Source organism: Pagrus major, chromosome 6 (genome assembly GCF_040436345.1).
Source record: "Pagrus major chromosome 6, Pma_NU_1.0".
Lineage (NCBI taxonomy): Eukaryota > Metazoa > Chordata > Actinopteri > Spariformes > Sparidae > Pagrus > Pagrus major.
In genome coordinates this window covers 990,355-1,062,443 of record NC_133220.1, presented here as the reverse complement: position 1 = coordinate 1,062,443, position 72,089 = coordinate 990,355, and the positions used below count along the sequence as shown (strand labels likewise).

At 43.2% G+C, this 72,089-nt stretch overlaps 1 protein-coding gene across 2 annotated transcripts; it reads left to right on the top strand.

The window, feature by feature from the left end:
* Positions 1-34,231: 34,231 nt before the first annotated feature.
* On the top strand, positions 34,232-43,091 carry nicn1 (nicolin 1). Of its 2 annotated transcripts, none has more exons than XM_073468817.1 (7): positions 34,232-34,294; positions 37,251-37,400; positions 38,720-38,899; positions 40,403-40,516; positions 41,273-41,341; positions 41,681-41,785; positions 42,589-43,091. In XM_073468817.1, the coding sequence occupies exons 2-7, from the start codon at positions 37,254-37,256 to the stop codon at positions 42,628-42,630; spliced, it is 657 nt and encodes a 218-aa protein (XP_073324918.1). In that variant the 5' UTR covers positions 34,232-34,294; positions 37,251-37,253; the 3' UTR covers positions 42,631-43,091. The 2 variants fall into 2 exon arrangements, with proteins under 2 accessions (XP_073324918.1, XP_073324919.1); XM_073468818.1 differs by lacking the exon at positions 34,232-34,294 and adding an exon at positions 34,448-34,486.
* Positions 43,092-72,089: the final 28,998 nt, after the last annotated feature.

The following is a 72,089-nucleotide window of genomic DNA, read 5'->3' as shown; positions in this document are numbered from 1 at the left end:
TCTTGGAGAGATGTTAGCTGACAGGTTCTTGGATGAGTCTGTTCACTGTTTGTTCTGTTTGTTCCTCCAAACAAACGGACTCACAGCAGCGACGGACCGGCTGGCAGCGCTGCAGCGTCTTTATAAACTGTGTGCAACAAGTTGCAGTGAAATGAAAGTAAACGAGAAGAATGAAGACAGAAGAACTGGAGAACAATCTGCTCGTTGAATATAATAAACTCTGACATACAGTAAACTAACAAAATACAAATCTACCGGCTTCGTCCTCCGACTGAAGTTTTCTATCAGGTGAGGAAACACAGATGCACAAACTCCTCCTGGGACGGATCCTCACAGCAGATGCAATTCAAAAAGACATTCCTTTACGTGTTTTATGTCCCTCTGCTGTCCTCGGAGAGAAATTATTTTCCGCTGCACAGTATTACCTAAAGTGTAATAGCCTCGCTGATGAAGAGCGCTCTCAATGTACATACAATACAATTATAGTCCACACCTCGCTGCGATAATAGTGGATTGAAATTGACTTCTGTTGTAATCTATTCCTCTGCCTGTGTGATGCTCAGAGAGCAGCGTGAGGACGGGAGTGAGACGGAGCGTGTGTGTGTGTGTGTGTGTGCTGCAGCGTTACAGTGTGTGTGTGTGTGTGTGTGCTGCGTTACAGCGTGTGCGTGTGTGTGTGTGACTGCTCTGTGTGTGTGTCCTCGCATGGTGAGTGTACTCATCTAACAGATTGGTATTGCCTGCATCCTCTCCACCCTACTGTAATTTACCTGAACCGAATCAGACATCAGGTAGCGCCATCGCACTGAGACAGAAGTGTAATTGTCTTGTGTAATGAGCCCTGGCTCTCTGTGTCTGTGTTCAAAAGCAAAGCCCTAAAATTAGCTCTCCCTTTAGTGCTCTAACAGGAAGTAAAGTAACCCACCGAGGCCACTGAACCAAAAACACATGCACATGTTGAGTTATTGCCCCTGAACACACGCACGAACATATTAATATTCACAATAAATCCTTTACAGATCTACATTTTCTGTACTGAAATGTCTGTAGACATAAAAACACACGCTCGGCTGCTGCCCACATACTCAGTATCACTGACTGTGACAGCAGCTGTCAGTACGTTCTCTGCACAGCCTTTAGAACAAAAATACAAATAAGATATGCAAATAAAAATGTTGACTTTATGTGTGCAACAGACAGAAATGTGTCTTTGCTTGTGTGCAGAAAAAGGTGCATTAAAAACACAACGAATCAAATCCAACACGGTCACATGTGAAAGCATCTGTAAACCACACGTGTAACCAGCACAACATACACAAGTCTCAGCATGCTCGGGTCTTAATTTGACCAAAGTCAGAGGTATCTGGAAGTTATTCAGCAAATAAGGCTCCAATCGTTCACTCAGCTGGCTCCTTCACTAGTTTGGACTGAAATCTGAGCATTTTTATTTATTCATTTTCTGATTGCAAGAATCTATTATTCTGACTGAGAGAAACTGAGTACAAAAACTGAAAATCTGTGTAATTATAAGCAGGTTGTAATGGATGTTTGAACAATGAGATGAGTGGTGATCTTCACCTCGCGAGCAAAACCAACAAGAGAGGCACCTGTTTGTAACGGTGTAATCAGTATCAGTTATCACGGGTCAATTTCTCAACGGGCGCAGAGAGAAAGACGAGGAGGAGGAAAATAAAGGATAATGGTGGAGTATCAAAAGAAAGATGGATGGAGGAGAGAGCGGAGGCAGAGTCTGTTAGGATGTCTCAGCGTCTCAATGACGTTTAGGAGTGGAGAGAAAATGAAAGACAATGATAGAGGTTAAATGAGAGTAATACAAAATGAGACAGTGAGAAGTGTGTGTGTGTGTGTGTGTGTGTGTGTGTGTGTGTGTGTGTGCGTGTGTCTGAGGGGGGGATGCTGTCTTGGCGTGCAATTAATACCAATATCCCCGCTTCCGTCAGACCGTTAAGCGGATCAACCCACACAATTTAGCGCCGAGATGAGGCGAGGAGCGTTCATTTGTGTGAAATAAACGACCTGGCTGTGTGACCACAGCTGCCACGTTACTCATGTGTGAATGTACCACCAAAGAAGAGATTTCCTCTCGTAAAAAAAGCCTGGCCTCAAATAACAGTAATGACTTTTTCATTTGTTATTATCACTGCGATGCAGGGTGTAACATGACTGTAGGTCAGTGCTCTCATTATTGTTTATGACGCCGTCTCTTGACGAGGAGGCGATATTCGCACCAAATGCTGGGAAACAGCTCAAGCTTTTCCCGATAAGCACAACATTTGATTCATCCATTTCAATATGGCAGCAGCGCCTCGGAGCCGCGCTGTCATTATGTAATAAATGCAAATGAAAGCAATCAAAAGCTTATGAGCTTATATAAGGTTAGATTGAAACGGGCAGACACTAAGTGTGTCATTTTCCGCTGGTGAAAGTGTGTTTTTAAACGATTGTGGCGAAGCGTTTGTCAGATATATTCCCTTCATCACTTTAATTTTACATTTGCAGGATTTTAATGCTTCACTGGGGAAAATGTTTGACGTCTTATCTTCATGAATCTCAAAGTCGGGCTGAAATAAAAAATTCTCTCATTTTCTGTGATGCAGTTGCAACGTTATTTACCTAAATATATTCTGGAGTTAAAGACGGGTGTGTCGCCACCGCTGCCTTAACGAGGGAGGTACTACACATGCTGATGTTCTGATGATGCCAATTGTCCAATTTTGGTTCTCTCTGGTGTGAAACAAGGTTATCACAAACACCTGTGACCTCCGGCAGGTACCGGGCCGGTCCGCAGCCGAGTGTGAAGCGGCCGGGATGAGAGTCAGCACCTCCGAGTCCGAGTTCATGGTTCCCTGTTGGAAAACAGTGGATTGTCCTCTCTGGTTTGGGGGATGAGCTGCTGCCGAGCGAACGAGTCTTGTGTCTTCACATGTGATGATAAAATGGAGCGTGAGATGGAGAGCTGGAAGGCAAAGCTTTAGATTTACCAGCTGATCTACATTCCAACCCTCAGCTATGGTCTTGAGCTGTGGGTAGTGACCCAAACAATGAGATCGCGGATACAAGTGGACAAAACGCCTCCTTCCTTCCTCCAAAGAGCATCTGGGCTCGTCTTAGAGACAGTGTGAGGAGCTCAGAGTAGAGCCGCTGCTGCTTCAGGTCGAAGAGAAGCCGGCTGACGATCCTGAGCAACCTGAAGCTGATCATGAATGAGTTTATTTGTTGTACTGTGGAGTTCATTTAGCAACACACTTTTTCCCCCGGACCCAGACGCACTTTATTGCCAGTTATTTGGTTGTTTTGGTTCAGTTGTGAAAGAATCAAACGCAGAGCTGGAAGATGGCTGCTGCTGCTGCTGCTGCTGCTGCTGCTGCTGCTGGTGGGTGGCAGCGCCAGCTTCTGACCCCCCCCCTCAAGTCTTTGGTTGATGATTGCTGGGAGTCCAATTTTTCCTCAGCAGAGAGGACCATATGCTCCATCCTCGGGTTGCGGAGGAAGAAGTTAGCACTGTTGGCACCATTCAGAGAAGTTGTGTTTTCCCCACTAGCTGTTTTGCAGCCAGCTGGGTCAGTATTTATCGTTCAGGCTAGAGGTGCTGCTGGTTTAATTAGGTAGGCGCCGCTGCTGGTCCACCGCCAGCGTGAGTTTCATGACACTAACATCTACCTGCAGCTTCTCCATCTCTTCAGCATACTGTAGTCTAGATTTTATAAACAACGACTTGCTGTTTACTGATATTGATTTAATTCATTCAGAAGCCCTCCACCCAGCCAGGCACATACAGTTAAATAAATCCTGTTTGACAAAAGCTAAGCAGAGAAACAAACTTGTTCTTTATGGTTTGTGCCCTTGCATAACCAACACAACCTGTCACAGAAGCTTATTTCTTTTATATGTGCCTCCTGGAAATATTTTTACAACACTCTTGAAGTCATAAAGGGCCTTTGAAGCCCGCCCAGTCCCATAAAAGCTTAACATCTGGTATGGGAGAGTAACACGGAAGAAAGCAGCACAATGAAATGTTCGGTTTATAATGTCAGGTCTATATTTATAAAAGCACGCAGGGCAGCAGGAGCAGCGTTCACAGGTGGAGGTGCACACAGACCAACACAGGGTCTGTCAAGGCTCAATGACATGTTAGGTCACATACACAGAATGAAATCAAGAGTTTACTTGTTCCCAGTCTACAGATACAAACAGGGTTAACGCTGTAAATGTTCCCTGCATGTGTGCATGTGTCACAACATGAACTTTACATGCTCTCCAGTAAGCTGTTGAGGGGCTGAAACAGTAGACCAAAGGCTTTTATAAAAGCCAAAGTGCTGATACAGAACGCCTCTGGACAGTCTCTTCTCAAGAGAAATTCAAAACCTGCAGACTTGTTCACTTTGTTACCCAGACAGTCCCTGCATGAGGTGGGCATGCTTCAGAAATTGTCAGAAGGATCATTTATTTTTAAAATATAGCTGCCTTACCTGGAGTCACATGAGGGGATCAATATCTGATGAATTTATGAGCTTCTTGTACAGATAAAAGTCCCGGACATGTTGAGCCGTGTGCTTCTACTGCAAAAAAGTAAGAAACATAAAACCTGCTCAGTGAAAAGTGAATAAATCTCTCCTCCAGCTTTGATTATGTGTTTTTTCTGTTTGTAGGCAGCAAACATTTTATCAGCCATTACAAGCTTTTATAGCATCTTACTGATTCTTCCAAGTCAATCAGCGCCGTGAATCTGATGCCGACAGTGAAGCTGTTTTTGGAAACTCGTCTCTGTAACCTTTTCTGATGTCGTGCGACTGTCAGGTGTCGGCTTCACCAGATCATAAAACCTGTGCCAATTACTTAACTATCAAACAGGTCATGCCTTTCAGGTTATTTATGGTTTGGCCTCCTGTCAGCAAACTCAGCAATGCAATCCTGCAGACTCAGACTAACCTTGTAATAATCGGCACAGGGGTGGAGGGAGGTAGTGTGAATAATCTCCACCTGGTGTACGAGCTAACTTTAGTTTTCACCAGACAAAACCAACTCAGTGCTGCTATTGATGTGGTTTTTGGAAAACTTTATACAAAACTGAAATAAATAAACTTACAAACATGTCAAACCAACATAAAGACATTGAGCAGCCAACAAAAATAAAAGACCAAGACTACAGCAGCAGTGGACCCATTGGGAGATAAACAGGAGATAATGTCAGCAGTGGACGTTTCTGCTGACCACAGATACGTCCAAGGTTGATATTCGTAGCAAACGTGACATATCATGTTCACATTATGATTATAAACTGACTGCAACAGTTCGACAGGAAGTCAGACGATCTCCATCCATGATCATGGCGATCAAAACATGTATTTTAAGCCAAACCATGATGTTTTCTAATCCTAACCAAGTGGTTTTGTCCCTAAACCTAACCAAAGCATAAGTTCAGTTTTAATTTGCAGACACAGACTTAGCTCACATTTATTCTGGCAGTTTGTTTAGTGAATCCAGTGTGATTACTGATTGGTTTTTGGTAATAATGATTCAAAAAGCAACATTTGATGACAGTAACAGTTGTGGACATGTGTCCCTGTGATCAGGCTCCAGTGTGATAGTGAATCTGGCTAGTCACAAAATGTTGACATCACACAAAAATACATTTTCAGTGAAAATCTACTTCACTTGTTTCCCTATAATACGAACTCTTACAGAACGATATCTGATCGTATTAATAACAGCATCATCAGTCGTGATCACGGTTGATTTTTGGCACTTAGAAAAGGTTCGGGTTACATAAGGTGAAATTAAAGTAAGTAACTGGGTCATTGTTACAGCATACAAACTTTTACTCGTCTTGTGTTTTGGCTTCCTGCCGTCTGTTTTTTTCTCCCTGCGGTTGCAGAGATTATCTATAATCCAATCAAAGCTACAGAATGTATGCCTGCTCACCACTGACTGCTGTGAATGCGAACATGAACTGCAGGTGTATTTACAGACACAAACAGACATTTTGATGTTGGCTGCTCTTAAAGGCATCCAGCTTCATTTTATTTAAATCATGAAACAAACACACAGTCTGAAGTGTGAATTCAGCTTCATCAATCACTGCCTCTGTTGGGACATGTGAACGTGGTCAGTTGGGGAAATCTCTTTGTGTGTGTTGTTTTCACATAATTTATGCCAATTATGTATTTACCCTTGGGTCATGAATTACAGGGTATTTATCTTTCCTAATTTATGTTTTGGCTTCCTATTATCCTCGCTTCAGCCAAAAGGACTTGATTAAAAATTCATCCTGTTTTTATGTTGTCAGAAGTGACAGCAGCTCAGTAATGTGACGGGAAACAGACGGATTAAAGGCAGCGTGATGATGAGACGGTTGACAGTTTAAAGATCCCCATGTGTGTTAATACATTCAGAAAAATATCTACTGTGTGTCCAACAGGGTCCCTGCAGACAAACAAGTGTAATTACTATGAGCAAAATTTCCAGAATTTATGACTGTGTCACATTCACTGAACTGTTGGACACCAGACGTCTCCTTCATCACTGTAAAGCTTCAAGTTTCCACATCACACATGTGCACGCTGAATATCGGACCAGGATTGGCTTTTAAACCATTTGTGATGTCACAAATAATGCTCCTAGGCCCCGCCTCTGAAACCTTAGATTTCCAGTTGTGAGAACATCCTCCAGACTCGGACAGCATTCTACACCAACAAGAAGAAAACACAGTGTGTGGACTGTACAGGGACGTTATAGTCATGTTTTTGTTTTACTAGACACTCACAGATTTCAATACCCGGCTGCTTTCTGTGATTACGAGTCTTCTGTCATGCCAGCAGCTGCGAGGCTGTACCAAGAACTTCTTTCCCTAAACTAAGAAAAGACTCATTTATCTAAACTAACAAACAAAGCCACAAAAACAGGACGACCAGACGTCCATCCTCCAAAGAAAACAAAACACCAACTGAGGACAAATGACAAAACTGTAAGACGTCAGGAGTGCACGGGCTGTGGAAGAAAGCTCCTTCTCGTCCAGCCTCCCTTAAATATGAGGCAGATACTAACTGCCTGACCAGATGCACCTGAGAGAGGAGAGTCGAGGAGAGGCAGAGAGGAAACACAGGAGGAGGAGAGCCAAAGTCATTATGATTCATCTTCTGAGAAGCAGCGATATCTGAACCACATTCTGTACTAATTCATCCAGAAGATGTAGAAATGTGTCAGGAGGATGTGCTCGTGGTGATGAGCAGACTGGCACTAATCATGTTAACGTGCTTTCTTAAATGTTGTTTGGTTTTGCACCTCTGGGCCACCGTAGTCCTCACATAGAGCACAGGCAGAGTGTAGATGTGAGTTTTTTGACCGGCAGCATCATGGTGTTTCATTTAATGGGTCCAGCGTCCGTCCTTCAACCCGCAGTGGACACTGCTCTCATGCCATCACCTGAAACGCTCGAACGAACTCAATCTAGAAACTGAGAGACTTCTGTGGGAACTTTTGTCCTTTTATTTATTTTAGAGGCAGTGATGCATAGTTAATTTCAAAGTCGACAGCTGAAAGTCAGCCGTAAATGGTTTCACTCTTTAATCAGAGGGGCACCTCGTATACGACTCGATATTAGTTACAGTTTAAAACAAGCTGGGAAAAAGTCAGAGCATGTGCGGACATGTTGGGGAGGAGGTCACTGCAGTTACATCAAATGAGTCAACACTTAAAAGTGTTACTTTCAACTAAACCAAGTATTTCAGACTTCTGTCTGTGTCTATTGCTCACGATCATTTGACAGGATTAGAAGTAACTTAAACAGGGAAAAGGTTTTATTGGATTCAGGAAAGCAAATATATTCAAGAAAAGGACTTTAAAAGGGCTGTAAAGGTTGGTTTTGTAATTATTATTTTGTACATGTAAAGCAGTCAGGCCTGTGGGGCTGCTAACAAAAGACAAGGGATACAATTATACTATGTGCTCTGTAGTATGAACACACAAACAAATGTAATAAACTCAAGATGTAGTTATTTACACACACATATACACATATTGTACATAACTGCTGTTTCAGACACAGACAGAAGTACACAAGGTCTCTATCAGCTTCTCTTTTCATTTTTTCCACAAAAATTCACATGTGCAGCCCATCCTGCAGCCGCACACACACACACACACACACACACACACACACACACACACACACACACACACACACTGAACTGAAACAGGAAGCTTGTGCTTCCCCCTGCTGACCCTTTTGATGTAAAATCATTGAGAGAGGAACATGACAGGCATGTGTGAATGTATGGTGGTGTGTGTGTGTGTGTGTGTGTGTGTGTGTGTGTGTGTGGTCAGTTATAGATCAGTAACAGATCTATTAAGAAATTATGCAGAATCTCAGAAAACATCTTATTATTATTTTCTGAATTACAGCATCCGTGTGTGTGTGTGTGTGTGTGTGTGTGGGAGCCTTGACAGCTCCAGACGAGCTGCAGCAGCTGTAGTGTTACACACAAACACACACACAGGCAGCCTCTGCACACACACACACACACACACACACACGTCTATTTGCCAACAGGGCACTAAATGTCTCCGCTATCTAAGAGGGGACCTGTTTCTGGTCATTTTGAAAAAACAAAAATAGAACAGAAAAACTTCTTTTAAGGTATTTTAACATAATATTACTTCAAATGTGTTGCACACACACACACACACACACTCACACACACTCACACACACACACTCGTGCTTGCAGAGGAGGAGGTTCACTGTGTGATTGACAGCAGCAGGTTCGTAACACTCGACCACGTGTGATCAGAGAGTTTGTGTTCAACACTGAAGCTGCATCAAACAAAAGGAGCTAAATGTTTCATACAAAACACGACAAACATGATGAAAGTTATTTTATACACAAAACAGTCACACTTTCAGATTTCATCCTGCGTTTGTCAAACTGTTCAGTACATAACTTACAACCTCTAGATGCAACTTAAATGAGCGTCTTTCACGTGCTAGAGGCTGATATCAAATAATATCTTGTAATGTTGGTTTCAGTCTTTTGACAAAATCGAAGCTTTTCCTCTCAACATGGCAGCCAAAGGAAGTTTTGTGTCACGAGTTTACACTTTTTCTGTTTATAACTTTAAACATTTCTGCTGTCGTTTATTTATGTAGCTCAGTATCACATAACAAACTGTACATATTGTACGAACAATCAGGAAGACAACATTACAGCTAGACTATAAATAAACAGCATATGAAGGATACGATTTATTTATTTATTTAATGTTTATTTAACAGGGACGACACAGACAACATTGCCACAGAAAATGGGAAAATGTGACGCATATAAGACGTCTAACTTCAGCTAATTTGCAGTCTTTGTCCCTGGTCAGGCTTTAGAATAGAATAAAATATACTGAATACAATAAATGCAATGATACAAATACAGTGGATAATACAGTGAGCAGGTACCATGAATAAATAAACACAGCTGCAGTTATAAATTTCAGATTAAAACAAAAAAGTTAAATTTAGCATTAAACATTAGTAAAGTGCTGTATTGACAATGACTTGAGAGAAGTTAATGTTCACATTTCTGCTGCTGCTTAAGCCAAAGTTTAACTTTCACACTAAACCTCTTTAGTTCTGTTTGGGATTTAATTTCTGATAGTGCAAGGTACACACTTCTTTACCGAGAGAGATGATTGGCCAAATGTTGTCCTGCATCTTCGAATTTTACAGTTTTGGATACAGTTGAGGATCATGAAGATGTTGAGCAACTTCAGTTGTTGCCAAAACCAGACCTGAGTCACATGACCTCCTCTCCACCACACACACCTGGAAAGACGACAGACAACAAAAACACAGGTGGGAGAAATGAAACAAACACACACAGTGTAGAGAGGGAGGCGTGACGAGAGGCTGAATCTCCTGGACGACGAAGATCCACATCCAAACATCTGGAACGAGGCACCACCAGCCAGGAGAGAGACGGAGAGAGAGAGAGGCGGATTGTGGGACTAAAACAAACACTGCATGCAAAACCACTGGAGGTCTGACATGTAAAGATGCTTCATCATCAGCTCGGTCAGTGATCTTCAAACTATGAAACTCCAGCGTCCAACACAATCACTGGAATAAATGTTGGCAAAGTACGTTTCTGCAAAACCACAGATAAGTTGAGCTTTTGTTGCAACTTTGCGTTTCTTTAGGTTCAATTTTATAATGTTTGTGTTTATGCTCTAGATAGGATTAGGCACAAAAACCCTTTGGCTAGGGTCAGGAAAACACGATGGTCTGTAAATCCCGAGTTCTCCGTAGAATATCCAGTGGTTTCACGTTGAAACGCAGACTTGAACTGTTGTCATTGGCTTGGTTTGTCGCCTGCAACCTTGAGCCTCTGCTGATTCAACCTAATTAAACCTGGAACATGTCTGCACGCATCAATAACTTATTGTGTTTCCAACAGCAATGACTCACTGCATTCAATAGAGAGTTAAACTCAAAACCTTTGGATTTTTGTGGACTTTATTTTAATATCGTGATGTGAGGTGTTTTTCCACATTGACTTTGAAGGTTGATTAGAATCACAGAAGAGATGAATCCATAAAATCCAATCACAATCAGAAGGTAAAAAAATAATAATATAGAAGCGAGACGAGCCCGAAGAGAGGAGCATGCGGCAGCTTCAAAAAGAGCAGCGACTGCCCTATATCACTGCCAGTCAATATCAGCAATCACACTTCATTATGGACCCAGCAGGGTGCCGAGAACAGAGCAACAAGTGTTCTGCTCGTTTCTGTTCTCTGCTGTAGTTCACTGTTTTCTGCTTTGTCCTCAGTTTCTCTCACACTTTCTTTAGTATAGTTTCATGATCAGTGTTTTAATGTTATCTGTTTTGTTCTTAGTGCAACATGTACAGAATTCATCTCATTACATTTAATATGATATTAAGAGGCGTCAGATGTGGATTTATTTATGTGCAACCCTTTGATCCTTCAGCTTCATATTCCTCTGTCGTCATCGTTCACAGTTTCTCTGTAGGTACGTTCAGACTTTACATTATGTGTCTGCGGCTTCCTCTTTATCCGCCTCTATAATGTGGCTGAACAGGTGAGGACATGAATGTGTAATTACATAGTGTTTATTTTTATAGCAACAACAGAATTCAACCATTTCCGCATAAAGCAGCGTTCACAGGTTTATCCCATCGGCACACAGCAGAACCACAGTTTGATTTTCCACAAACATCCTTGAAGTCCTTCATGTTTCTCTTCCTGAATGCACTTTCCTCAGTGCTAAGCTAAGAAGTTAAGATGACAGAGTTGACTGTCTGAAAGCCATGCAGTATATTAAAACATGCACAAATATTTTAAACCTCACAATAAAAAGTTTGCTTTCTGTGTGAAAGTCCTCAGGAAAAAAACAACAGTTCAAAAAATTATTGACGTGTTAATCAGTCGCACAAAAGAAACGCCCCCAGTTTGTGAAGGACTTTAGGAGTTTGTGGTCATGTTATCTGTGACGTGACACAAACTCTGGTGTCCTGCAAGTCAGTCAAATGTGCTACTTGCCCATCAACCCCGTTATCTCAAACATGGAAGGGACGGTGGCGACCACGCTACGAGTCTAGATTTAATTTGTGTCATCAAGTGTGACAAGATATTTTTACTGAGACCTCTGGAACATTTCCAGCCGTGTTTTTTAAGCCAGTGTTGTGACAAGAGATAAATAGAAAATTGAACCCAAAGAAATGTAAAGTTGCAACATAGACGCCAAAGTTTCAACTTGTCTGTGGTTCATGTACTTTGTCAACATTTGTTCTGTCCATCGGGCTGCCAACACACTTACTTTGTGCCACATAAAGGACACGCTGCTTCCATGTTGGCAGTGAAAGTTGGCAGCGGAGGTGCAGAATCATCCAATCTGGCTATAACTCCCAGGGATAGTGAGATTGAGCCTGGCTCTGTCACCCAACCCCACAAATGCTCTCGTTGCTGATGGAGCAAATCCCCACAGGCAGAATCCAAAATCTGAAGCCTGAACAGACGAGTGGACGCTGTCACAGCAGCAGATTAAAGCTCATCTGACGTTATATGGCTGTAATCTTCAGGTGTCCACATACTTTTGTCACAGTATGATAATAAATGAATTAACATAAAGAAATAATAAGGATTGAAGTACAGATGTGTATTTGTTGATGTAACTTCCACTCAGGTGCTTCACCCTCCCCCCCCCTCACCTCACATCTAACTCCCAGCCTCCCCCCTCCCTCCCTCCCTCCCTCCTCTCTCGCTGGCACATCAATAGGAAATCGATGGCTGTCTGGGAGAGAAGGGGCGAGAGGTGGCAGCAGCAGAGCTATTGCTCCACCTGCTGAATGCAGCGTGCCTGGAATACAAAACTCTGGGTGAAGACAGAAAGAGAACGAGGGGGGGAGGAAAGATAAGAGTGGGAGAGTCTGGTGTGAGAGAGCGGGGGAGGGAGAGAAGGGAGAGAGAGCTTATTGACTGAGGAGGATATACTGTACAAGGAGGAGAGATTATCTCCCCCTCAGAAGACTTCACGTCTCCGTGTCTCTTTCTCACTGTTTGTCTTTCACCGCCGCTCGCTCGCCCCGGCTCCACAGCTGATGGGGGGTATCAGAATTGGATTGCAGTGATCCCGGCATGATACCATCTCTCTCCTCCTCTCTCACAAATAAAGAGTGATGCTGGAAGAGATGGAGGCTGGAAGTGAGGTGGTCGCTGGCAGAGAGGTGGAGACATGAGGAGATAAAGGGCAGTTAAAGAGAAGGCCTCGAGGGAACGAGAGGAGGAAGAAAGGGGAGGGAGGAAACGTGAGGGAGCAAATAGGATGCAAAGAGGTTGATGGTGATGGAGAAGAGGAGGGGAAGGTTGGAGAGTGAAGACAAAACAAGGAAGGAGATAAGGAAGAGGAGACAGATGGAAGGGGAGGAGATGAGGGTCGAGAGAGGATGAAGGTTAAGCAAGGACAAAGAGGAGCTGACCTCCAAGTTTCATGAGGAGGTCACCGGGGAACGACTGACATAGACAAAAACTTTTCGCGGCTGAACATGATGAACACGATGAACATGATGAACACGATGAACATGATGAACAGGAATCATCTTCGACAGCTCGAGTTGCTCACAAGAATCTGCTGCAGTCGTTGCTGCCAGCTGAGGCAATCTCCTGGACCGATTCTTAAACTTTTGGTAAATATGAACCATTTACACACCGATGTAAATATAGGACACAGGCTTAAAGTGACAGGGCTGGCTGGAAGTCACACCCATAATGCATGCAAGGCATCATGGGAGCTATTGGAATAAAGGTGGATAAGGGAAATAAAGTGAAGAGGTAGAAGAGGAAGGGAGCAAAGGAGCAATGGTTGGAGGAAGAAGTGGAAGGTAGGAAGGAAGTGGAGAGGGACTGACACCCAGCGGTGCGACACTTACAAAACATGAAACACTGAGGTCCTGTAGTTTAACACTTACAGCCTTCTGGCCTGTAACTCCACCACTGTCCCTCCTCTGGCGTTATAAGTCAGGTCATACGCATGTAATTTGAATGTGATATGACACGTTTGGCACAAATATCAATATCGTACAAATGTGAACAAATCTGTGGTTTCCAGAAGCGTTAACTGACACTTTTAATGAAGTGAAATGAGGAGGATGAGAGCTACAGGAGAGGAGGATTAACTGAGGCCAGAGGGTTTTAAAAGGAGAGGAGGAACATGAGCAGGCAGAAGTTGGACGGATGCAGGGAGACACGTGGGAGAGAGAAAGAGTGAAGCAGCATTCTGCAGCTTTATCACCCGATTTTCCACCCGCATGCAGTCAGACCTCAAGTCTTAATTTGTTTTCCTGCAGAATTCTCCAAAGAGACGACCAGAGTTTGGAGGATTACAACCAAGCAAGCATATCAATTGGCTTCCATGACGTTAATGACGAGGGAGAGAGAAAGTTTCGAGAGCTCTAATGTAGCGTCACTATTTTACAGTAACGAGCCCACTGGATGTAATGGAGTTTTTTTTTTGATGGGGACTAATGGAAACTTGCTAAAACATGAGGAAATGAGCACAGTGAATGTTATCTCCCCAAACATTTTTTTTTTTTTGCACATCACCAGATGTGATCTTGTTGATGTGCTCCACATCAGTCGACATCAAGGGGATAAAGTTTCACGGGAAACTTGAAAGCACATATCAAATTATGAGCCGCTGCTTTTGATCTGGTTTAGCGATGCACAGGATGAACTGCAGATATCCACGTGCGTTAAAATAAGGTGAGCGTCCGTGTAGAAACCTGAGGTGCAGAATGTAGAAAGGTGGTTCTGGCCCGCAGCGGGTTCTGTATGTCATCCATGTCTGTGTTTGACAACTAGATCTCTTCTATCAATAATGTAAGTGAACCAGTTCCACTCCTTCTTCACCCAATCAGCAGTGATCACAGGCTGCACCTGCAGTATGCTGACACTGCACTCACACTTTAGCCCGCAACATCTCACTCAATAATTTACAACTTCACCTCCAATCTTAACAAGACGAGGCCAAAGGGAAGCTTAACCCCGCCCGCTTCAAATGTCCCCGTCAGCAGTTCACATGTATTAACAATCAGAGGGAACGTCGCAGCTTCAGGGAATCCAAATCTCCACCGTCGTGTTTCCTGCAGGAACTATTTTTCTTCTTTTATTGTATGAACAGGATGTAACATCACTTGATCGTCGTTACTCGAAGCTTCAGGAGTGAACTGCAGAATCAGCAGCATCTGTCTCTCACCAGCAGCCCTGCTGAGAGCGTCTGCAGCACACACAGAAATACACCTGAAAGCTTCATTAAGCAGCATTTCTTCTATAAACCTTGATACAAATCTTTAACCTTTATTGTGAAAGGGTCGCTGATTCTCCATTTATCATCACACTCCTGTAACATTGTCGGACAGTTTAAAAATCAATGCAGAAATAGCAGAGAACATCTGAACATTAACAAACTCTGCTTTTCAAAAAGCGCCGGGACAAAACGAACTGGAGACGTGTCCACAGTCTCCCCTGTGTAAAGGACAGTAATGCTGATATGCAGTCACTCACTCATATTTCATGCACAACAGAAAGATCCCAAACCTTCGAATGAGTATGAACATGGCGTTGAATACAATCAGTTTAATATGAATAATGGCAGCTTCAATATTTAGTCAGACATCAATTAATTAGCTTTAACTTATCAAGGTCAGCTGTTAATTAAATCCAGGAAAATATATAAAACAAACAATCAGTTCCAGTAAGTGAAGACATATTGTACACATCTGCAGGATGTTTGCAGACAGTTTAGGATGGCGGACAGCTGAGGTTACACAGACACAGCCACCACGCAACACTTCCTGTGTAGCTCCCTGTTAGCTCAGTAAAAATGTCTGTCGTTAAGCAGCAAACTACACCAGTGAGAATCTTTCTCACTCGATGGAGCTCAAACCGCCATCATTTGACTCTGGATGTGACACCGACACATCCAGAGCAGATACATTTTTGTCTCCGCTGGGAGTGTGTGTGTGTGTGTGTGTGTGTGTGTGTGTGTGTGTGTGTGTGTGTGTGTGTGTCTGAGGGGGATACGAGACACTCACACCATCTCATTAGCTGTCTAATTATTGTGAAGATGTGTGACAGAGGGAACCACAGAGATAAACAGAGCCTTCAGTGCCTTTTACAACATGCTCCTCCACTGTGGAAATAATCAGCATCCACAGACTTCTGTGATAAACTGTTGTACTCGTGTGTCAATTATACTGTCATGCAGTATTTCTTAATAAATACATGCTTATTATTTAAAACAAATAGTCCTCCCTTATCCTTTTTAGGATGTTTTTATTGTCAACTTTAACTTAAAAAGGTCAGTAACAGTGGAGTCTGTCCATCCTCCTGCCTGTGACCCAGAAATCGATCTCACAGTGTCACACTGAAGGATGTCTCAATTCCTAAAATGCCCCTTGAGGAGAAACGAGTGAAGAGAGTGAAGAGAGGAGAGGATGTACCTGAGACATGACAGAGGCGACACACAGCTGGAATATACAAACCACAGTGGGAGCAGGACGCTTTATGAATGTCTTGCTGTATTAGTTATCAAACTTTCTGCTGCGTGAGGCTCTGTTCTGGCCTCACTCACCTTGATATTGTTTAACTCATACCACTAATTCCATGTTGTGAACGAGGGCTGCACAGTTGGTCACAGTATGGCTCAGTCATATCCAAATCCCAACTATTTTTTGATAAAAAGGTAAAATATGAGACAAACAGCATTATAATGTTGCACTGAATCGCTCCGGGCGACAAATGTTGTCCTGTTTGTTTGGTCCAGAACACAACTGACGTCACATGATCAGATTAAATGTTTTTTTGGTGATCATATCACAATATCCATCAAGATAAATCGCAGTATGCTTTTTGACCGGATCACGCAGCCCTATTGTGAACTAAAGGTGTCGTGTTATATCGGTATCAACGATAATTTTGATATTTAAAAAATGAAATATTGATATTGTTTAATATTACATCACCTCTTAAATCATTTTAGTTTCTTTCTTTTCTTGCTTCATCATAGCAGGTGAAAGTTATGCACCTTAACGCTGCTCGCCTCCATAAAACTGAAAAATAAAAGCATAATTGTTCTTTTTTGTACATATTTGTGGGGAACAGGCTCTCTGCACACCTTCACCTGCCTGAGTGTCATTCATTATCCAAACAAAGATGAATTTCATTGAGCCTTGAGAAATTTTGAATCGATCACAATAATGTCATCATGCTGAGTTCTTTCCCAACACCTTTGGCGCGATAATCATCCGGTGAAAGTCTGACATGGTGACAGTCCGACTGTCAACTGAATTAAAAGTTAATATATAAGTTGTCATGAACACTGAGCTGCTCATCTGACAGATCATAAAACACAGCAGTGGACTTGGACAGATGCTGCAGCTGTGACACGCGTCGTATTTACTTCACATCGCTTTAAGAAGAGGCTCACTCCTCGTCCTCGCCTCCTCCACTCACATCTCATGTGTTCGAGGGTCTAAGACGTGAGGCGAGGACGGAGGTGAGGATGTTCAAAAATGAGAAGAGGCGTTTAACAGGCACACTACTTCCTGCACTTGCACTGGAGGTATGGGAGCGCCATATAACCCAATATGGGTGTAATTCAAAGGACTCCTGGGTGTTTGTCCACAGTTTACTGGGCCGATCAGAGCTGAGCCGGTCCGTGCTGAGTCCTCCTAACCCCCAGCAGCTTCTCCCTCCAGGTCTCACCGCAGTGAGAAAGTTTACATCGCCTCATTTTAAAGAGGTTAAAAAAAGTTAATAACACCAAATGTTCCATCACCACGGCAGCAAAATCAGTTTATATGCTGCAGTGAAAATGAGGACAGTAATCGGCAGCTTCCGATGCAGCGACCTTTAGCAGCCTGCGAGACTTTATCGAGGAAAACCGGCCTGAAAATATGTGTTAGAGAGAGAGGAGGCGACATGTGTGCTGTGCAGGGGGAAAAATCCAAACAGACAGCCCGACTGAATTGCTTCCCTGGACTACAGTGTATGCAGTCTAAGAGCAAACACACACACACACACACACACACATACACACACACACACACATACACACACACACACACACACACACACACACACACAGGTGACTTTCAGAAGGTGAGTCGTGAGGAGTTTCTTGTTTCTGCAGCGTTTCTGTGACGATTCGCCCAAACGAGTCATTTAGTGTATAAAATCACTTCCTGGTGTTATTTATACATCAATACTGCTTATTTATACATTTTTATACATATTTTATATATATATACATTTTTATATTACATTTTATATTGCTATGTTAATATGTCTAGGTTGTTCTTTTCATTTTATTGTGTTGTCATTGTCTCTGTGTGTAATGCTGCTGCTACACTTTAATTTCCCAGCTTGGGATCAATAAAGTGTATCTATCTATCTATCTACATTCAAAGTGATTGTTTTCAGTTCAGTGTGACAACATTGAGATGAAACGTTGATTTAAACGTGACTTGGTGAGACACTTTAATGTATATTGTCACATAACCTGAACAGTGAAGTCGGCTGAATCAGCAGGTTCAGTATTATCTGTAGAAAATACAGACGGGTGACGGATTAAAGATGAAGTCTGACATACAGCGGAGTGTGAGTAACCAGCAGAACAGCTGAGGAACAGACTCTGTACGTCTGTTGACTGTGCTGAACCAACCAACATCATTATTTCCAGGCTGCTCTGCGAAGACAGAGAGCTGAAACTACAAAATGATGATGTTTTTCTGATGAGGACGAGCGGCCCTCATCAGAAAATCATCATATAGGTCGACTGAAAGCAGCTTATTAACACCTGTGTTCACAGTTCTCATGAGGTGGAGACCTTTAGTGGCTGTAGTAATTATCATGGCAGCAAAGGAGGAAGTCAGGTGAAGTATAGAGACTGACAAAGATCACACAGTAAGAAGGTTGAAGAGGATTGGTCGGGTCAAACAAGGACAGGACTTTCACCCAGGAGACGGCTGTGTGTGTCCGGTGTGAGACTGAACGTTAACAGCGAGTTACATTAACTTAGAAACGCACTGAAGTGACGTCACATACATGATGTAGCTGTTGATCTGGTGACTGGCACTCGACCTGTTCAGATGTTTGAATGAGATTGTGTTGACAAAAGCAGGCACACTGCAATACAAGTGCTAGCTGTGTGTGCGTGGTGTCAGAGTTATCTCTTCTGACTGCGAAAATTCACATGAACGCTCCTCAAGTCAGATCAACAACGACTCAGAAAGTGGGAGACATTCAGGTGCACCAAGTTACTGAGCTGACGTAACATGACGGAAACATGGCTGACGAAGGTTAACACTGATGGAAAGAAACTCGTACTGGAGTCAGGTATTGTTTCCTTTGTTCTTCGTTGTCACATTATATTGGAAACAGCTCTCAACACGTTGTTTAAACGCTCTGAGTGATACAATGAAAAACATCTTCTCTCTGACGTCCATGTTGCTCCAATGCTCCGACACCACAAACTGGATGAAATTGACATGAAAGCTGCAATAACGTGTTTCAGAGGAGGAGAAGAAGAAGCATCGTGGGTCGTGTGTCGGCTCAATGACTTATTGGGTGATAAAATCAGCTTTAAGAAGCATAAAAATATATAGTTTCTATGTTTCTGCTCCACAGCTTCTCGTTCAGCCTGAAAACTTTAACGCAGCATTACGTTGCTCCTCTGATGGACCCATTTCATGAATGTGGGAGTCGTTCTTGCTGCTTTCTTGTCAGTTTCAACCAGTTTGTAAATAAAATGTAATTGTGTTGGTAATCAAATATTTAAGACCTGAAGACTCTGTGTTGTTCACCACTGTCCACCAGCTATCTAATCATGTTTCGACATAATGGGCAGCAGTTACACCATCAGCCATCGTCTGCACTCATTATCTATATTACGATCAGACTGCCGTCCACCACATGCAACATTATGCACTAAAAGCTTGTGTGTGTGTCCAAACACACTCGCTGACACCACTGCAGAGAGGGCGTTGACTTTTATGGACTCCAGGATGTGTTTACCGCTGCGTTATACAGTTTTATTGATCCAGTATAAAGTTAAATTACTTACAACATGCCAAGTAAAAGCAGGACGGTAAAAGGTCCAGAAAGAAGCGTCCTGTTTATTGACTGTAACCGCTGCAGTCATAGCGAGTAAAGACTGGATGTGATCTCATCTTTCGGTTTATCTTTCTGACGTTCATACTTTCTTTTCCTTCACTTTTCTCCCCCGTCTCTCTCTCAGTAGATGACAGTCACACTGTCTGCAGGAAACATCTCCTCACACCAATATGTCACTCAAGAAGAAACACAGAGAGGCACCGGTGAGGAGGACAGACAGTGTGTAAAGAGACACTGAACAAAAACAGAAAGAATGAGAGGGAGGAGGACATGGAGAGAGACAAGACAGTGACGTCTGTGGGAGAAATATGAGTGAAGGACTGGAGGTGAACGAAGACCCAGAGGACTGAAACAGAGCGAGCAGGACAGAAGACTGAAGATGGAAAAGGCAGTTTCACAGACAGACGGACGGACGGACGTCACATGACAGCAGCACGGGGACAGACGAGCTCGTCTGAAGGCTGTCGCTTCAAAATGATGATCTTCCCCTCAAACGTCCTGATTTTCTTTTCTTTTTCTAAATTTCCAGATCTTCCAGAACTTTTCTTTGTGGTTTTTCTCAAGTTGAATGAAATTATTCGGAATAAAATGAGTTAAATAAATCAATTGTATAAAAGGTGTTGGGAACCTGTACACACAGCATTTTGCCAACTTCGTCAAAAAGATTGTGAATATTGTGATTTGGGATTAAAACCAAATTGAACCTTTTCAAGCTGTGAACCTTCAAAGGTACCAGCAGATTCACCCACATCCAGGACTTCAGCACCACCTTCTGCTTTACTGTTGGAAACTACAGATTTCTTTAATGTGATTTTCCATATGAAACCTAGAAAACAGTGCTCAGATATGTTTAAATATCAGGAAAAAACAGCACTTGTGAGTTTAGATTGTTCTCTCATTCATAGAAAATTGATGATATTAAAAGAAAATCTAAATTTCTCGAGGCCCTGTTTTAGTTTCAAGGTGACGAAACCAGCACAAAGTGGACCCTGATGTCGTGGTTCACACATGTGCAGCAGGGTTGTGGAAGATTAACTGGCGATCCATTTCTATGAAAAACTAAATGATCGTCTGAGGAAAACGATCCAGTTGTCTTTGCAACAGCGACGCCAGCAACAAAACCACCTGGAAACACCAGGGAGGGAAAGAGTTCCCGTTTCCACTTGAACTGTGTCAGTGATTAAAATACATCACTGTCGACACGCACGGACGTCGTTAGTGGACTTGGTTGTTCTTTAAGCTGCTTCACCTGATTTCCTCGTTTGCTGGCGTGACAATTACTGCAGCCACTAGAGGTCGCCCCCTAACGAGAAACATAAATATTGGCCATAATAAGCTGCTTTCACATAAGCCCGCTCAGCCAATAACATCACTTGGTCTTATTGCTCTGAAACAGCTGAGCCAATCACAGTGAAGCATGAAAAATGTTGTCGTCTGGACGTTACAGAGCGGCTCCACGATGCTGCAGCGTGTCGGTGAAGCTGTTATTGATCACTTTAGTCTTGATTCTGCTGTCTGACATCATAAATGCTTCTCGCAGGAAGCTGCAGATTTACTAACGTGTGTCCGGCTGCCTTCAGACGTCTGCAGAGATGTAATGAACTAAAAGAGGCTTTCATGCAGTGCAGAGAAGCTGTGAACGACAGACAGATTCATTTGTAAATTCATTGTGTCTTATTTGTGTTTATAGTCGAGGTTTACTTATGTTGAAGGCCTGATTTTATACGTGGAATGAGAAAAGAGAAACTCTCCACCACTCAGGAGTTTTATACAGCCGGCTTCATCTTCTGCAGTCGTATTTACTAAGGTTTTGTTTTGTTTTTCGAAGTTTCTGACCTCGACTCGCGGTTCAGATTTGTGAATCAGGATGACGGTGGGGTTAAGATTCATTGTGCAGAAGATTAGGAAAGGTCAGAAAATATAGTTCTGTAATGGGCTGAGGTACAAAAGGAGAGTACGAAGAGCACGAAGGGTCAGTGTCATCCCGACAACCAGAGGCTGCTGGAGCGTATTAACAATTGAACAGCCGAGTCGTCCTCGGGATCACTGAGACTTTCTGACAGCTCGAATCTCAAAGTTTTTTTGACTGTGCAGTTAGATTTGCGCCTGAGGGCTTCAGAGAGACGGATGAACCAAACTGAGTCCTCTGGAATTAATTTGAATTTTACCAGGCAGTCAAACATTAATGCACGTCCCTTATAAGACTTGATAAGTCTGTTCCTGTGTGTGTGGCTCGCTCTCTCTCTCTCGCTCTCTCTCTCTCTCTCTCTCTTGATAGCCTGTTGAGGGCAGATAATTAAAAACACATTCAAATGAGCCAAAGATGGAAATTTAGCATCACACTGAACAAATCTACACACACACACACACACACACACACAGGACGGACAGGGGCCCAGATCCCTGCAGACACTGATGTAATCAGTGACCTTTGGATGTGTCCACATTTACATTCACACACAAGGTAGAGCTGCATTCATTTGCCGTTTTAGACAAGAGGGAAACTGTGGAGGAAGGAAGGGAAGAGGCAGAACAACAGAGGTGATGGAGAGAGACACGAGGGAGGAAACAAAAAAACTGACATGAGAACGGTACATTATATACATTATGTTATGTTATGATATGTTACCTGACGATCACAGTTTTCGGTCTCAGTATGTTTGAAAGAATTTGACTTTAATGAATGTCAGACGGGTGAAGTGACAGTGAGGTTACAGAGCGTCAGGTCTACATACGTGAGCTGTAAGCTGGCTAGAAACCGACTGCGTGCCTCTGTTCGTTGGTTCAGCTCAGCCTCTGACTGAACTCAGACATCAGCTGAAACTGCATTTCTTCTGTTAGTCTCTCCCAGTCCGTCTCCTTCATCCTCCCGTCTCTGCTTATTGAAGAAGTAGATTCATGAAGCTCCAGGCGAAGCACTTGTCTCATTCTTAACTTGCTGTATTTGTTGGTGTATTAGCGTCTATTTTCGCCCACTCGTTCCTTTCAATAAAGTTTAAATGCAGTTGTATTTTGTCGTCACTGTGATAATTCACTTTACAACACATTCAGTCTGAATCTAGTTTATAGAATCTCATCTTGTTCTGATTTGTAGTCGGCGTAATCGAATTGTTGTCTCGTTCTGTTTTATCAGTTAACTGCACCAGTTAAAACCTCAACAGCCTGCTGCTGTTTCAGCCTTTATTAAAGTGTGTTTATCACGCTGCATGTGGACCTCGCTGCACCAACCCTCATCCTGGTACAGGTGGAAAAATGCTCCGGCTTGTTTGCATTTATTTAAACCAAACATGATTGTTTTGAGCGGTGTTAAACCCACGATGCAGTGACGCCGCGTCTGCCTGCAAAACAGAGTCGGGGGGAACTTGTGTTGCAGATGTGGAGACGAGCGCTGGCTTTAAATGGACACATCCCTGCACGAGGAAAGGAAACAGCTGCTAGCTTGTTTAGTTTTGTAACATTACCGTACACGTTCTCACTCACAACTCGTCAGATACAGCAGCCCAAGATTTATGTATCGTAACATAAGTTACAACTCTTCATTCTTGACTCTTGATCATGAACAGGATGCAAATCCTGATCTCCAGAGTTCATGTCCAGCTTATGATCCATCCATCCACTCACAGTTTGTACTTTTCTCGCTCTTTATACCACTGTGTGAGAGGGGCGCTTCAAGAAGTGACGCTAGACGGGGAACAACAGCGTTAAACTCAGAAGCATAGGGGCGCTGACTGACCAGGCTGCTGTGTCGGTCGTGTTGGGAGTGAGATCAGGCTGCACAAGCAGAAAGAAGGAAGATGCTGCCTGACAGGCTGCAGACCAACAGTCTGCATCCAGTGAGTCAGACTGAGTCAGACTGAGTCAGACTGAGTCGTATCTTTGTGGCCACAAAAACTATTAAAATCATAAAGGGTTCAAATTATAACAGCTGCAGGAGACAAAGTGCACCACAGAACAAAGTTTAGACAGGCAGGTGGAATAAAGTGTGTTGATTACACTCAGTTAGAGAAGCTGGATGTGACAGCAGGACTGTTTAAAGGTCTCTACACAGACACGTTGTACATCCTCCTGCATCCAACTTAATCATGAAGGAAATTAAAATAAACTGTGGTGCATTAACACGTCCAACACATTAACACCACAGTCATTTTCAGCCACTTACAGAAACAGTATTTCTCGATCTCTTACTCAACACTGACATCTCAGCTTTTAATAACTCAACTCTCTTTCCCACCGTCATCTGTCTTTCCCTTTAAGGAGTGGTGGGCCCGCCACTGTTCCCGACTTGTCAGCTGTGATTTACCGCACCATTATAAGACCCCGCGTATAAAACACAGGGCTGATAACAAATGCATGGAAAATAAAAATCTGCAGGTGTTTGCAGTGGTGGGTTGGTGTGCTTCTCCAGGCGAAAAATCAGACAGAGTTCCCAACATCATTTCTCTTCTGCTTTGACGACGCCACCAATCTCTCTCTCTCTCTACATCTCTCTTGATGCCATCTCTTTTTTCCACCTCCATCTTTCACTGTTTCTCTCTTGTTCTCTCTCCAAAGGCTATGTGCATTCTTCATTGTATGATTAAGAGGAAGCAGCAGTCAAAAATAGACCCAGACATCACTGAAGAAAAAAAAACAAATACAGTAGATTAATACATCTGCCGGAGGGGAAAACTATAGAAACCTTGTTGAGAGATCTTATTCAGCAGGCGTCATCGTATAAATGCAGTCTGTATATTAAATCTGTATATTAAATCTAACGTGAGGTCATGGAGGGAGAGCAACTTGAACTATTCATCTTTTTAATGTGTGAAATAAGAGGTGACATCACAAATAGTGTCCTCTGTACATTCAGCTCCCGACATCCAAACATATCACACGTCAGAGCGCCGACGGTGTGAACCTGCTGAGAGGAAATAAAACAATAAAGCTGAATTATCCTTCTTAAATATTCAGGAAAACTCTCATAAACCAAGAAATTAAGTTTTTTAATGGACTTCGTTTATTAATTGTGTTTATGCAACTATTGTATCATTTTACATCAAATGAACTCAAATCTGTCGACTGTGTTGTGTCATGACGATGATGAGGCAGAAATAAGAAAACAATTTGATCGAGGTTTCAAATTTTACACAAAGTTTTTACACTAACAGCTCCTGAAGGAACCACAGTCCATTTTTATTCAGGACTCAGTGGTGTCCTCAGCCTGCGGGACGATCAGCTGTCCTTCACTGCTAACATCATACGACAAGCAGCTCCTGCAGATTCATCCTCCACTACATCAGGAGGATACGTCCGTTCCTCACACAGATGTTGGTGCAGGTTCTGGTCTAGGCTCTTGTCATCTTGTGCTGGCCGCTGCGCCTGCATGTGCCATCCCAACCTCTGAAGCTCATCCAGAGCGCAGCAGCCAGGCTGATCTTCAATCTGCAATGGGAATGCCTCGGGTCCATCGTTCACCCAGGACGAGGTCAAACCAAACCGCCCCGCCCGTCTACTACGCTCTGCTTCTGCTAACGAGTAAGAAACTCTAGTCGTCTTTAGACTGAAAACTGTTCAGACTGCACTTTAGCCCAAAAGAAATAAAAACTCTCTGATAAAGTTAATGTTGATGTTCATTCTCTCAATGTCGTGCGTGCATCATGCGCTTATTTTAATCCACTTTGAATAAAAGATTCAGCTAAAATGTGTCCAGCTAACCAGACTGCAGCAGCCAGTCTCACAAAAATCAAATGGAAACAAAAAAAAACTATCAACAGGCTAAAAAAGCTAACAAGCTTACAAGCTGTGAGCCAACTGACTTTCGTACGTGAACAATTATAGCGAGGTCAGTAAAACCCGGTCGGTCCCATCGCTGTTCTTCAGTGCACATGGACATTAGTTTGTAGAAGTGATTTGACGTGTGGAGGTCAGAGAGCTGGTGCCGACAGCAGGCCAGTTCAATCAAGTTAAATATACCTGACGGCTGAATACAGCCACTCACTCACTGCGTGTTCTGGTCAAAGGATTTAAAACTCAGTCAGTGAGTTTGTAACATTTGATCACTGGCAGGTAGTTTGGGGACGTACAGCATAAAAGTCTGTTAGACAGCAGAAGACGAGAGCGTTCATCAGTGTTTGTTTACACAGGAAGTATTGTTTTATGCAGGTTAGCTAAGTGATTGTGTGTTGAGCACTGAAAACGCACGTGACCTACACTCAATGCTGCGCCTGAACGCATCATGTTCAGACACTTTCTGGTGGGATTATAAAATAATTATAAATTAATCCGTTCAGAAGATCTGTTGTAAGAATCCAAACAAGTTCTTCTCACAGTGTTTTTTACAATCCCATCAGTTCATCTGTGAGCGAAAAAATTCAACAAATGAACTTTTTAATTTCTCTCTTTTTAATGAAACTAATAAATTAGGACCTCCTCTCTGCACCGATAAATCACTGACTAGAAATGATCCTGTCGATGACTGAATGCCAGAGAACCTCAATTTGGTACCTTTTTTTTCTTGGAGTGCTTTTCATTTCATGACAATCAATAAAGTCTTAAATCATAAAAGTCTGAGCTCTGCATTGCTGCAGAGAGGCGCTTACAAATCATCAAGGTGTTAAGAAATGTTGATGGGGAAGAAAATTACACTGAGGAGGTGGTGATGAAGCCGAGCCCGTTTAATTTGTGGAGTCACGCTGAAATGTCCTCAACATTTTGAGGTAAGTTGCATATAAAAAAGAAAATATGCAAATATTTATTGGACTGAAGTGAAGACAGAGACGAAGACCATCAACATGGACAGAAAACAGACTCTCAGTAAACGTCTCATCCTTCTGATTTTTCTTTTTCTTTTACAGTTTTAGTATTTTTCAAGCAGACAACAGTTAAGTCTCAGGGTTCATCAATGTAGGCAGATACAAAAGTGTGGGTTGTTAATTATGACGACAATAACATGACTGAAATAAACAAGAAAATTAAGCTAGTTAACGGCTAACGCAGCTAAATTAAGCAGCACAGCAGTTACTTTAGTAACAAGCGAAGTTATCTGTCAGGAAAAACTTTCTCCATAAAATATGATGCAGTTTCTCCTAAATCAGTGTTGGGTGGCCTTTTCTTTTCACAAAGCAACACGGGGGTATCGGGGTGGGGAACACTACAGTGGGGTAAAAACAACACAATATGTGCCTTGTTGTAGAAATGACAAACTAAGTTAAAGAAAGCGCCCTGACGTGTCGCTGTAATGAGCCCACTGCATCCAGAGGCGACGCTCTGCAGCCACAGATCGATGGCAGAGGAGATGGCTCTGACAAGGTTGACTCACTAAGGTTAAGACAATCACAGCATTTTTCACTCTGCAGGCCAGAGCTCACTGATCTTTACAATCAAACAGGGACTTGTCTGCTCCTTCACACTTCTTTGTTCCTTGAGTCTTGTGTTTCAGGTCGTGTTCGTCGTCACTTGTGCCGTCTGTTTCTTATCAAAATCTCTTTTTTGCCTCGCTCGCTGCTCTGTGACACTCTTGTTTCACAGGAATCATTTTAACTGTCATGGTCATGAAATAACATGCCGGCAACAAGTTTCAGTTTGTTTGTTTTCTCCCCGTCTTCCCATTTACACTTAACAGTTCAAGCCTCTCTATCAAACAGAACGAGCGCGCCGCTGCCAAAATCTCATCATCTGAGAGAGAATCGTATCAGACTGTACGCTGCCTTAATGGGATTACCACTCGATGAAGAATCTCATGTCAGGGTGTAATCACCCAAAAGCCTCAACTTGAAACTATAATTATATTCTCTCTTGATAGAAAAACTGTCACTGTTACTTTTTTTTCTTGTCACACATTTATCTCCAACAAATTAGAAAATCATCATTGAAAAACATTTGAACATGTTGTGATTGACTGTACAGGACTTCACTGAGCATCACCAACTTTCATTTGAATTTCAAAGGTTGGATAACAGTTCAGGTCAGTTAGTCGGTCCTCCACTTTAATATCTCAACAACTATTCAAGATTTCTATCAAACTGGGTGCACACATCCTCTAGCTGACTAATGACAGGCCCACCGGACCTTCATCAGCGTGAAAGCTTTGTGTTTGTATGAGGAGGTCGGGTGCAGCGTTTACACCCAGAGCCTGTACAGAACATAATGTGTGTGTGTGAGTGTGTGTGTTGTGTTTTTGAACTTTTTTCCTGGTCGTGCATTTTATAATTTATATGTCGCAGGAGTCACAAAACAATTTAGTCGCTGTGGAAGAACAAGATAAACTTTATCTAATCTGATCCTCCTCAGCTCGTTTCATCTTCACTCTGCTGCTCCTGACTGTTTTATATGTGTGTGTGTGTGTGTGTGTGTGTGTGTGTGTGTGTGTGTGTGTGTGTGTGTGTGTGTGCACCTCTTCCCTCACTCCCTGTTAACCCACCTGACCCAGACGTTCAGTTTAATGACACGTGCACTGTTTTTGTCATGACTACAGTTACTGGCAGCTGTGTGGTGTCTGTGTGTCACAGAGTCATCCCGACACCATCACCAGAATAAATGTTGGCAAAAACCTTGTTCTTGTTCTCTGCCTGGGTTGAGGCACAAAAAACACTTGGTTAGCCAAAAGAAAGACCTGATTTTGGCTGGAGACTTGTTTAAAATGTAAAAAATAAATAAATAAGAAACATGAAATGGCTCCATACAGCTCGTCCGGACTTTATATCATCAGGAGGAGATGATGACTGAGCCTGACTTTATATCATCAGGAGGAGATGATGGCTGAGCCTGACTTTATATCATCAGGAGGAGATGATGACTGAGCCTGACTTTATATCATCAGGAGGAGATGATGGCTGAACCTGACTTTATATCATCAGGAGGAGATGATGGCTGAGCCTGACTTTATATCATCAGGAGGAGATGATGACTGAGCCTGACTTTATATCATCAGGAGGAGATGATGGCTGAGCCTGACTTTATATCATCAGGAGGAGATGATGACTGAGCCTGACTTTATATCATCAGGAGGAGATGATGACTGAGCCTGACTTTATATCATCAGGAGGAGATGATGACTGAGCCTGACTTTATATCATCAGGAGGAGATGATGGCTGAGCCTGACTTTATATCATCAGGAGGAGATGATGACTGAGCCTGACTTTATATCATCAGGAGGAGATGATGGCTGAGCCTGACTTTATATCATCAGGAGGAGATGATGACTGAGCCTGACTTTATATCATCAGGAGGAGATGATGACTGAGCCTGACTTTATATCATCAGGAGGAGATGATGACTGAGCCTGACTTTATATCATCAGGAGGAGATGATGGCTGAGCCTGACTTTATATCATCAGGAGGAGATGATGGCTGAGCCTGACTTTATATCATCAGGAGGAGATGATGGCTGAGCCTGACTTTATATCATCAGGAGGAGATGATGGCTGAGCCTGACTTTATATCATCAGGAGGAGATGATGACTGAGCCTGACTTTATATCATCAGGAGGAGATGATGAGTGGGTTTTACTTTTTGGGTGAACTGCTCCTTTTTATATAACGATGTACCCTTAAAGTTGTTTGTTTGTTTTACTTTTGAGCTGTTAAAGAGAAACACAAACAAAACATTAAAGTTTAAATTAAATTAACATTAAACTCTGCTGCAAACTGAAGCATTCATTAAAATCTGCATCATAAATTCAGTCGTATGACACCGTTAGATTTATAGAAGTCTTTCCATAAACTCTCTGTATTTAGCTTCTTTCCAGGATGTTAATGGAGAGCAGGTTTCATTTATCATCCTCACTCACTGAAGTTATTACCCAGCTAAATGCCAGTTTATGTCGTAATTAAAGTCAAACTCATCGACTGGTGAATTTCCCCGGAGCAACATCAGTAAAGATGGATTCCAGACAATAATTGTTGATATCGTGTGTTTTTTGTTTGTCCTTTGGCATTTTGACGCCCTGTGAAGTTAAATCACTGAGTCTCTTTGAGAGCTTCTGCTTCACTTTACTCTCTTTATTTTTATCTCACCGGTTCAAATTTGAAGATAGTTGTTTCTCTTCTTCGTGTGTATTTGCATTGGATTTCATCACCTTCATTTTTTTTGTTCTTTCACTTTTTTATCACTTAAACTTCTTTTAAAATAAACCTAAACTTTGTCACAAACATGTAACAGGTTCTGATGATACTTCACTTCTGAGCGATTGGATCCAGAGATGCTTGTTCGAAATTTAAAGTGATTTTAATCGTCAAGGTTATCCTGTGTGGCTCGAAGGGTAGAGCAGCGGGGCTTCGTCAGTCGCATGTTTCTTACATAAGAGCGACACCTCAGCAGTGTTCTTATGTAAGAAACATATTGTCGAGCGGGTCGAATTAATTCTCCCTCCTCCCCCGTCTCAGAGGGTCTGCGCCCAGCAGGGGGAAGCTGGTTCAGATGGAAAGGAAGAGAAAATCCTGGTTCTGGTTTGTCTGGCTTTAAAAACAAGTTCTTATCGTGGAGAAACCAGATAGATGGCACTGACGACTGGCAGACAGACACACGGACTGACAGAAAAACAAACACAGGAAAGGAAAGCTGAGGGAAAGAAAGGAAGGAGGAAGAAGACAGCGAAGAACAGAGTGAGACAGACAGCCAGACTGACAGAGAGGACGCCAGGGGTATGGGTCTCAGAGATAAAACCCACTGGACATTGCTACTTGGACGGGCAGGAGTTTTCCTCCCTCCTCTCCTCCCTCCCTGCCTCCTCTCCTGCCTCCCTCCCCTCCTCCCTCCTCTCCTCCCTCCCCTCCTCTCCTGCCTCCTCCTCCCTCCTCTCCTCCCCCTGCCTCCTCTAAGCCCCTGCAGCTACATGCTCGCCTGTGCAGACCATCTGGGAGGGAAGGGATTGTTTCTGCAGAGGGACCCACACTGCCAGCTTCCTACACTGACTGATCTGGGGCTTTGGAGAGCCCTACTCTCCCGGCTTCAAACACAATAAACAGAATGGATTGGATGAATGTATGCCATTGTACTTTATCTGGAGAGGGGATGGGGGCAGAGACAGAGGAGGGGAGAGAGCGATGGAGCTGCACTGATGGCAACACAGGGATGAAGGAGGAAAAACACTGAGTGACAGGTGCAGTAAAACACAGCAGCTCTGTGTGCACAGACATCTGCATCATAACATAGAAACAAAATGTACACTTAGGCCCATTATGTGTTGAAACAAATATCACTCGGTTCTTCAAGTCTCTGCTTTGACTCCACTTTCATCTCAAAGGCGGAAGTCGATATTTTCCTGGTGCATTTGCTCAGGAAAACATGGACAAATGGATGTTTGTGTGGCAGGTCTGCACTTCACAAGCAACTACAGCAGCTGATTTAACAGGCCACACACAGAGGTGGAGTACTGGGCTCGTACTGCAACACTTCTATCAAGCACAAATCAACTGCATGGAAATGAAAATGGAAACTACAAAGTTGTTGTTACAGAACGTTTCACAGCCGAACGTGTTACTGGAGGAAACCACAAGATGGCGCACTTTACAACACGGTACATCGCTGTTGTCCTCGCTGCTTCCAGACCCCTGACCCATCACACCCCCAGCTGGTCCTACGCTGCACCGACTGTTCATGTGCAAATGGTGTCTTGCATACAATGTCTTCAGAGGATGCATGCAGCAGCCATCATGCGTACACAAACGTGTTGTTAACAGCGAGCGTACCTGAGACCCGTCAAATCAGAAGCTCCACAGTCGAGGTTACAAACAAACAGATCGTGATTTTATTGTTTTGACTCAAACTGGAACAAACTCGCCTTAATATGAGATCAGCTGAGTCAGTGTCTCAGTAAAAAAACAGAACAAGCATTAGGACAATATTCAATGTCTGTTCAAATGTAGGAAGTTTAACTGCTTCAACCACTTCACGTTGAATTAACAGCCTGTCCAGTGCTCTTAAAGGAGGACATGTCTTTTCATCAGGAGAAAATTCAGAAAATGTCTTAAATAGTGGAGCACAAAGATTCAGGCAACACATTTTATTAGAGGACTAATGTTTCGACGCCATCTGCGTCTTCATCAGAGTCAAACAGTTCAGAGACTCACATCCCTGAATAACCTCCTCTGATTAGACCTAATCCAGTGCAGGCTGGAGGAAAAGGGGAAGAGGCAATCAGCTGCATGTAGGCAGCGTTCTTAATTAGAAAGGTAAACTTGTTATTAGTAAAATTCACAGAGAATTAAATTATCATGAAAAACAACAATAAACACAAACACTGCAACAACTGAGGAACTGACATCCTTTTGAATAACTTCCCCTGAATCAAGACAGAATCCAGCACAGGCTGAAACAAAGGGAGGAGGACTGAGCAGCCTCTTTTCTGCAGGCTGTGCAGGATCAGGCGTTAATGAGGGGAGGTTATTTAAGAGGAAGTGTCTCTGTGTTTGACGAACACGTCCTCGGACCTACACGACTGTCAGCATCTCCCACAATGACGTATTACTGCTCCCAAAACAACATGACACACGTACCAGCCTTCGTCCTGCAGTCGCTCTGTGGTTAGCGTCAGGGAAACATTGAGTCACATATGACTCATATCTTAACGCCACTATCAGAACACTTTCTTCGATTCTGTTGCACTTTGTCAAACTTTTTTATTTATTTTTTTAGCCTGTATTGACACATGCAGCTGGCGATCAATCGCTGAATCTGGCCTGTTCCTCGACAGCCATGTGGGGATCCAGACAGCTCCACAGTAATCTCAGTCAGACAGACACTGGATATAATGACGAGGACTGATTATTGCACCAAAACCAGCAGAAAAGATTTTGACAACATCGATCTTGTGCAGCTTCAGCTGTCAGCAAGAACTCAGTCAGTGAACAAGAAGACCTGCTCGTAGATATTAACCTCAGAGAGAAACCTTCATTCTGTGCGTACATTATTGTAAACGGGGATCCGTCTCTTGGTGATGTTTGCTGTTTCTGCCTCAAAGTACATTTTTTTTTATTTTGAGTCAAACATACTGGACCTGAATTAAACTGGACCACCTTGAGGAAGTGAAACAGATGAGAGGAGTCTTACGATGAGGCTACAAATAAAAAGAATGAATCACTCGTTACATTTTGTCTCAATAAGTGGTGATCAGTGTGCATGTTTAACAACTTTTCAGTCTTTTCATGGATTATTGCATCTTTCCATCCGTCTCATTCTCTGAGTGTCACTCACTTTTCTGCTTTGATGGATGTGAACTGATCATCTTCAGTATTATTTAACACTCTCTTCACATTTACGTCACATGACTGCATCGTGCAGCGTCGGGTCATCGGTCCTGTTCAGAATTGAAACATTCAGGGAATCTTGTTTCCGTTTTACAGGACATCATTACAAGAGCACAGAGAAATAACCTCAGGTTTCTGCTGCTGCCTGATAGAGCCATAGGTGTGCTGACTCACCACGATACCACGGCTGCACACCTGAATCTCATCCTGACAGGATATTGTGCCTGCTGGGGATGAGTATATATCATTTTTTTTTTCGGAGATGGGATGTTTTTAGAGGGGTGTGGAGATGTGAATGAGGTGATGAGCCGAGTGTAAGAGAGGCCTTTAAATTTTAACACACCAGCCTCTCACCGACTGTGAGGTGGAGGTCTGACACATGGAGTAAGACTGCCCTCTGCTGCACGCTTATAGGAACGATGCATGAATATCTGAGAGGTCTGCAGCAGCTGCTTAATATAGGAAAGTGTACTGAACAGTTGGGATGTAAATTAACCTCCGACATTGAAGTAAAATTTAACTTTATCACATCAACACAAGGCATTTTTAATAAATGCTAAGCTGAAAAAAAGGAGATGACTGGCTGCTCTATGTAACACGATGTTAAAGAGGTAGTCCAGGCACCAAACAAGCAAGGAGCAATAAAAAAGCCTGAGTTATAGTGGCTTAATACATTAAAAGGCTGCTGTATTGACTCATTATTCCCAGTATCATCACTCTGAATTGACCTGATGACCACTGTGTTCACTGGACACATCTACAAATGCCTGAAAATCAAAAAATGACATTCATAAAAAACATGTCAGCATATTTAATCCAGTGGAGTCTGTGGGAGATGCACGAACAAGCAGACTGAAACCCAACAGATCTACGTCAGATGACCTTTGATAAGGAAATGCCTCTGCAAGAGAGAGAGGACACGCTTCAGAGAGAGGGCAGGGGCAGGATTCTCCAAGTAGCTACATTAGTTTATTTGCTGTTTGTGTCAAAATACCAGTAAGAACATGATTATAGGCAGAGTTCACACAGTCAAAGTGAGCCCAATGAAAAGGCTCACCGCCGTAAACAAAAAAAGTTGCAAGTGTCTCTTTAAAATGTCACGATATAGAGTACACTGTTATTCATTCATTCATTCATTCATTCATTCATTCATTCATATTTAAATTCATCTTCTTCCTGATGATTGACAGGGCTGATGACGTCATAACATCACACCTCCTCAGCTCAGAGCGCTGCTGGCCCTTTAAGACGCTCGCTGTCGCCATGGTTACGAGCAGGAAGTAACAGAGCGTCTTCGGCATGTCAACATCCGGGACTTCACCGTCTCTGCGCCTCTGCAGCTGTGACTCACCGTGACTCCTCCGACAGACACCGTGAGTACCGCCGCATCTGTTAGCTTCCGTGCTATCGCTAGTTTCTTCACTGTTAGCTTCCGTGCTATCGCTAGTTTCTTCACTGTTAGCTTCCGTGCTATCGCTAGTTTCTTCACTGTTAGCTCGTGTGCTGACGTTGATGTCACGGATGTGTTATTCGTGTCGCGCACAGCTGATCTGCAGCATCACGACGTGAGTGTGTAGCGTTATAACCTGCTGGTGTTAAACTGCAGCGCTCTGCTGTCTGTTCAGCACCGACATGTCGCTGTCCATGGTGCTAACAGAGGAGCCGAGGCAGCTAACCACAGCTCTGCTAACCAGAGCTCTGCTAACCAGAGCCCAGCTAACCACAGCTCAGATAACCAGAGCTCAGCTAACCACAGCTCAGCTAACCACAGCTCTGCTAACCACAGCTCAGCTAACCACAGCTCTGCTAACCAGAGCTCTGCTAACCAGAGCTCAGCTAACCACAGCTCAGATAACCAGAGCTCAGCTAACCACAGCTCAGCTAACCACAGCTCTGCTAACCACAGCTCTGCTAACCAGAGCTCTGCTAACCAGAGCTCAGCTAACCACAGCTCAGATAACCACAGCTCAGCTAACCAGAGCTCTGCTAACCACAGCTCAACTAACCAGAGCTCAGCTAACCAGAGCTCAGCTAACCACAGCTCAGATAACCAGAGCTCAACTAACCACAGCCCAGCTAACCAGAGCTCTGCTAACCAGAGCTCTGCTAACCACAGCTCAGCTAACCAGAGCTCAGCTAACCAGAGCTCAGCTAACCACAGCTCAGCTAACCACAGCTCAACTAACCAGAGCTCAGCTAACCAGAGCTCAGCTAACCACAGCTCAGCTAACCACAGCTCTGCTAACCACAGCTCTGCTAACCACAGCTCAGCTAACCAGAGCTCAGCTAACCAGAGCTCAACTAACCAGAGCTCAGCTAACCAGAGCTCAGCTAACCACAGCTCAGATAACCAGAGCTTAGCTAACCAGAGCTCAGCTAACCACATCTCAGATAACCACAGCTCAGCTAACCAGAGCTCTGCTAACCACAGCTCAGCTAACCACAGCTCAGATAACCACAGCTCAGATAACCAGAGCTCAGCTAACCACAGCTCAGCTAACCACAGCTCAACTAACCACAGCCCAGCTAACCAGAGCTCTGCTAACCAGAGCTCTGCTAACCACAGCTCAGCTAACCAGAGCTCAGCTAACCACAGCTCAACTAACCAGAGCTCAGCTAACCAGAGCTCAGATAACCACAGCTCAGCTAACCACAGCTCAGCTAACCAGAGCTCAGATAACCAGAGCTCAGCTAACCAGAGCTCAGATAACCAGAGCACAGCTAACCAGAGCTTAGATAACCACAGCTCAACTAACCACAGCTCAGATAACCAGAGCTCAGATAACCACAGCTCTGCTAACCAGAGCTCAGCTAACCAGAGCTCAGCTAACCACAGCTCAACTAACCAGAGCTCTGCTAACCAGAGCTCAGATAACCAGAGCTCTGCTAACCACAGCTCTGCTAACCACAGCTCAGCTAACCAGAGCTCAGATAACCAGAGCTCAGCTAACCACAGCTCAACTAACCAGAGCTCAGCTAACCAGAGCTCAGCTAACCACAGCTCAGCTAACCACAGCTCAGCTAACCACAGCTCAGCTAACCAGAGCTCAGATAACCAGAGCTCAGATAACCAGAGCTCAGATAACCACAGCTCAGCTAACCACAGCTCAGCTAACCAGAGCTCAGCTAACCACAGCTCAGATAACCACAGCTCAACTAACCAGAGCTCAGCTAACCAGAGCTCAGCTAACCAGAGCTCAGATAACCAGAGCTCAGCTAACCACAGCTCAGCTAACCAGAGCTCAGATAACCAGAGCTCAGATAACCAGAGCTCAGATAACCACAGCTCAGCTAACCACAGCTCAGCTAACCAGAGCTCAGCTAACCAGAGCTCTGCTAACCAGAGCTCAGATAACCACAGCTCAGCTAACCAGAGCTCTGCTAACCACAGCTCTGCTAACCACAGCTCAGCTAACCACAGCTCAGCTAACCAGAGCTCAGCTAACCACAGCTCAGCTAACCAGAGCTCAGCTAACCACAGCTCAGATAACCACAGCTCAGCTAACCACAGCTCAGATAACCAGAGCTCAGCTAACCAGAGCTCTGCTAACCACAGCTCAGCTAACCAGAGCTCTGGTTAGCAGAGCTCATGATGTTAGACAGAGTGATGTTAGAGGTGTCGTACTGACAGTTGTTAGTTTTGAGTCTCTGATGTCATGACTGTTTTTAAATAGTTGCATTTAATTTCTGTTTAATTTGCCTTCTGCAATATAGTCACATCAGTTCTATAACATAACATAAAGCATAAAAAGACTGTCAGCAATGAAACACCCCCACAGACTTGTTTTAACATGTTTGAGTTGATAATATTTGAATAACAGCTCCAATTAACTTGTTAAAGTCCTTAAATCACATCTCCTCATTCTCCTCTTCAAATAATCCAGATCCACAATGATTGTGGATGATCCTGATTATAATCTGTTTAAAAACCCAAACAGAATAAAACATGCTTCATATAAACATCTCAGTCAGAATAAACAGGCTCAAAGCGAAGGACATTGAAACCTGTCCCAGTCCCTCCACACTGGACAATGATGGGCTGAAAACTCGTACTGATATCCAAATGCTGGTACGGTCTGAAAGGCGAGCTAGCAGAAGCTCGAACACACGACCACACACTTACATGAGCGTACACATGTGGTAGCGTATAACGTGCATGTCTGAACAGCTTTAAGGTGAAGCCAAGGAGAACTGTAATTTTGTAAAATCTCATTTGCAGAGATAAATCAACAGTAAGACCTTGATGGTATCAGAAGTTTTCATCAGGTTTCAGGAGCCTGGCCAGCTGCAGCGTGACATGGTGTGTCATTTAACTGTCATTGTTTCCAGAAGATGAGCGGGAGCACTGAGGACATCAAACCTGTGAACTGCACCATCAAACCTCCGGTCTACCTGCAGATCGGAGACACCAAAACGGACCCGGCTCACTCCGGAGTTTGTGTTGTAGACGTCACACTCCCGTTTGGAAAGCCTGTTAATGTAAGAGACAGAAATCACTGCCAGCCGTCAGATATTCTAACGCTTTTCATGCTTTATTGTCTTCTGACGCGTCAAAATCGGAAAGGACGTTGTAGACTAACAATTTACGAGGGGTTGACTGTTTTTTTTCCCCTGATAATGCTACATTATGATCAACAAATCCATGTTTAGATCAGCAGAAGGAGAGCTGGTTAGCTGTTAGCTGTCAGTGTCCAGTGGGCAGCAGAGTGCTGTGGTGTATTTGGCTCACGGAGCTAAAAGCTACGGAGATAATAGCTTACAGTTGAACACACCACAGGACTGAGTGTGTTCAGAGGTACATGAAGCCTCGTGACTGCAGCTTAATGTTAGTTAATACAATTATTTTCCAGGATTGGGGTAAAAAGCTACCGTGCATGTATTATAACAACACTCTTACAGAATTGTGAGCTGACAGGTTTCCTTCATCGACCAGGATAATACTGGATAATGTTAAAGCTTGTAAAGAAAGCGGTTATTAGTTTGTGTGCTGACTGCACGTTGACCTGACAGCCTGTAACTGTTTTACTAGAAGTAAATTAACTTTTGAAGGAGAATACACAGCACTGAAGAAATGTGTGTAATCTCCTCAGAGTTTGGTTTTCTTGGCTCCCAGCATGCAGCTCAAATAAAGTCTTAAAGTACCAGTTTCCCCTCAGCCTTAATATTATGTATCATCCGTGTTTCTGCTGCCTCCCGCCGGCGCTGTCTAATAAACCAGAAAACACACACACAAACAAAACATTACTTTAAATATAAAACTGGATTCCAGTCTTGAGAGAGACTTCACGTATTTTGGGCGTTGACCTACTTTTGAGCATTTAGTCCTAATTAAAAATCATTTTAATGCAGAGCGACTCCTCATTAGCTCAGAGCTGTGAGCTTCAAAGGCGTCTGCCTGCAGGAAGCTAATGCACGAGGGAGTTATCTCCACCAGGAGCTTCCCGGTGATGTCCTTAGGTCAGGATGTTAATACTGTGATTTGGCCGACTCTGTTTCTTAAACAACAGGTTCATGGACTGGAGACATGTTTCTTCTGGGCACCAATGTGGTTTAATGAGTCTGATTTATATTATTTTTAAGTCCAGTTTCCTCCAGCAGGTCACCAGAGACCCTGTGAGATCTAATTTTAAGTTGGTTCAAATGCTAAAAAGCTCAAGTAAATCATTTGTAGTACATTTAAATCAATTCTGAATTAAATCATATTCTAATATCAGGAGCAACATGGGAACAACGTTAGCATTTCTGCCCCAAAGTCGTACAGTTTTCCTGCCTCACCGGGGACGCTGTGTGTGTTTCAGATTGAGGAAATCACCTTTAAGAACTACTACACAGCCTACGTGACTGTGCGTCTGTTGAGGAGGAGCCCCGGACAGGAGGCTCCTGCTAAGTGGTGCACGGCTCTGAGAGACCTGCCTCTGATGGACAACCCCCACACCGAGAGAGGCTCCCAGGACTACTACTCCATCCACAGGACACAGGTGGGCCGAGCGTGTGTCCGCCGCTCCACAACTGCTTCTGGTTCCATGAGATATTGTAATTGATAAACGATTTTATGCCACTGATATTATAATGATAGCGTTATAATTAAGGGTGTCTTGATTTCGATTCTATATCAAAAATGAATCACAATTAGTCATCGAGCAGGAGCAGCGATTCTCCCAGTATTTTTTATTTCTCTCCATCTGCTCCCACTTGTGCACTTCCAGCACACATTTGAAGAAAAAGCTAGCTTAGCATTAGCCTGCAGCTCCACCTCCTGTGTGCGCGAAGACGATCAGCAGCGGACATGTTGGGTTTACTGAAGATCCTTTATTGATCCGTTTGGGAAGAGGGTTCACTCTGGACAGATTTGAGAAACTAAACTTCTGTCTTTTGTTGTTTATTAAAGGACTTTTTTTTTTTTTTTTGTTGAACTTACTTGATATATTTGAACTTAAACCTAAAGTGCAAAAAGAGCAACTTTGGTTAAATGTCTTGACGCCTGTCATTTATGTGTTAATCTTTTCAAATCAGATCTGATGTTCTTACAGTAGCAAAGCTGCCAGTGATGAAAAAACTGCGAGTTTAAATGGAATCGTGACTTTTAAATTAAAGTCACATTTAACAGTGAATTAAACTGTGACGCAATAATGCAAGAACATCATTTCAAAGAGAAATTAACCTAATATTTGGACATTGCAGTTGGAATATGAAGAGATATTATATTACAGGATCAGTTCTGGCTGCTCCTAAATGTTCCTGTTAATCGACACAACTGCAGCTGAACTTGACATCAGCTCTGTGAAACAGCATTAAACCAACACAGCCTGTCTGAGCTCAGCGCCGTTTATTTTACGTCTCAGCTGGGGAACCAGCCGACTCTGCAAGAAAAGCTCAATACGCATTATAATGTAGATGTGTGGAGACAATACAAACTGAGTTATTTTTCATTTCTTCTATTTATTTCTTGTTTATTCACGATGCAAATGGAGCCAGATGGCGACTGTTGGTTTAATTTTTGTTTACTTCAGATGGCGCTCTGAGTCTGACGTAGTTTAAAGGCTTATTGTGATCATATAAATGATGTTTATTCACTCTTAATGGGTTATTGTTCATCATATGTAGCCTTAAGGGATGTTCAGTAATTACAGTGATTCTCTGTGTGGCGACTTTAACCCCTTCAGGAATTAAAAAAATGAATAAAAAAGCCATAAAATCATTTTTAAAATGCAAAACAAGTTGTTTCTCAAACAAGCTACGTCAGCCTCAGTCTGAGGCGACCTCTGACCCTACAGGCGATCACTCAGTCTGAATATACCCCACAGCTCGTCCTCCTCAAACGGATCAGAGGTTTTTTTTAAAGATTTTAGATTTATCTTTTACAGCTAAATCTGATTTATTTCAGATGTTCAAAAGTATTATACCTTCATGTCTTACTCATTTTATTCCCTATCCGTCAAATACTGTAGCAGCACTTTTCTTCTGTATTGTTGTTGGTACAGATGCAGGTCGATCCGGACCACGTGGTGTCGGTGAGGCTGATCCTGAGACAGCCGTCCTCAGCCTGGCTGACCTTCAGCCTCGAGGACGTCAAGATATACCCTCACATGGAGCCGGTTGGTTTTCTGTGTTCAGAGCAAACTAACATTAATCACAAACTCACTGAGATGTTAAAGTTAGAATAATGTACTTAATGAGCTGACTGCTCCTCCTAGCTTTTATAGTCATAGCATCAGTATTATCTTCAGCGGACTGTTTGATTTGTAGTGTAATTAAGCTCCTGGATTTTATTGTATCTTTTATTTTTGCCAACTCAGTTTGTGTATCCTGTACACAGGTTTAGCTAGCAGGTCGTTTACAGTGAGCTTTTATTAGACTGCTGAGACAGAACCAGAACATTTCAGTTGCTGAACGGAGCTGGAAGATGAAAAAAGCTTCACGGAGCTGAGAGGAGGTTACTCTTCAGCAAACACAGGCCGTCACGTGATCTGGTGTTCATGAACACACATGGACCATAGCTGCTTTAACGTGTGCTGTTCATGTCTGGCAGGGAGGGTTAACGAGTAAACGTGACTGACTGGCGCAGAATGAAACATCAGCACGTTTCTGTTTGTCTTTAGATGAAACAGTCCCGGTGAAAATCATCGTCGTGCTGTCAGTTCAGCTTTCAGTTCATTCTTTGTGTGTCAGGTTCTGATCTGTGTTGGATCATTTGGACCTAGTGACATGCAGAGCTGCACTACAGTGTTGTTCTTGATACGACCACCAGATGGTGCCAAAGTGAAACCCTGCATCAGTGGATCAAGTTAAAGAAATGACTCCAACATGGCGATTACAACATCAGACTGACCTGCTCTGTTTTTCTGTTCCAGGACCCAGAGAAGGAGGTTTCTGATTGGCTGTCTGACCTGACGCTGGTTGACCAGCACCCTGACCTGGAGGTACTCATTTGGGTTTGTCTGTCTGTTGAACAGGGTCATAGTTACCAGTAAGGACACTGTGGTCATGTCAGCATGTCTCTGGGGGTTCGGGTGTTTTACAATATAATGTTATTGATTAGAAACATTTACAGAAGGCTAATAAATAAGAAAATGATGTTGCTAACAGAAATGTAAACCTGGTAGTGTGTCGACTCTCTCCCCAGTGAAATTCATGTCTTCAAATTTGAATGTAAAACCTCAACCCACCTGATTTATCTGAAAAAAAATCATTGTCATAAAAGTGAAAACAGGGCTGTTTTTCTTCCTCTGCTGGACATCCGTCTTCCTCTCCGTCTCCAGGGCCTCCCAGACCCTCAGACTGTATCGTCCAGTATCCAGCAGATGTGGGCTCTGACTGAGGTGATGCAGACCAACCAGACTACGGCCTCCATCGGACGATTTGATGTGAGTCTGAAACACACAGATCACCAGCAGCCTGATACTCAACCTCCTCTTCAGTCGACACAGAGGCAGCTGTGTGGTTATCGTGTCAAGTGCAGTGATGGTTAACATCCTGCAGTGGTGAGGGGAGCCCAAAAAGGAGAGCTGGGGCCCGTGCTGAGATGAAGCGCTTTTACACTGAGAGGAAAAAACGCTGCACGTACATCTTGTCTCTATGACAACAGTATCTTGACAACCGCCGCTGTATGATCCACACTGATCCTCTGTGGTTTAATATGTTTGTGTTTTATTTGACATCTGGACATCAGAGGAGGAGGATGTGGGTGATCACATGATCCATAGGAGACACAGATACGGTGAATATTATCGCCGAGGCCACGAGAAAGAAAAAGAGCCACGGTGAAATCACCTGAGCCTTTCTGAAGAGTTGAGAGATTTTCGATTGAAGCGCTCAGAGTGGCCTCCTAAAGAAGACGGATCACTGGGCGGCAGCGTGTTCATGGTGACAAATGACACACCAGAAAAAAACTAAAACAGAAAAGGCGGACTCATCTCCTGACAATCTGAGAGGAATCAATCTTCTACTTTTAGAGGGTCTGCCGGGGTTAAAAAAACAGTGTGTTCAAGCTAATCTTTGTATGAAAGCATCAGTGAAACTCAAATCAAGTTTATTCTGCACACACTCATATGGTCCTGAGCAGATCTGATCAGTCAGAGTAACTGAGAACATCTGTGTGAGTGTTCAGAGCCGTTAATAAGATATTAAAGAAAATAAATCATGTTTTCTGTGTTTGGTGTTGCTGCAGGTGGACGGATGCTACGATATCAACCTGCTCTCTCTGACGTAACGTGGCCGACGGTGTTCTCACAGTGGACGGAGGCCTCGAGGAGTTCAGTGTGTGAGGAAGTGAAGACAGAGATATAAAAATATATTATCCGCCTTGGAAGCATTGAAAACAGCTGCAGAGGAGAAGAAAGAAAAAGTCTTATGTTTGCAGCTAATGAGAGAACTATCATGATTTCATTTATTTACATGTGTTTTTATTTAAATGCTCACTTCTTCAAAGGGCTGCTGAGGTCAAGTGTCAGATGTTTCACTTGCTGTGATGGTTAAGATGATGTTCAGAGCCAAGAAATGCTTTATGTCTGTACGGTCCTCGCAAGTATCGAGGTACAGATGTGTGTATGTGTGAGTTGGAGTGAAACCTGACAGGAGGAGGCAGACGTGGACTTTCTGAGGACGTTAATCCTTCGTGTTGTCATCTGCAGATCTTCTTGTCACTCGTCAATAAAAACTAATATCCTTGTCTATGCTGTGCGCTGCATCGCTGAGCACTTATCAAACAGTATTAAGTCTGGGATCCATCTGGGAATACGCTACATGGACTTTATTTAGCTGGAAAAAAAACCCCTGAGGTGCTTCTCAAAATAAATCAGCCACTGTTCTTGTTTCAGTGCAGAACAATATTGTAGATTCTCCTGAGGTTCCCTCAGCGCCGACTGAAGGAAAGAGGACGGATGTATTTGTGTCTTCTTCCTGTTTCATTTAGCAGAGACGAGCTCACGTTGTAAACATGAGGTATGGTGAAATGGTGTCGATGTTATTTCAGTACATACTGAAGGTTTTCTTCCTTTCTGCTGCAGTTCTAACTCACCGCTGGTCTCTTCATCACACTGACTTCATAAAGAAGTTAACTCCAGTCATCGTGGTTTGTACAAAACACCAACTCTTTAAAAGCTAATTGAGTGAACACAGGCTACTGGAACTGGACCATAAAATAAAATAGTTCTGGTCAGATGATGTCAGGCTGTGTGGTTTCAATTTAAATCATTAGGAACACAAAGCAGAAGTGTGTTTTTGTGTGTTCTCCACCTGAGCAGCCTGAATTATCCCTCTGAGGCCCATCTGGTCCTGATGAGGAAAAACAGGTTAATGGCTGCAGGTTTTTCTCACAGAAGGACTCCTGATGGATGGATGTGTGTGTGTGTGTGTGTGTGTGTGTGTGTGTGTGTGTGTGTGTGTGTTTGCAGGGGGATTTCACATTTAATAAGCTTCAGTTGCTCTTCAACCTTTTCAGCCCACCTGATTAAAGTGGAGCTACTTCTTTCCTCACGTCAGTCACTAACTGTGGACGTGCTGCTGGTTGTTGGTTAATAACGATATCAGTAACTGAGACGGACTTTTTATGATGCTGAGGTTTGTGATTTTAAAAGGTCACATTTCAGCCACAGTGCTGTGACCTGCCGGGTACAATCATCACCCAGCGACCTGCTGCAGCTGCTCACAGACTGTGTTACACAGGACTCATCTGAAACAGGAAAGTGTTTTGCAGCATGATGTGTTCCCTCTAACAGGCGCTTCAGTCACAGCTCAATCACCAGAATAACATTTCAAGTTGGAGTTTGTAAGAATCACCTGAACATCTCTACAACACATCACATCACATCATATCATGTTTAGCTTACCTGCATGTGAGCTGACTGTCATGTCAGGAGACGGAGGGGTGGTGGAGCCACAGCTGGTGCTAGAGCACTTTTCAAAGATGGCGTTTCAACATTTGTAAGCATGAAACTGTTGGATATTTACGAGGAGACGCTGGAACGTTTTCTCTCCGGGTCTGTGGGGACTGAACAGGGATTTCTTTCCCAAACCCTAATCCATGAGACCATGAGCAGTGTCACAATTCAAAATTAAAAACTGAACCTAAAGAAATGTAAAGTTGTAACATGTCTGTGGTTTGCAGAAATGGACATTGCCTGCATTTATTCTGTTGATCGGGTCGTCAGTCGGGCTTCTGCTTCTGAGAACGACAGCAACCATTTAGTATTTAGTTTAGTTGTTGTATATAATCTGGTCTCATTCAGTGAATCTTCAGTGCCAGTATGGATTTATAAAGACTCTATCTTTATATTGAAGAATCTCTCTTTATATTTTCTACATTATATTTTATTTCCGGCTCTGATTATTGGGGGAAATGTTCCTTCTCCTCGTGTCGCCTGTGAAGCCCTCGGAGACATTAACTGTAATATCGGGCTCCACAAATAAACTGTCTCTGACCCGACTTCAATCTGCAGCTTCCAGCAGAGCTGTAAATGACAGAGACGGTTGAGGATTGTAAATGTGTGAAGTCAGACGGAGAAGGAAATGGAAGGAACGACTTGAAAACATACAGCAGCTTCACCTCCACACAACACACACACAAACCAGCAGCTGCAAAACTGTGTAAACCACAAATGTGCAGAGCTGCTGACTAGAGAGCACTCCACATTTAAATTCATGCAGCCGGCCCGTCGTCCTGCACGCTGCATACTGATGCATGAGAAACATTTGTTAGAGAGCGAGAGCAGAGTGAATGCAGGAGACAGGAGGGGAGGAGGGACAGCGTGTTTACGTGTGAAAGACAAAGAAAGACAATTAACGAGACAGACAGACGGAGGATCTGAACCTGCGGCGGCCGAGTGATGAATCTGTTTGTTTGTCTGTGTAATAGAGCTCACAAATCTCCTTCAAGCACGGCCGACACAGCTCTCAACCCGGGAGCCTCCATCTTCTGTCTCCTCCCTCTGTTCTCAGCGTCTCCACGGTTCAGGGAGTCGGACTCAGGTATACGAGGTTTATGATAAAACAATATAGAATAACATGAGTTCATCTCCTCCGATCAGCGTACAGACACTATTATATTTCTGCATACTTCAGGAAATAATTGTTTTCTAGAGCATGTTGACCAGCTGAAGTGAAGTAAATATGCCACTGAGTAACTTTAACTTGCTCAGTTTTATTTGGGGTAATGATAAAGTAGTATTGTGATTTTTGCTCTCTATCACGATACACAACATACATCTCAAAATCTCAGAATCTCAATGGCAGAGACATTTTTGGCTTTTGGCTGCAGAGTGGGAAGAGGAGAGAGGTGAGCATTCATGTTTTACCAGAGGACCAGAGAAAACCTGTTTGCAGTACTCATTGCAAACACGATCTGCAGTACTGTACAGTACTCTTACAGTACTGTACAGTACTCTTACAGTACTCTTACAGTACTGTACAGTACTGTACAGTACTCTTACAGTACTGTTGTGAGAAATTGACCCATCACCAGAAGATATTTGCCTCAGAACTGGTGTTGAGTCCTGAAGCTGCTCCGTCAGTGTCTCCTGGGGACACAGTGAGTACGAGCTGGCAACACGATGGTCTACAGGTACGTTTGTTTTTCATGTGTGGTCCGTTGACCGTTGAATACAGGTACATTTACCATTTATCGAACATGTAACACATATTTGCCGATGTATCCTCGTCATGAAGTCAAACGACGCCTGACCACGGACCTACGTTGTTTCTACGTCCAGCCTGAATCATGGAAATAATAAAGAAGTGACTCACAAATTGCTGTTGGTTAAAATAAATGTTGTAAATGAGTCCCTGATCTTTGGCTGAGTAGAGGTTAAAGATGTTATGGCCCAAATCCTTAAAGTCCATCTTCACGTCCTGATGCTGCAGTAATCCTGAATGAAGCTGGGCTGAAGAGAGTTAAATAAAATCCCAGCAGGAGCGTTTGTGTGGCTCTGGTCTGTATCTGTCCTCCTGTTGTGTTATTGATGGGGACTCTCAGACATCTTCAATCATGTAACAGACTTTTCAACAGTTTAGACAACAGTGCGTTTTGCTCGTTGACAGGTGAAAACGATGTATCTGTTTTTGGACTGGAATGAAATGTGTTTTGTTGAGTTATGAAACTTTTCTCCTCCTCCTGCCGCTTCGACTCGACACGTTTGACTCGAGCTTTCAGCCTCCACCCGTCACGATCTATTCTCTCTCCGCCCTCCGCGTTCAAAATCTGATTTGATCCCCGCAGCATTGCATCACTCTGCGTGTCGAGTGATGAACGATGAGCCTGTGCAGCTCTGCACCCCAGCACCATGAATCATTTATTCAGATGAGTCTGTGACAGCGGTGTCGTAACCTTCCTCTAATACAACGCACCTGACAGCCAGAAGAAAGACACTTCACGCTGAAGAGGATTCTTTACGATGCTCCTCCACCTCCAGACACCGTGAGCTCACAGGGAGACACATTTCTTCAGAAAAGTGTTTAACAGGATAACTCTTTTGCTTCTTGGTTCGAGAGTTTGTTTAAAGTTTCAGTGTTTTGTGTTTAAAGCCCGGTGAGGTCCAGGTTCAGACAGCGGCCCTCTGTCCAGCTGAAGCAAACTGCTCTGTAAGAACTACATGCTGTCTTTGTGTGACGGACCGAGTTTATGATGTTGAACTCTTCATATGTTGCTGCTGTGTGAATTCACACAGACACACATTAAAAACTGGACTATACGTTTGTTAGACATGTTTATAAATGACTGTGTACATGTTCTGTTTGTGCAGCATGAAGGAGTTACGACCTTTCATTTTGCTGTACTGTGTCTGTACGGGAGCATTTGTGCAGAACATTGTGGCGATTACAGTGTGTCGTAAACATTGTTACGTTTCTGTGCTGCTTATCAGTAATTCAAGTCGAGGTGGAGAAGGTACGGCTGGACTGTATCTGCAGGCAGACCCGGTTTTACTGGTGGGAGCACGGCGACGCAGTGGTTAGCGCTGTAGCTCACGGCAAGAAGGTCCTGGGTTCGAGCTGGTGACGGGCTTTTCTGCACAGACTTTGCATCTTCTCCCCATGAATGGTTGTTTGAACTGGCGACTTGTCCAGGGTTCACCCCGCTGCTCGCCTCAACGTCAGCTGGGATCAGCTCCAGCTACCCTGCAAAGGATCGCAGTTACGTGTTGTCCACGTTTGAAGATGTGGCTGTGAACTGACATCTGTTGTGTTGGATCTGAATGGAGGAAACACTTTCCGTCCTTTCAACTGACAAACTGACTGTTTTCTCTCAGCAGGTCTGCAGAGGCGAAGAGAGTCATAACACCAGAGACCTTCTCTGAAGATTGTCTGTTTTCTTCTGTCACTTTGAATTGCAGAAGACAAATATTAGTCTGCATCAGATTGTATTTTCTGTCTCTGTTTGCCTCGTGGCTGTCGGACCAGATCACCTCCATCCCAGTTTGATGGTTTATAAGATTGATGAGTGACGTATGATTTGAACAGGAGCGTCTCTGTTTTAGATTTACTAATAATACATCAACCAGCAAACATTTGTTTCCTAACACACTTAGTGTAACAGCCTGCTGCTGCATAATCACACTGATGAACGTAATAATGTTGTCTTCCTCCAGGGCCGAACGCACGCAGCAAATTGTTCGTCTCATAATTGGAAGGAAAGTGATTGTTTTTGTTTGGAGGGTGTGTTGATCTGCGTCAGCCGTGATTCATACGCTTTCCTGTGTCAGTATTTGTTTAGTGTCGAGCAAGAGGAATGCAAACAGCTTCCAGATTAATATGCAAAGCAATCTGAAGGAATAATGAACCCTTAATGAAGAAAAAACTCAAGTTTAAATTTTCTGAGAAGAGACGATGGTCTAATTCAATAAAACAGAGACTCAGCCTTCACCTGAGCTTCATCACACAATGTTCTGACAAACAGAGGATTTAGAAAATAAAATAAAAATGTTTGATTCAGAGGGAAGAAAAGAAAACGCAGCTTTGTCACGATGAGCCCCATTTCTGCCAAAACTAATGTATGTAGTCCAGTATATTTCCACAGATAACTCTAAACTCCGCTCTGGTCCCAAGACAGTTCAAGTTCAGCCAAAGTCAACCAACAATGAATATCATCACACTTCCTCCAAACTTCTCCCCTCAGCTGATTCCACCTCCGAGTCTCAGGAAGAGCTTCAGTTCATGTCTCTGTTCCTGCAGCAGAGAACGATCACATCAGCAGACACATATGCAGCGTGTGCAGCTGCTGAATCCACTGAATAAAGAACGATTCTGATTACTAACCACATTTTCAACATATGCAGGTGTTGTGTATAATTATCTTCTGTTTTTGAATTGATGAGACTTTTTACATCTTATTTATTGCTGCTGCTGCTGCTGGCTGCAAATGTTCTCGTTGACTCTGACACAAAATTAATTCTCACAACTGAACAGAGACTCTGTGCTGAACCGTAAAACACAAAGTACACAGACGCTCAGAGGTGACTGAGACAAAGACACAAACATTTTCATTTATTCGTCCTGAGCAGCGGGATGCAAATCTGCACGATTAAGGTAAATTAACGGTAAAGTCGGTCTGTGTCTTGTTTCTCTCTCTCTTTAAATCTCATTGTCTTTCAAACACAAACACTTGAAATACAGAAACATTAGTAAGTGAATGCTTCAGCGTGTCAAAGGAGACAACGACACTTCAGGTACTGCGAGGATGGAAGTCCTACGAGGTAAAGAGGTTGTCGGTGTCTTTTCAAAAGAAATTGCTTGTAAATTAATTATTCTGTAGGTAGGGATTAAAAAATGTGCTTGACAGATAAGATGAGACTATTTTACTTTCTCCTGGCTGATTTAAAGGTTATCGAAGAAAGGGCTAAGAGGTAAGAAGCACTGTTGGAATGAAATAAATAAAAAAGGAAATGAGATATTAAATTAGAGACGCCACGGGCAGCAATAACAATAAGACGATAATATGCCACAAAATCATGAATGTGATTGAAACAAATCCTCAGTAACGTTCTCATATAATCGTGTAAAAGATTTTCTTGTACAAACAAACATAACTGGCACCTTTAAAGCCGCCGAGAGCCACATGAAACCATAAAACCCCCGAACATCAGAGGCCACACAGAAGAGAGCAGCGAGTTTCTGCAGCGATGATTTGAATTCACAAATGCAAACTAGAAAAAGGTTTCAGGCGAGCAGCAGACATGAAACGCTCTCTTTCTCCAGCTCAGAGCCAATGTTGGGAACTGACTGTAAAAAATGAGTTCTGTGACCAAAGACACAGACGTGTTCAAATATTAATGTTGAATAAATGTACACAGTCACAGCTTAGTGAGTAAAACTGTGGTTAAGGTCAGAGGAAGATAAACACACACACACACACACACACACACTACAGGTGTGTTTACACTGAATGGGGTGAATCTCTGAGGTTGAGTTAAAGTGACGACGAGGAACTTTTAGTTTTTGTTGAGTCTAGCGGCCTTTTATGAGAAAAGCGGTCTGACAGCAGCTCCTGCTGATGTAAAGATCTTTGCTAGCGCGTGACAGAGAGACCGCAGGACGGATCGTGATGAGTTAATGTATTTATATGTGACATATGTGATATATGTGATCGGAGCCGAGCACAGGCGTTATTAATAACTATATAAAAACAGCAGTGTTCTTCGTAGTCACTTTAAGGTGAAACCATGAGCTCTGACTGACTCCACGCTCGCTCTGTATGATACAGTAAAAAAAGAAAATCATTATTTTGAATATTACAGTTGCAGTATGTGTGCATTCATGAGGTGTTCGAATCATCTGAAAATCTTTTTCCCGACTGGTTAAAGTCACATAAATGCTCTTAACTGGGAACAACAGCAACATGCAGAGTCTGAGGACATTTTGGTGTCGAGCTGCAGAGCTGTGTGACGTTCAAGCAACCGTTCAACTCTGTGTTGTGTGAAGAGCGATGAACAGGAGGCGAGTGTGTCGTCTTCTGCCACAGTTTATCTGGACAGGAACACAATATGTATCGGGTCAGTCAGGAAGTTGGATTGATAAGACAGCTCACACGCAGCACGCTACACAACGAAAACAAGTTATTTTAGCACAGTGGCTAACTGGCTAACTCAGAAAGTGCATCATGAAGTTAATTTCCACAGCTTGTAGCACTTATCATAAACATTTCCATAACCCAGAGTTATTAGGCAACGTTTCCTTCCAACGTTGAATTTGTTTACCACTTCTGAAAGAGGGCACCATTGAGCCACCATTTCTACACAAGTACAAGTTGCATTATGGGTAATGTAGGCAGCAGGTTGTTGAAGAGCAGTCCACAGGTCTATCATCGCTCTCTTATAACGCTGTTTAATTCATTATAGACAGTTTCAAAACAAATGATCCAAATCAATACAGCAGAACCAGAGAGATATCACCTGTTTTATTCCTGGCGCCTACATTACCCACAATACATCCTAACCACTGAGTGACATCACTGGAGGCAGTTTATCAGATTACATGCAGCTTCCTCTGGAGACACAACAGGCTGTAAACTACCAAAGACCTGTAGACACATTAATGTGAATAATTAGTGGAGTTAAAGTATACGTGTATGATCTATTATTATATATGAATTATTATTATACAAGTATATCTATTATCAGCATGTTAATGGGACAGAAAACAAGCATCCTGTATTTAATTGATTCAGTTATGTAAGGTATTGTATGACTTTGCACAAGCTTTGGAATAAATTATTATATTTTAAATTATTTTCTATTTTCTGTCTGAGGTTAAATCAGGTGATATTCAACACACTGGTCACCACTAGATGGAGCTGCTGCTCCTCACACCAGCTGCACTTCCTGCTTCCTCTGCTCACATTCACACTGAGGTGGATGTGTTTTTTTTTTGTCTGAATATCTGCTGTGAAATTCACAAAAGGATAAACTCCTTATTTTCTGATCATCGTGTAAAGTTAGAAATATGCCATAAGGCGGACGAGCCTCAGCTTTAACTAAATAAGTGATACTGCTGCGTCAGAGCGACAGCGAGTCTTATGAAAGGACCAGAATCCAATTTCAGAAGCTCTGACGGGCTGTCGGAGCGACGTTAATTGCTCTCTCTCCCACCAACAGACAGAACAAAGACTCGCAATCAAAGTCTGATTTTGTCACAGTCATTAGCCGAGTTACTGCCCATTTATTCCAAATGGGTTTTAGCCCCTTAAAGCGTCACAGCTGAGCATTAACAGCATTATGTGGGGCTGCTGCTAAAAATACCGCAGAGCCTTGAATGAGATTTGATTCGAACAGGAAAGTTTTGAGTCATGAAAACTGCTGCTGCGTCATTTTATTCAGCCTCACCTGCCTGAATCTGTTCAGCAGTCAGGTACGTGCGGGATCAGCAATAAGCTGCTGAGTCCGGATGAAGCATGAATACAGCAAAACAAACAGTAATGGGATCTTTCACAACGTGTAAGGCCGCCCAAAAGGAACCGTTTACACTATCCAGCCATTCAAATGTGCAGGAGAAGCATGAAGAATGGAGATTAGTTTGACTCTGAGCCTCTCAGGAGGAAATCATGAGGCAGCAGGAGCTGAGAGCAACACCTGAGACCACGGCTGCAGACATTACCTTCACATTACCAACACCACTGTACAACACGAGACATCCTGTACGTCCACGCTGCACACAGAGAGGGCACATTTCAATTGTTTCTCCTTATTATATTAAACTCAGTAGAATTATTGAGCAGAACAGAATGTAGGTGACGTTGGGTCGGACTGCGTTCACGTCTTACTCTGTGAATGGAGGATTTATTGGGACCAAACCAGAGGTGATGTGTGATTTACGGTGAGTTAATGATAAAATAATCTCAGTTAAAGAGATGAACTTTAATTCAGAACATGCACAGTTGTATTTTTCTGCTTCATAAAGAAAAGATGTGTGTAAAAACACATTGTGTGGGATTATCTTGTTCATTTGTTACACAGAAGCTTGTGAAACATATTGATCACATACATAGGCTTTACTATCAGACTGTCTTCTCTTCAGGTACAAAGTGGTTTAAAGACAGGGACTCCATAAAAACTTGTATTTCACCTGGACGGGCGTGGTTTTGTAGGCACGCTTCAGTGAGCTCGATGAGTCTCCGGCTGTGCTCTGACTGCATGTTGTTTTTTAATCTCTTGTGTATTTGTGGAAAGTGATACTCTGACTTGTGCGACCGTTTGGGGGATTATATGAGAAATATTCTGCTAGGAAACCTGTTGGAACAGCAGGTCTTTAGGTGATTTATTATAAAGATGCTCACACGCTCAGTTTTCATTTTTCAGTCACAGTTTGGTAAAGTTTAGGCAATACAAATACTTGGTAAGGTTCTGGAAAAGATCATCGTTTGGATGTCAGCGTCTTTACACAGGACTCTGTTCGAAGTTACAAGTTACGAGACGCCAATATGAGCCGACGACAACGCACATCAGGCACACGACAACGCACACTGAGGTTTCAGTGAGTCCCTTACGAGACAGGACGGGTCGGGGCTAGCTGGCTAGCATGCTACCTTCAGTAGACTTCTCTGCAGCACAATACATACACACTGTTGTTTCTTCAGCCTGTTGATGATGTTACATTTTTAATGTATTAAACTAAAATTCTTGCCAAATCATCTAAATGAAAAGTTAACAGATGAGGGATTGAAGGTCGGCAGTGTTTTACATACGTGACACCTGTTCCAGCTGGTTTTCAGGTGAAGTCACGTTTCCTTTCACGTGTCTTTATGTTTATATTTGTTGAGAAATTTGCAGCAATAGAAACTAAAACTTGACAAGATGTTTGTTGTGTGAGACGAGAAGAGTTCGGAGAATTTAACAGCACCATTATTTATTCAAAAGTCTGGCTGCAGTCAAACATCTCTGGTTTTCTGCTGAACGGCTCATTTCCAACAGAATTAACAAAATCCTGTAAAGCTGTGATTCCTTCATACAAACACATTTTCATAAATATATATATATAATTAATGTAAATCAATCTTGGTGTCGTGTTTGTGTTGTTATTTGTTGTGTTCTGTCCAAATGTTTGGACATATGCTTTGGCAAAATTGTTGTTGAACTTTTATGCCAATAAAGCCCCTTTTGAATTTGAATTTGAATTTGAATTCATATTTTCAGTCTCCAGAGTCGAACGACTCTTTGGTCAGTTTTCTAAAGTTAGACAGCTGTTATTATCCTGTTATTACATGTACCATATCTCTGCAGAAACCTGCTGACAGGAGCAGCTCAGGTTTTAAACTCAGAAATATGAAACAAAGCAGCTTTTTGACTCAGCGGAAACATAAATGTGTTTATTTCTTCTCCTCACTCACTGTTCACTTCAGCTGCAGGAGAAGGATGCATCTGTCCTCCTCGAGTGAACGCAGCAGAGCAGCTTGAAGTATTTAAAAAAAAGTTTTTTAATTGTCTATATCCATTTTTATTCTGGGCTACTTCAAACTTCCACTTTGCGACATTTAAGAGGCAGAATTGTAATGTTTTGTCCGCTCCACATTTACCTGACAGCTGCTCACTTCACAGATATTTCATCTGTACAAAGATTTTATATGTAAATGAAATTACACTGTCTGTCTTTTGACACTGATGAATAACTCTGTTTGAAATGTTTCTTATATTTATCACATTTGAGAGGAACTTGTACTTTTTTGTAACTTTAACTTTGTCTCAGAGGTTTGTGTTTCTGAGATGGTGTCGGGGTGTCGAACTGGGATTCATTGTCCAATAGATTTGAAACCCTGTTCAACCAACGATCTAATGATGTAATGATGATGAGCGCCTGATTTTTCCTCCTCGAGCTGAGAGCCGACGGGTTCAGCTGCACAGAGAATCCTGTTGATTTGTAATTATTTATGAAAACAATGTGATTTAAAATATATATTCTGGGATTGTTCTGTGTTGGTTGGTTCGTCAGCAGGATTAATCAACAACACCTGAACAGATTTCCACCAAACTTGGATGGAGGATGGGTCTCAGCTCAGAATGGACCCTTCTGGTGTGGATCCATGAAGGGACGGGTCCAGAAGTTTTGTTAATTTCTCATTGAATAATGGATGGAAATATCAGGCATATGTAGGCGGCTGGTATCTAAGAGTGAGTAACATCTGATAGTGGATTTAAATCTGTATTATTTGATATTAGGCTTGATTGAATCAAGGGAGACTGTTGGGCCTTGGTGGAGGTATACGCTCTCCTGAGTGCCATTCTAGTTGTTGTATGGTTGGCTGCTTTTGAGTCATAGAGTCTGGAGTGGAGGATGTACTGAATACTTCACTGAATACTTCACTGAATACTTCACTGAATACTGGTATTCACTGTCCCCGGACAAGATGGTTCCTGTTGTATCACTGAAGGTCACAAGCTGCAGAGAATAAAGTTGAATTCCTCCGTGTGTGACTGAAGCAGTGGCCTTCAGCGATCTTGAGCAGAGCGGTCAGTGATGAACCGGCTCTGCTGCACATCGCTGCTCTCTGGACGAGGGCAGCACCACGTGACCGAGAGGAGGAGGAGGACGAAGGAGAGCAGCTGAGGCGACTCACAACACCCTGATCCGACCTCACCACGACCCCCGACGACACTGACCACATTTTCTTGTAGAGACTGTGGCTGGATAAAAGGTCTCACCTGGAAAAGCAGAACTCGGTGTTGTTTCTGAACGCTGCATTGATCCTGTTCTTTCAGACTGATTGGTGTATTTAACCCTGATCTGTAAATCCCAGCGCTGGCTCTTTATCTCTGTCTTCCTCTTTTATCTTTGCCTCACTCACTCCTCAGTGACACAATCAGCAGAGCTTCTGATTTGCTGGCTGGGATACATTAGTGAGATTCACCCCCTCCCTCCTCTCCACCATCCACCCCTGGGCCTCCTAATGTTGTGCGCCTCCACATCACTTTAGGGACGGGATCATTCAGAGTTGATTGGCTTTGTGTTTTCCTTTCCTTCCGTTGGGATCTGCAGCAAACAGAGCTCATAATTGACTGGCTCGTTGTTGGAAGATGAGCTCAGTCACTATGTGAGTGCTTGTGGTGTGATGTGTGAGTGCTGCTCGTGTGTGTGACGATGGCAGCTCTCTAAAAATTGAGCACCGGTGTGATTTGTAGATCCCAGAAGAGACGATGTCCTTTAACTGAGACGTGGTCGGATACAAGAGCTTTGCTGGAAGACTTGTTGCACGTATACAGTCGGTACAGCAGCTATTTGTTGCGTGTCTACATAGATGTTAGCAGAGATCCTGAACAATATCACCTGAGGAGGAGGGGGTGATTTGTATCTCACACAAACTGAACCCTCGACCGGCCCCGACTCCCAGAAATCATTTATATACAACTAATGTCTAACTGCAAATACACTTCAGAGGAAAAGTAATGCAGCTCAGATTGTTTTCTACGAACATAATGAGGAGACGGTGTTAATTAGTCGAGTCAGTATCAATAAAAAGTTAATTATCAACGTGTTTAACAGCAAAATTACCAATCTAACAACACAATATCCAACCAGAGCATTATTAAACTGTTTTATGGTTGTGTTTAGTCACTCACAGCACTTGGTTAATGTTCAGAAGACATGCTGGCTCTTTATTAATATTTCACAGAGAACACAAACTTTCACAGACCTGAACCAAAATGTTTTAGTCGCCTGAACCTGACGTCACACAGGACTCAGGATGTGAACCCTCACATGTGCCACCACGACACGACATGAACGTATCTGTGCAGCTCATTAACACAAACTATCAGACATGAAGGGATTAAACAGGGATTGTGCTGGTGAGATGAAAAACCTGAGTGTCACAGCGAAAACTGGGCTTGAATTTCTCTTAAAACTTAGTAGTACTAACTCTGTAAGGAAGAGAATTGTGGATTGTGTCAAATATGTTATCAGTTGTTTCTAAAGTGTAGAAAAGTATTTATCTGACAAACTGTCATTATTGGTAACATTCAGCTCAGTCATGAGGATATAATGTCAGCAGGTAACGTTTCTACAAACCACAGATGTGTCAGAGGTTTGACATTTGTTCCAAACGTGTCGCATCACGTTCATATTATCTGATTATTAGCCACCTTTCACATCAGGAGGTGGACACCTGGAGACATTTCCTGTGTGTGTATTGTGGTGTGAAGACCAGGTGTTTTTTAAGGAGAGCCGAGAGACATTTCCATCGGTTTGATCGGTTTCAGTGGCGACGAAACGGCCTATTTTTCACTGAAGGTTGGATCATCTCCATCTGTGACCATGGTGACCAAAACAGGAAAACATCATGGTTCGGCTTAAAATACCAAACCCCAACCAACGCGTGTGCACACAGTGTGACAAGAGAGAAACTGAAAATCAACCTAAACAAACGTGAAGTTGCAACATGATGACACAGTTTGAACTTCTCTGTGGTTTTACAGGAACGTACTCAGCTAACATCTAATCTGGCAGGTGGGTTGTTACTACTGTAATGCCACTGTAATAATCACACGATTCAATGGTTTGAAAGTCATATCATCATTTTAGGTCCTTCTGCATCTGAAGGAGACGGTCTCCGCTCTGCACAGGGCTTCTGCAGCCTATCAGCCTTTTCCCTGCTTCCTCACCTGTGTCTCCACCTGCACCTCACCCCCTCGTTGATTTACTTTGTATTTAATCCTGCCATGTTCGCCTGTTTCAGCCTTTGATCCTCATCCATTGATATTTCTGCCTGCCGTCTCATGCATTTGGGTCAACCTTCACCTCCGCCTTCAGTGTAAACATTGTGCACATTGTCCCAAATCTGTGACTGTTCAGATCTGACGGTAAATGCTGCAGCAGTTTAAACATGTACATGTCGACTCTTTGCAGCAGACAGCTTGAGACCCTGACACTATGTGAGCATGCAGCCTCTTGACAGACTACCTGCACTTTATTACAGAGGTGGAGAGCAGACCTGTGGATCCACAGGGCTCATTTACACAAATACACCTTTACTGCTCTTCCAGGGTCATATTTAAGAAAGAATCTGCTCTCTGACGTCCTTCGAGCACACTTCCTTGATCTATGGCTGTAGATCTTATTGAGGCGCTGCAGGACACTCTGGAGGAATACAGAGGTGATTCATCTTTTGATGAGCTGTGGCAACACGGTGTAGACACGGTAATGCTGCAGCGGGGAGGGTTCAGGCAGAGCTACAAAGAGGCAGCTCGACGCTGAGGAGACATGTCGTGAAATTGACAGTGAACGGGATACTGTAGGTTACAGAAAGGTCAGGGGAAGCTTCTTTCAGCCCAATTTAAGATCATGGAAATGCAGCTAACAAGATTTTGTGACATTATGAAGGCTGCACACGCACCCAACCCTGAGGACAATGTTTGGACAAGATACTGAACCCCAAACTGCTCCTGAGTGTTGTAAAGCACTTTGAGTGATCACTAGCCAGAAAACTACTGCTACGTGCTACATAAGTGCTCGTCCATTTATGTTGCATGTCACGTATTATTGCTAGCCTCATCGTGGAGCCATTTATGTGCAACAGTGATGCTAGAAGGTAAGGCACTAGGCAGAGCATCATGGTTTCAAGCTGAAGGCCACTGACCAAGCTGATGAATTTGACAAGCTGTGAGTGAGAACGTGTTGCTGCCAGAGTCCATCTGAACTGTGATGAGAGCGACATCATCAGTTCATCTGAACCGGATGACTCCAATCAGCACAGCGGTTCATAATTTCCACCTCTGTTCTGTGGATTCATACAAAGAAAACTTTAATAAGCTGCTTTTGTTTCAGGACCTTTTCTCCATTGAGGTGGAATTATTCTGTCTGAGAGATGACAAACAGATAATAAAAGACTTCATTTGAAGTTTAAAAATGAACACTGGCATCCCTCTGAAATCTCCTCGCTCTGCTCCTCACTGTGAGCCACTTGTAGAGATGGCAGCCAATTTAAATGCATATCAACGCGGGTTAGACGGTCGGGGATGATGCGCTGCAGTTCGGCATGTGGCAAAACTGGTTTAACAGTTTCCTTCGCTGTTTTCTGTGGAAGCAGTCGAGAGGCGATGCATAATCAATCACCAGCCTGCTTTGTAATTCTGCAGCATGAGCCGAGCGCCTCATATCTCAACCATATTAAAATGCAACGACGTGAGGAGGAGTGTATGAGAGCCGGCGCAGCAGGAGGCGCTGCATGTGCTGCCGTCACGAGCTGCAAACTGATCAAACCTTCCAGAGACCAGATTTAATCACACAGTCTTGCAGTGAGTGTGTGTGAGGCAGAGGGTAGTGTTTGGAGGGCCACTGTGTGTGTGTGTGTGTGTGTGTGTGTGTGTGTGTGCGTGTGCGTGTGTGTCTTAAATACAGCACAATCAGCCCTCCTCTGCCATCACGAGCCTGCTGTCAGATCACACAGATCTTAATGAAAGAGCGTCTCTGCCCTGAATGTTAAATCCATTTACAGTGAGTCGAGGAGCAGAACCTCGAACATCCAGCTGGAAGTTACAGAGTGATTCTGACAGTGATTCTCCCCGCTTGACTTAGGACGGGAGGAGGGAGGAGACGCAAAGCAACAGAAAGAGACAGAGAGGGAGTGACTGGCTGCTGTTGATCCGTTCCTTTCACTCCGTGTCACAGCTCTCCTTTGCATGCGTGTCTAATCCTCAACTGTTCATTGATTCTATTTCAGCAGACGAAATAATCTCACTCACCTCAAACCTCCTGATCTGAACCACGATCACGTCAGACGTGAAGAGAGAGACGGATGACATCGTGTTCCCTGGAATCAATATGTGACAGTAGATGCATGGATTATTAATCTAGTATTGTGGGGAGGGTACCATGGTTCTGGTCCAGACTGCCGTATCTCAACAATTATAGATTGAAGTTTGGTACAGACGTTCATGTTCCCCAGAGGATGAGTCATACTTAGTTTGGTTGCCTCTATCAGGTTCCCACACTGAACCCAATTGTAAAGGAACAGTTCACCTAAGAATGAAACCTCAGTCATCATCTCCTGATGATATAAAGTCAGGCTCAGCCATCATCTCCTCCTGATGATATAAAGTCAGGCTCAGTCATCATCTCCTCCTGATGATATAAAGTCAGGCTCAGCCATCATCTCCTCCTGATGATATAAAGTCAGGCTCAGTCATCATCTCCTCCTGATGATATAAAGTCAGGCTCAGCCATCATCTCCTCCTGATGATATAAAGTCAGGCTCAGCCATCATCTCCTCCTGATGATATAAAGTCAGGCTCAGCCATCATCTCCTCCTGATGATATAAAGTCAGGCTCAGCCATCATCTCCTCCTGATGATATAAAGTCAGGCTCAGTCATCATCTCCTCCTGATGATATAAAGTCAGGCTCAGCCATCATCTCCTCCTGATGATATAAAGTCAGGCTCAGCCATCATCTCCTCCTGATGATATAAAGTCAGGTGAAGTCTCGTAGTCCACAGAACATTTCTGGAGCTTCACAGTAAAACAGAGTTGCAGCGTTCTGCTGAACAGCTGAAGCAGCTGGAGATGATTTAAAATGGAAAAACAACCAATTCAATTTTAAAAAATACTCCAAAACTTCATTAAAACTTTGCCGAATCAGCTGTTAGCACTTCCTATTTGCAGTGAACCTTTGGATGTACAGTCAACTATCACTGGATTACTTTGATACGGAAGAAAACATAAAAAGTTCTGCACATATGTGGACCGTCTTTTTAAAGGATTTCTAAGTGGATTTATGGAGTCATCATCTCCTCACAACCAGCTGACGGAAAGTCAGGTGAAGTCTCGTAGTCCACAGAGCATTTCCATCAACATGGAGGAGATGATGACTGGATTCACATTTTTGGGTGAACTTTTCCTTTAACTCGTACAAAAAATTCAGTCCAGTTTTTAAATATTTCTTAGCTTCTGTGAAATGAATGGATATCTCTATACCCATGCATTATATAAACTAACATTTTGAGTTATATGTGATTGCTTAATAAAGCAAAAACTATATCAATGCCATTTTGATACTTAGACAATGCAGATGCAACCAAAACCAGTTTAAAAGGCTTCATTTAGCAGTGGATCCCAGCTGTCAGTGTGTTTGGACTATCCGCCATGTTTGAGGCGTGACCATGCTCTGTGACTGCCAAACAAACAGCCGCCCCTCCTCCGGTTTCAGATGTCTGCTCCACGCGTCCTTTAGCCTGCGACCGAGGTCAGCGGGAGGTAATCGTGCACTGTGCTCTGAGGAGACTACAGATGTGACGGGGCTGGTGTGGTCACTGGAGTGGACTCTTAAAAACGTCACCTTGAGCAGGATCTGTCCTTGAATTCCCAGAAAGAAGTGTGGAGGGCGGCGAGTCGCAGGGTTTCTGCTCTCTGCTGCTGCTGTCGGACAGGCGACGCGTCACAGCAGCAGACTGACAGCACTGTGTTACTCACCACATCACCACCCTGCAGTCGCTGTGTCTCTGTCTTCTACCATGTGTGTTTGTGTGTTTGTGTCTCTGTGTGTCTGTTTTTGTGTCTCAGTATTTCTGTTAAGAGTCGTGTCAGTTTGTCAGCCCTCAATTATTCAGTGCATATATTGATAAATCATGAATAACAATGCTATAAATATCAAATACAACAATATTAACCTGAATGTCTGACTGATGCTTTTTGCATCAAACATCACAGATGAAACCAAACTGTTCGGGGTCCGACACTTTCAGAGCAGGCAGAAAACACAGACCAGGTGAGGTTTGTAGTTTTATGTTGCATTCACGTGCTCCTTGGATGTTCCCGCTTCCTCAGCTGGGAAGTTGTTTTTATGACTTCGGTGTGTTCACGTGCGTCATGTTGGAAACCAAAAATATGTTGTCTCGCATTTTATAACTCAGAGCATTTAAACAACACGTTGACATCTGATTCCAGCGTCAAGTTACAAGGAAGAGTGAAGGAAACGACACAATGTTTTAGTATCATGCGATGTCAACTCCGCAACCCATGTACCAACATTTTCTCTTGACTTTTCAAGTAAGTATGAAATTTAAAATGTTCGGAAAACCTTTTTCTGCAGCAAATGAACATTGTTCAAGTAGAGTGAATCTGATGAAGCTGCATGCAAAACTGATAATAAGATATTCTAGGTGCTGGATTTGTTTCAGTTTCTTGAGGACGTCTCACTTCTCACCCAAGAGGCTTCTTCAGTTCTGAACTAGCGCTTTACTCTGACCTGGATGCCTGAGAAGCTTCATCAACATGATAATAAACACACACAGTTAAGCTCATAGTTACTGATCCATTCATCTGTGAATCAAGAGTTAAACTGATCTGAGGGTTCAGACAGCTAAAGTACGTCAGCAGTTCATTCATTCAAACCACATCGACAGACGTTTCAATGAATCTGTGCCAAAGACGAGTCGTTACAAAACTGTGAACATGTTATATAATGGTGTCTCCTTCAGCCTCCCTGTATTTGTCTTCCTCCTCTCCTCCTCTGTCACTTCCTCCCCCTCCCTCTCACCCTGTTACACAGAACAAGGCTCAGTTGACCCAATAAAGTTCTTTGATATGTAAAAATATAGTTGAGCTGATCGCAAATGAAGATGATTTATTATTCAGCAGCAGCCAGTTTTTCTTTTCTTTAAAAATCTTTTAACTTTCAAAGCTGCGTGGTCTCATTTGTTGGCAGGTTTCTGTTTCTATATTTAATACTGAGCGCTGTTTTCACTCTAACGTCTTCTTTACATTTTCAAGGGCACAAAGTCAGTTTCTCTCTTTTTCTGTCTTGTTTGTTCGCTCACCGTCTCATAGCCAATTTTTCTTGATGTATTTCTATTGAAAATATTTTTTTTGATCCAAGGAGTGAACAAATCTGTTATACATCTTCTGCGAGGTGTATGTGATTAGCCGAGGAGCAGCTCTACTGAAGCTGGTACGAGTTTGGTGTTTAGTCTGCGGGGCAGTTCAGGAGTTATTCACAACACGGATCATATCTCTGTAGTTTCATCCTTTACTGGTTAGTAATAACATGACCAGCATCACTCCTGACCTCTGGGTGTCTCTGATCCGTTGAATAATACCGTCACAGCTAGAAATAATGTCCACAACTACAAAACAAAAGCAAGATAGTCAAGAACTTAATTATACCAGTCTTTTCTGCAACAGTCATTCAAGGCATCTCTACCCATTAATGACCTCTTTACATGGTAGTTTTCTGTTAATGATGCAGGATGTGTTACAGACGTATCAAAGCGTTATCCTGCTGCTGCTGCTGCTTCACATTAAGACCCAGTAAACACTGCGTGGCTTTTATTGTGAAGCAGTCACAGGAAGCTTCATGTGTTCGTCACTGCGTTTATAGAAAAAGGTTGTAATTAATCGATTATCGACGGACTTCTTTAAATGTAAACCTGAGCTCTGATTGGCTGCACTTTACACAGACACACCTGCTGCTCAGCCACTGTTACCACGGTAACTACAGCCAAATCAACCAGGCCTGAAATATACCTTTAAACCCAGGTGATCCACCACAGACTAACTTTCCTCTCTGTATAAGGTCGTGTTTTTATTCATCCACATCTGAACCTTATATTTCTTCCTCCCCCTCCTCTCACGCTTCACCCTCTCTCCTCCTGCCTCGATGATTTCACGTCCTGCTTGTGATTTATGTCTCTTAAAAGATGCAGCTGACCATGGCAGCACTGCTGATGCAAGAGGATCCTCTGCCCATTAAGCACCGTTGCCTCCTGCATTTTTCAAAGAACCCCCCTCGGATCCAAGACCACTTTGAAGTACCCCTTATCGATCTGCTCCTCTGAAGTGAGGGCGCCTGAAGGTGGAGAGGGTGGAGAAAAGAGAGAGAGGTGTGTGAGAGAGAGACTATGACAGATAAGAAGACAAGACAGTTAGACCTCCACCTGACCTCCAGCTTTGTTCCTGAGCTTAGAGACACATTAAAACACACTGAGACCGTCGGCCATGTCTCAGATCAGGGCTGAAGTATTGTTTCCTGGATATTTAAACACATGAATAACATTTCTGATAAAGAAACTATTAAGAAGATGATCACATATTGAAATGAACAATAAAGCGGATCAAACATTGAGTAGAATAATAAAACAGAAGAAAAGAAGTTTAACTTATTTCTGAGAGGGAAAAGAAACCCACAGTGCCTTCAGAGAGATGAGTGCTGTCGTTTATGTCTGGACCGTCTGAACTCAGCTGACTGCAGGTTCAACTCTGTGTCCTGGGACGTTGCAGCCTCTTGCTTCAGTGTGTCGTCTCTGTGGTTTGAGACGTGGGATCACTGTTGGCTGTTGAGTTGTCTCATGAAGCACCTTTTATCTCCACACTCCACCTGTTGAACTCCACCCTGCTCTCTGATTCAGACAACTGATTGTGTAACTAAGCTGTTTTCCATCAGCTGATTTTTCCCCAGTTTGTTCACAAGGATTTTCAAAGTATTTCACCACAAACCTGTAACACGACGAGCAAACAGAGCCGGTCGAGCAGCTCAACACATTAACCCCGCTGAAGTGTCTTTGGGCTACTTTTTTAATATGCTTTACGCTGTGAAGTCTGACTACAGGACGAAGGTGATGCTAATCATCCCTCCTCACATATTGCAGCTCTGCTCTGATTCGTTCAGGTGAGCGAGGTTGTGAGGAAGCGCTCTGACGACGGCGAGAACAGCCTCGGGCACAGCACGGCCAAAGCTTTAGCTTCGGCTCCGCGGTGTGAGCGCGAGAAAAATAAATGGTAATCCTTTTCTCTCCGTCTCGCTTTCTCCTCAGCCTTCTCTCCAGAAGTCCTCCTCCAGCAGAGGAACAAGGTCGGGTCACTGCAGGTGAGCTCAGTGCCCGAGTCTGACGGCGCCGGAGATCCGCCTCGCGGTGTCGGTCTCATGGTTAACAGTTGTGTGTGTGTTCATCTGTCAGAGTGGACCGGTGCACTCTGTCAGTAAAGCTGGTGATTGATGAATAGGTTGTGAAATCCGTTTAAAAAAGATCTCAAGGTGATTTTTAGGAGAAATAATCAAATATTTGCCAAATAGCCATCCATCATCATCAGGGTCACATGTTGATGCTGTAAACAATCACAGTCGGCGTCCTTGACTCAAACACCTCGCTGTTCGTCTCAAAGTGACAAAAACGACCCAAATGTTCCTTATTTTCACCACCCGACCAAAATATTTTCCATTTTAAGGTTTTTTTATTGTCATGTACCGAAACAGTTACAGTAAAGCAGCTGTTGGTGAGGAAACTCTTAGTTCTCAGGTCCAACAGGGATGTTACAGATGTGTGTAAAATAAAAGTCATTGAAGCACAAAGACTCGACCCGGTGCAGAATTCAAATATAGGAATTAAGGCTGGAGGTCTTTGAGGTCATTTACACCTTTCTGACTCATTTGTTCTGACCCAACATGTGTGACCAATCATCTGCAGGACAAACTGTTCAGTTGTTCATGTGATTCAGTTCATCTGACAGTCGGAGCTTCTTTATATCATTTAATACGAAATATGTAACTTCTGCTGCTTTTCAACCAAAACAAAACGAGACAAGTCATTCTTCTTTAATAGCGCTTCATAAATATGGTTTATTATCAGGTATTATAATAGTAAAAGAGACAGAAACAAGTGGAGACTCTCGACCTGTGAAGACGTCATAAAGTCCTTATTTGTGTCCACTGATCCAAAGAATCAAAAACAGTTTTCAAATTGAAGTTGTGGATGTCGTCATCACTCACATCTGACAGACAGAAACCGAACGCCTTCAGACAGGAGACATGTTTCTCTTCTCCCTGCTGCTGCTGTTGGGTGTGTTTGTTTTCTTCATGTTGCTGCCTACAACATGAGAGTGTCTCCACCTCTTTCTGTTTAGTCTCCACCCCAGGACACCTGGAGGACAGCAAGCGCTCCCAGTTAGGAAGGCCGGTCGGCTCTGGTGGACAGTTTTTTACGGTGAAAGGCGTCTTTTTGTCATCGCAGACGACTGACTGCAAACCATCAGGGAAATGACAACAACAGTAAGTCCTGATGAATAGTAAAAGGTTTTATAGTGAATGGAGGTCAGGCTGATCTGAGGCTGTAGTAGACCTCTTTTACTTTATAACGCCTGATTGTACCTATTTTGGTGACGCAGAAGTAGTGTCAAATATCTGCAGTTTGAGTTGTGTTGAATTCAGGAACAAACCTAGAAAGCTTTTAAACTTTCTAAACTTCGGATGTAGTCCCACCTTGCCTCGGGCGTTTCATTTTGTGCACGACGGCTGAATTCCAAAACTGGTGAAAAACCCTGAAATACATTGAGTTGTCATGCTTTGAATGTGGAGGTAATTACACACACAGAAATATCCCCGGCCCGAGTTGTGATTGAGAGCGAGTGGATTCTTATGACGGGCTCATTACGTCGAGGGTGTTGGTCTGTGAAAGTGATTGGGCTTAATTGAGCAATTGCATGTGATTAGTTGGAGGAATAAAAGGAGGCTTGGCTCCGGTGAAATGACTCGGCTATTAGAAACGAGGCATAACGGAGGCTTTATGTACGTTAGCTCACACACACACACACACACACACACACACACACACACACACACACACACAGAAAAATGTGGATGTATACAACTACTTAGAGGAGAAATACATTTTCACAAAAACAAATATATCTGTGAACGCCCTCACACTGACTTCAGAGGACGTTACATAAGCTTACATTCATTTCCAGAACCAGAACCTCTACTTAACACGAACCTGGACCAAAGACTGGACCTTAAAATGTGATGATTTATGTTACAGTGACACACACACACACACACACACACACACACACACACACACACACACAGAGCTGTATTCTCCTGACACGTTATTATTCAGTGGTCGTTCAGAAAAGCTGCTCTCTGTGACTTCCTCCATTAACTTGTAATTGTTTCAGGGCTCGAAGACGAATAAGTATTGGATGTAATTAAATCTGACCTTTCCCCACAGCTGTTTAACCCGTCTTTGTAAGTGCGTGTGTGTGTGTGTGTGTGTGTGTGTGTGTGTATTTCTATGTAAATACTGCACAAGATAATTCATGTTTAATTAAATGACAATCAATGGAGACAGTCTGTGAATTTCTGCCTTGAGGCAGCATTCAGATGTGTGTGTGTGTGTGTGTGTGTGTGTGTGTGTGTGTGTGTGTGTGTGTATTCTGTGTGAAACATACATTTCACAAACATTCATGCACAAACTGTTAACATGAACTGTTCCTCGAAGCTCCAACAGAGAGTGAATCCCCAGAGGAGCTCAAGTTAAAACGCTCAGCTCTCCAGCAGATAAACATGTTGACAGCCTGGAACAAAACACGGTTTGGTCTCTAAAGCTAATTTCCCTCTAATGACAACTTTTATTTAACTCACTGGTTTAAATTATATGAAGACTTAAAGTTATGAATAGTTAAGGCCGTAACCCTCTTTGAGTGACAGCTTCCCCTCAGCTGATTCCAGTCGCTGATCTTCACCTCTCAGCTGTGTTTGTGGTGTCGGAGAATGTTTAATGCAAATATCAGACAAATAATCTGTCAGTCAGTTCACTGGACTAACAGACAGATGCCGGTGTTTTGGATTAACAAGCGGCTCTGTTACATTAACCGGCAGACCCAGAGTCCAGAGTCAGAGTCAGAGTCTTCGGATTAAAAGTTGAATTCATCTTTTATTTCTGCTTCTCACCTTGTCCGTTGCAACGTGCCTTCTGAGCTGCTGAAATCCACTGTGATGTTCTGTGATCCTTTATTTAACAGCTGAACGGACGGAAATTCACTTCAGAAACGTGCAGTCTACAGTGAGGTTTTCTTGCAGTTTGGGGCGAAATCCACTTCTCTGTATGTGTGAACACAGATAGCTTGTTAGCCTCAGCTAGCTTGGTAGCTTCAGCTCCACCTCCTTCTTTTGCAGCTGGGAGTAAGGCGGAGTCAGGTACGGACGGCCAGTACGACCACTGTCAGCCTCATCCTGGCTCTTCCAGAAACCAGTGAAGATACTCTGACTTTTCCTCTGCTCCACCTTCAGCAGCACCGTCATGCCTCTTTCACCTCACCATGTTCTCTCTTAAAGGCCACCATGTGCAGGAACTATTGATGAAATCCAAACGTCAATATAAACATTAAGATGGCGCAGGTTCATGAAGCTGATCACCTCCAGATGTTAGTATGACAGTGTCAGACTTTCAGCGTTGAACAATGTTAATAGCACATTGATAATAAAATAATAAATACATCCAACGATGAGCTAGCAGCATGATGGCATCTCTGTTCTGGTTTTCTACTTCTCATTCCTGTGTATGTTCATTTTGTTGGTAGTTCGTCATGCACGATGTTCCTGCTGACAGGATACAACCACCAGATTCTGCTCCACGTCCACGTCCTCCAGGAGAAAAGTCTCGGTGCCTCTCAGTGTCCGTGGTCCAGGCAGGTTAAGTGCTGTGTTTATGTCCACTTCTCTGCCGGGATCCCTGCAGGAACCTGCTGAATCGAATTACAAGAGATGCAATTTGCCACTAAATATCCCCGGCCTCCTGTCTTCATCACATCCTGAAACGCACATCAAGGCGACCACTCTCCCCTCTGAGGCGTTGGTGCCGGAGGCTCTGTGGAAGACTGCGGCCCCTCTGAAGTCACTGGTCAACCATCGCCAGCCCAACTTCAAGAGGCCACCGACCGCCTGCTTTGTTATGATTTGGTATGAACAAGCTGCATCTGATAAGGAAAAAAGCATCTCAGAGCAACTGCACATGAATGTGTTTTTAATCTAAATGTGATCGCAGTCAAAACCTTCTGGAGCCAGATGATTAGATCAGTCTGATTCTGAGGAGACAATCCATCCAAGTCCTTTTTCTGCTATTTTATGCAGCTCACCAGACTTTCTCACCCTGAATCTCTGACTGGTGACTCAGCTTCGCTCTGTTTGCATCAAGACTAAACTCTTTATCTGTTTCTGTCTGAAGTCTAATCAAATCATCCAGCGTGCAGCGACCTGCAGGGTGTTCTGAGCACTTTCTACTGGTGCCATCCAGAACACCGAGGAAGTAAATGTTGTTGTTGAGCTTCTTTGAGTATTCAAGTCCAATGTGTGCTAATTATTATTATTATTCTTCTTTAATGAAGGAAAAGTACAAACACGGCTAATCCTGAACAAGATCCAAGCTCCGTGGACGAGATACGAACGTGCCACAATTATTTGGCTTCATTCAATTAGAAACATGAATAAATAAAATAATTCTGGCTAATGTGCTTTTTAAAACAGCAGCCAGGGAGATGAAACCATGTGTGTGTGTGTGAGGACAGGAGAGTCTCTGGAGGCCGTGCTGACATATTGACGGGCTGATGAGCGTCCTCTCATCACACGTTATTACAGCATTAGAATAAGAATTGGATTCTTGGTGTGTTGCAGCTTCTGTGTTGCGTCTTTGAACGCACTGCGCTCCTCCATCACCTTCACTGATGGCGTCCCGCGGGGGCGAATCAACGTGCAGCAGATCTCTTTCTGTTCATTTCACAAGGAAACAATTAAGCTCAGTTGGGCATGAATACAGTGTGTGTGTGTGTGTGTGTGTGTGTGTGTGTGTGAAAGGGAAATACACTTCATGTGACTGTGAGGAGGCGTGCAATTTAGACAGATAAAGCAAAAATAATGAGGAGAAGGAGGACGGGAAAGTCTGAAGAACCATGTTGAAACCACGTGTCGCTCCGGAGGGATTTTGTTTTGTGATTATCTGTGTAGATTTCATGTCGGCTTGAACAAAAACCTTTTCCCACATCTCCTGGATGCTTCACAGGAAATGTACACACACTGCACTGTGAATATGAGCCTGACATGTTGCTTTGTGTGAGTGTTAGTGTGCATCTGTGTGTTTGTATTCCTGCGACATGCTTCACTACACAACAAACACATGTTTGCACCATAAAATACAAGCCCCTCTAAATCTCCCTTTATTGATCTGACATGGCTTAAATATATAGAGAGACGATCGATGGCTCTCAGCAGAGAGTGTAGCGTCAGGCTGAGAGCTGGTAGGTGGAACAACATCCTTCTTCAGCACAAATATATCTCCAAACGCTCACGAGGTGTTTGATAGAAGATTATAACTCAGCGCTGAGCAACACATCATTGTTCCTATTCAGAGAAAACTGTTTAAGCTTTACAAAAGACACAATTCATGTTGTGTACAGTCTCTTTGTATCTTGTGTGAAAGGAGCTGTATGTGAGAATTTGTAGTTATTAATATACAAAAACATTGGCTGCTCTGAAGACGGCTCATGTTCAGTAAAGAGATGAACAGCTACTAATGGTGGCTATCGCGCAGTCTTTTATAAAGGTAGCCATGTTAATATGTTTGCTAACTAACCCCTTGATTAGCTGACGTGTGCGACGCTGTTTTGTTTCCATCTTTTAAGCATGCTTATTGGTAATATCTTCATCTTTGTTGTGCTGTACATCCTGAGTCGGCACCGGGTGTTTAATCTTGAAGCAGTTCAGGAGCTGCGGTTCGCTTCTGTCAAAAATAAACTCGGCGTGGACTCTTCAGCAGAGCGGAGAGACGCCTCTGGTCACGATCAGACACGGGCAGAAGGCTGACTTAGGCCACATTAGGTCCGACACAAAGCCCGGTTCTGACTGCTTCTACAGAGACTGTGGAAAACAAGACTGCAGCTGTTTCCTTTCAGCGTTATCACAACACTCGGATCAATAAGTTCATTCTGAGATGAGCGCTGAAAAGATTTAAATCCGATGGCCACAGCGACTTTTTACAAAGATCTTTTCTTTCGTTCTTACCCACTTGAATGAACATGTTTGTGAGTCCTCGCTTGTACCGATTGTCTGGTGGCATTTCTTCTCAAAATGTCAGATGGAAACTTGCGAGGTTATGATGTTCAGATTTTATTCGGTTTACTCACTGAGACTGAGGACACTGCTGCTTGTTTTCCTTTTTCTCCTGCAGATGAAAACATAAAAACAGATAATAAGAGCTGTAAGTGCACAAGATAAAGATTAATCACAGCGTGTGTCTGATAAAGAGATATTGATTTTAACTATTCATGCGAAAAACACCCATACAGTTATTATAGATATCCATATTAGGTCATGTAGACATTTGTCTTTTTCACAGCTTTCTTTTTCCAGAATGTGTAAAGACACATAATGATGATTAATGTCTGGAGACTCGTGGAAACATCTGCTATTGTTCTCTTAACACGATTATTCTTGATTGTGTGTTTTTCATGCAGGGTCCTTTGAGGGGAGTACACACCAGTTGTACAGTTCTTGACTTGTGTTTGCTTGTACTTTCATTTAAAACACGCTGTTGTTGGTAATGTGAGGGTTTACAGATCCAGTCTGAAGCCTCCTGAACTGCTCACAGAGTCATCTGGGCCTCGATAACCTCAAACGTGTTTGATATTTCTGATTTAAAATCTGGATCATTACACCGGTTCTTCACGAAGACCACAACAACCGATGAGAGAGGCCTCCCGGAGCAGCTTGAGACTAACATGGTGAAGGTGCATACTGCTGTCACCGGAGACCTAAAATCTCACCTCCAGTTCTCACTGAAGAACAGAAAACCTGCGCTGACCTCGTCTCATCCAGACTCTTTCTGCTTTAGTTTTTTTCCCACTGCAATGTGTTTTTACAGCACGTTGTTGCTCCATGCTAATCTGTCCATCCTGTTTAAGTCTACTTCCCCATGAGATCAGGTGAGAGGAGGTCACATGTGAGCTCAGCTTCAGGCTGCAGAGGGCTGAAGCCACGCCCCCACTGCTGCACACAGTGGTGTTGGCTGTTTTGTTCAAAATGATTGACATGTTATTACAGGCAACACTTGGGGTCACACCATGGGCTGTTTCTTTTGAACACCTGGAAACATGTCCAGCCATGTATGTAGCGACCAGTACCAGCTGTTTTTCACAGGAAGTCAGAACATCTCCAACCGTGATCATGGCGACCAAACAGGGTCAGAACATGATGTTTTCAAAGTGCAGCTAAGCTAGCAGCTCAACACGAACTACAGTTGATAGAAATGCCATAATGTTTGCATGCAGCCGTAAACACCAGACTGAGAGCTGCAGGCTCATCTTTCACAGCTGGGTCTCTCTCCTCCTCTCTCTGTAAGGCCTCCTGAACCCAAAATGTTTGGAGAGCTCTTATGAATAATTTCCACTGCAGCTTCAATAAATCTTCACTCAGAGGAGGAAGGGCAGAAAAAAACAAGCTAGCAAGAAGCATTACTGAGATATGGAAGCAGACAGTTAAGGTCTTATCAGATGACCTCTGTGCTGCCGAAATGTGAAAGAAAGTTAATTTGCTGTCAAGTGTTTACCTCACAAATTACAGACGTGGCAGATTCTCATTTGACTAACAACACAGACAACAAACCACAGGAGGACCTCAGGCCTCTGATGACAAGAATCCTTTTAATTATGTAGCACATCGTATTTGACTTAATTTAAAGCTATGATCTACGACCTGAGAAAGATTTGAAAATAGCATCCCCCCCCCACACACCCCTCCCCTCTGTGCTCTTTAATCCCTCCCCTCCGAGCCTCCCGCGACACGCAACAAGAGCAACAAGCCGGCCGGCAGAAACCAAATACAGCGACAGCTTTAGTAACGATGTCGGATTCACAGATAAAGTTATTACAATGCACGTTGAAACTAACGTAACTCTTGTAAGTCATTACAATGTCCACAGCTAAGCTCCACAGCCAAGCTAGCG

Coding starts and splice junctions, on each gene's coding strand:
- nicn1 (XM_073468817.1), top strand. CDS start 37,254: ATGAGCGGGAGCACTGAGGACATCAAACCTGTGAACTGCACCATCAAA. Junction 38,900..40,402: donor ACTCCATCCACAGGACACAG/GTGGGCCGAGCG, acceptor TTGTTGGTACAG/ATGCAGGTCGATCCGGACCA. Junction 40,517..41,272: donor TATACCCTCACATGGAGCCG/GTTGGTTTTCTG, acceptor TTTCTGTTCCAG/GACCCAGAGAAGGAGGTTTC.